Source organism: Homarus americanus, unplaced genomic scaffold (genome assembly GCF_018991925.1).
Source record: "Homarus americanus isolate GMGI-L3 unplaced genomic scaffold, GMGI_Hamer_2.0 scaffold6894, whole genome shotgun sequence".
NCBI lineage: Eukaryota > Metazoa > Arthropoda > Malacostraca > Decapoda > Nephropidae > Homarus > Homarus americanus.
In genome coordinates this window covers 530,126-602,214 of record NW_024731872.1, presented here as the reverse complement: position 1 = coordinate 602,214, position 72,089 = coordinate 530,126, and the positions used below count along the sequence as shown (strand labels likewise).

Sequence of the window (72,089 nt, the reverse complement as noted above, 5' to 3'; positions counted from 1 at the left end):
AGCAGGAGTAAAAATTAATATTCATTTATTTCAGTTCTTTATTAATACTGCGTGAATGCATGTATGTAATATATACAGTGCATTCCCCCAAAAAATGAAATTTAAGAAAAATTACCACAAAATAGCATTCATCACATTATACCGTAGTGATATTTGACAAATCAACAATTCTTCTAAGTATTTTGTATATTTTATACAACTTTTTAAATATTTTCAACTCAATAAACATGCTTAATTTAGGTTAAAATATAGGTGTCGCCATAAAAAATAGAAAAAAATTTCCTCCTTTTTGGAAATTTGGAAATGGCCACCCTACTGTGTGTGTGATGTAGGAGTATTTACAATTGTCTTTATTATGGAGATGATCACGTAACCATTATACAAACTATAAATGAATAGCATCCTTGATAACCTAACCTAACCTACCATAGATTATCCTAATTTAGGTATCCTATGATTATGTTACGACAGTAAACGACGTCTTAAACGATATATATATATATATATATATATATATATATATATATATATATATATATATATATATATATATATATATATATATATATATATATATATATATATATATATATATTTTTTTTTTTTACAGTATATATTAATTCTCATTAAGTTATAGCAATAAAAAGTTTTCTATATCGTTACTGCTGTAGAACAGGATTGTACGTTACGGTCGAAAATAAACACTGGCCTTTCTGTCTATTATTGTCTCCTACGACGGAATTTCAACGATATAAAGTATGTGGTATCACTCGTGTAGCATTTAAACATCTGAGCAGTGCAGGATTTAGACCTGTGGAGGCCCATGGGCAGCCTCTTTGTGGAGGCCCCCCTCATTATAACTACCCAAGAGGGTGTGGTGGCGAGTGAAGCGAGCCTAAACATCTATCTGGGAGTTCCGGGGGGCGCTGTAAGCCCCCCGGAAAAATTTTGAAATTTTAACACTTCTTTGGAGAATTTTGAAGGAAATTAGAACATTGAGATATTTTTAATTAACTGTATATCTATTGATAGTGTACAAATTCCCAACACACACACACACACAAAAGTGAGACATGACTGGAGTCATTCATGTGGTTTCAAGTCGACCAGCCCTGATATAGCTACTACCGCACATGTGGAGGCCCCTGGGCAACTGCCCACTTTGCCCACTCCTGAATCCGGCCCTGCATCTGAGGTCGTTATATACCGCTTTACACGATGCCCCCGATAATTAGGAACTTGAAACATACGCAACATACTGTACATATATTGTTTCTCACTTTTTATCCTTTTTTTCATTTTTGCAATTATTTATTATTATTATTATTACTATTACTACAATTTCGCTCCCCAGGCCCCGATGTGGGTCAGTGATCTGTGTCCGGGTGGACTAATACCCGTAAACAAAAACAAAAAAAAAATCTGTAACTAGTGAAAATAATTATGCTTTCGTTACATGTACTTGTTTCCCTGCTCATGTACCTAAATTAAAAAAAATATCTGAATAAACTTTACTATAAAAGCAAAGAAAATAAATAAACTTCTAAATTACAAGTGTTAAAATGCTGTTGGCGTAGAAAAGAACCATCCACCCAGCTCTAGCACTCAAACCAACATCGCATGTTTTGTTTACCGAAATTTAAGTGTTGCTGACCTTGCTTGACTACTACCTCGGTTTGTAACGTCCATTCAAACCTTCTGTGAGATGTTGTGATTTAACTAGTGAGAAACAAACCAACTGTAGACAATAATGGTGACTCCACCCTGAGGTGTACCAGTCATCTCTACACAACAACCTGCCTAACCAAGTGAGTATCCCACAAAACATTACCTTATATTCTAGTAAAGAAGCAACATTGTTTGGGTCCGTGAGAACATACTTATTTTTTTTTCCGGTAAGTGTACTGTAGTCTGCTCGTATTTGACTTTGAACTGAGCACAACAAAAAATTCTTTCGTGCAATGGCTGGAAGGTTGTCATGGGTTACAAGTTATTAGAATAACATTTGTCAGTATGAAGGCTTTTCAGGCACATATATTAACACACACAATACATTGAAACAATAATAATGTGCCTCGTAATATAAGATACTAAAACAGTAAAACAAAAATGAAAAGCCATTATTACATCAACTCCCGTCACGGATGTGTTCGTTTGGTGGCTGTTGCTTTTATGTAACAGCAGCTGTTGATTTATTGTGAATTATGGAACAGAACAGTGCGCTCATAAATGGATAATGGACTCAAAATAAAGATAAAGTTTGCCAATAACCAGTGTTGTGCAGTCATATAGTAAATTAATTGAAAGTAACGAAGTCAACTCGTGAAATTCAATCGTGGATCACAGTGGTGCCACGTTGCGCGCACTTAAAAGACTAATCCATTACTATACAATGTTCTGTATTATTTAATTAATTAAATAAATGATAGATTTATTAATTAAATACATTATCACTCATCTAGTACGTCTTCATATTCTTTATTTTCGACTTAAGGAATTGGTACAATGTAATAACTGGCACACTGTCTCAATCTGGCGAAAGAATTGCTGTACTATCACGTATTTCTTATATATTATACGGTAATTATACTTGGGGTGCGGCACAAAATCCTTAATCCATACCATACCAATATTATAAGACATTGTAATTCTTTATTGTGTATGTGCTTAAACTTACGGATATAGTTTAGAAATTAAATTAGACTTTTTGTGTGGTATTAAAACTCAAAAAGTGATGCCCTTCACTTATTTATTTAATCATTATTTTTCATCATTGATTATTACATTAGGTCTTCAGGGGATTAAAGGCTTTTAATGTTTTAATTTATCTAGACAGGACCATCTAGCTTAAGGCAGTTAGTATATACTTTGTTATTAATGTGTACAGGGAAACGTTAATACAGTGAATTGGGGGATTCGCTAGGTACACTGCAGACAAGCTTCTTTCTTTTTTGTTTAGCTTAGCTTATAAACACAGCTTTCCGAGGTTGGTGTCCACACAAAACGATGATTTGGAAAAAAAAATGAGAGAAAAGCACTGTGCTGTATTATAGTATGGTACTATTAGTTTATATAGATCTTTTTTGACACATCGTTAAACACGTAAACTAAATAACTTAATATGTTATAATTGGCAACAAATATTAATGAATTAGAGAAGTCCCCGTGTCAACAACTTTTAGACGATCAAATCAATTTCAATTTCAATTGTTTATTCCTTGATAGAAGCGGGATCCTAGTGCTGTCACTAGGTACCCCTGTACAATAACACCAGAAGCATTTGGAAAGTGTAACAAGTATATGCAGTATAAATATTATAAAGGGGCTTACTAAAGCCTAAGGAAAGAAGGATATTCCTTTAACACATAATCAATGTTATTTACATAATATCTGGCCAGTATGGGGAGGATCATCGTGTCTCCGTCAGGGGGTCGTGAGTGGTGGTCCAGCAGGCGTCACGGAAGCGTTGTGTGTGGGGACATCTTAGGAGGTAGTGGATAAGGGTGCGGCTGTCGGGTCTTCTGCATAATGCACAAGAGCGTTGCTCAGGGGATGCGGGGATACCAATCTCCCAAGCAAAGTCATACCCAATGATGATACGGGCAGCAATCACGTCCCCTTTCCGCGACCCTTTCCCATAAGTGTCAACAACTAACCAAATTAAAGTTGACACGTCTTCTTTACTCTTGTTGTTCTGTGTTATATTCCACCCCTCCCATCCTGGCGCAACCTGGGAGTGGTGGTGGTGGGTGGCTAATCTCCAGGTGATCTGTATAAACGTTAAATTTGTCAATGGTCTCGGTCTCATATGGCAAGTTTCGTTCTAAAAATCTCGGTCTCGACTCTCTTGGTCTCGGACTTAGTGGTCTCTATTACATCACTGTTTTTCACTTCCCTCAAGGTTCTCATTCTGTTTCATCAACCTGATATTGGAAACTGTTTCCTTGACAATTCTTCACAGTGCTAAATGATATTGTCTATTTTAACCTTTTATTCAATATTTTTTTCGATAATTTTTTGGTGTAATTGACCATCCAGGTAAGAACATTAGTTTACGTTGATAATGATAAGGGAAACTTACTGTGTGTCGAGAGTGATGCTGCCTCACACCTGTCTTCCCTAGATAGGAAAAATATAATCTGAGTATCAAGGGTAAAATTATTTGCAGGCTTGTATACATATGGTAATGTTTTTTTTTTCTAAGACGATTATTTTAATGTATAGAATGCAAATTTCGGGGAAGGTGGGGTGGGTGGGGGGCAGAGGGGGAACACGAAGATAAAATGAGTTTTAAATTACTTATAGGTGACGACAAGTACTAGCACTCTGTACCTCAGTGACTGGCCTCAATGACAAAAACCGTCGCGGAAATGTATCTGGTTTAATCAGGAAAGAACCACTGAGTCATAAGTGCTCTAATTTGACCATTACTACCAACACGCAAGACATCAGTGTTGGGTTTTTGTTAATGGAGTGAACGAGGTCGATGAGGTTTATGGTCTTAAGGAATTTCAAAGTCGTTTTTTTCTTGGTTCTCTCCTCACTACCAATATAACTTACATCCCATGCATATAGTTTAATGAAATCCTTGAGAGAATAGATTATTAATAGGACCCCCTTTCCCTGCTACCCTTACCTTTCGGAAAATAATTATACAAAATATAATTAAATAGGCAAAAAATTAAAGGAAGCAAAATAGCATCGTCATATAGATCTCAAATTAAGTTATAATTATGATGTTTATATAAATAATATATCACGTTATATTCATCACCGCAGCAAAGGTGATTTTTCTCCCCCCCCCATATCAGTACAAGACCTTAATTTCTCAACACTATCATGAACCATATACCAATTAGTGAAAGAATGTTCGATGGTAAACTACAGAAAATATCGACGAACCCAGACAAGATCTCCTTCGTGCTGACTAATTCTTCCTGTCTGGCGAAGCTTTCGAAATACATGAAAAACCTGTACTGTAATATCTTTTCATAACTCATAGTGAAGGTTAACTCCCCAAGCTACGAAATGATCACGAGGGAGACTCCTATATTACAACAGTAACAGCCGTGACATGTGGTGTGCGTGTGACGTGAGGCATGTGACGTGGAGTGTAGCGTGTGACGAAGTATGTGACGTGAGGCATGTGACGTGGCAGAAATTAATAATAGCCCTGTCAGATTGTCTGTTTTATGGCTGATGTAAAAGAAAGGTTATCTACATGCATTACACGAATTAATACTAAAGACATATAACAGGTGACTCCAGATATCATTATTTTAATATACTTACTGTGTGTTCAGAAACAATTGACCAATAACTATTTTTTCTCTATTAATTTACTAACATCGGTACAATAATCTTGGCCTTTGTATCAACTAAAACGAAAAACAGCTAATTCATGCATTTGTTTTTTCAACCAATAGGAACAACTGGGGAAATAAGAGGCTAAGTAATTATATACGTTATCAAGAGGGCACACCTGCGAGGTTTCTTAGTTCTTACATCTGCGTAACACAAGATTTTTATATTCTTACTAACACAGTCAAAGAATAAGTGATAAAGAGTGCCAACAGAACAATACCATCACACGAGGCAGACAATGAATTCAAAGAAGTTTATTGTCATGGAATTTTTGCATCAACCTAAAAAAGTACTGAAAAGGGCGACTTTTTTTACTTTGTTAAAGTCTTGCGAAAGTTGTTCAAAAGTTTACAGCAAAGGGTGCAAGTTTTGATGTGTGTGTGTGTGTGTGTGTGTGTTTGTGTGTGTGTGTGTGTGTTGTTCACCTCCCTATTGTCCCAAGGCCATAGGAGACGAACCCGAGGCCGTGACCGTCGCAGGCACTGCAGGTGGATATAACAAGAAAGAGCAAGGTCAAGTTCAGGAGGTGCTGGGTCAGGCTGGTACAGGAGGCTGCTTCTTGTGTTCCTCACCTTGATACACTTAATGCCTCGGATGTAACAAGCAGGACAAGGTTAGTGTTCTAGTTACTCGTGTTGATTGTCGTGTGATAAACAAGTGTAATGTTGCTCGCTGGCGGCCAGTTCGCTGTTCATTAGAAGTAACATTACTTATTTAATTAACCATTCAAGCAGATAAGACAAAACTACTTTTCTCCTGAGTAAATTATGGATGTTTCGTCATGGTGGTGCATGTCAGGTGAACTGTGTCTAAGCTGGGCCACACAGACATGTGGAGGAGGCAGCCACACCTCCACTATGCTAGGAATGGTGTCACTGGAGACAGAGCTTGACGAGCTGAACTCCAAAACCCAGTGATAATGAGTTGCTAGCTTAATGGTTCATATGTGTCCGGATATGACCTATACATCTGGACCTTGTCATGAAGCACTATCACGACGAGGTGTGTCGAGGTAGGGTCACCTTTTCGCTTCTCTAATGCTGACCTAAAGGAGTGAGGCCACGCCTTACACTGTGTGACCTGTGTTCAAGGTCCTACCCTTGTCTTCTGATCCAATCAAGTCTCGTTCGCTGTGAGAGCATTTTACTAACGAAGGTGATCTTTGAGTCGAAGAGAAAAGGAAGAGGAAAAGAGACGGGTTAGGTCAAGGAGTGTATTTTGGAAGGAAGCATTTAGATCATCACGACTTTACCGGTACCTTTCGTGGATCTCTGAGCGAGGGAAGGACGGAGTGATGCGTGGGCGTATTTGGGGAAGGTGAGAGTGCTCTCAAGCGTCCTCCCAGATAATACCAGCCAGCTACCGCTACCACTCAGACTCGAACTAAGCAATAATCTGAAACCACTAAAAATAACCGAACTAGTTTCTTGTACTTCATATTCTCTACATCTTTTTTGAAATGCACATAAATAGTTTTTCTTGATGTGACTTGTTCAGGTATCTACTCAAGATGCACAACAGCTATAGTAGTTACGGAAGATAGGGTTAGTAAAAAGCATTCCCACTCCTGTGGCTTCTGCAGTTCTCTTACACTGGCCCTGCGCCCTCCACCTCCACACTGACCCTGCGCCCTCCACCTCCACACTGGCCCTGCGCCCTCCACCTCCACACTGGCCCTGCGCCCTCCACCTCCACACTGGCCCTGCGCCCTCCACCTCCACACTGGCCCTGCGCCCTCCACCCCACACACTGGCCTGCCCTCCACCCCCACACGGCCTGCGCCCTCCACACTGGCCACCCCACACTGGCCCTGCCCTGCCCCACCCCCACTGGCCCTCCACCTCCCACCTCCACACTCCACTGGCCTCCCACCCCCACACTGGCCCCACACCTCCACCTCCACACTGGCCCTGCGCCCTCCACCTCCACACTGGCCCCGCACCCTCCACCCCCACACCGAGGTACTGAATCATTGTATACATAAGGAAATTTTAATAGTTACATGAGAAAGTAGTAATATTGTCTGAGTCAACATATATAGGTTGGAGCGGTGTCCGTGACCAGACTCGCCTTGACGCCTCCAGTTAGAAGTTAACGCACTTTGCATTTTATATTGACCATAAACAAGCTTCAGAAGCCCAGGGGGAGGGCATCTAGGAGGCCGACCTCTCACCTTCTGATATCGATCTATGCAAAAAGTTATCATTGCTGTGAAAGTGGTTTTCTATCTGGTAAATACTGTCCCGTTTATGTTCATGTAGTTCACATTGGTCACTGATAACCATGATTTATAGAAAGTAGTTCAGTCCAGCTAATGTTCTAACTCAGTGTCTTAGTTGCTGTGGCTGTCATGTTGAAACACTGACTAGTAAATTACTATTTTATATGGAAAATAGTTACAAGACATGAGGGATAGTGGAGGCACAGTATTATGGGTCTGGCATCCTAAAATATTTCGCTGTATCAGAAGTTTTATCCTTCAGCTCAATATCTTGATCATACCAATCGTGGCTAGATTAGTAAAATGAATAGGCAGATAGTAATAAATCACACGTATGCTGAAATAATATCAACACTGTTTGCTATGTTACAGTAATCTCAACCGAGGCCATCCCTTTACACACCAATCATGTGGATGTTACTGACAGTATAGCGTGATGTAGGGGCTTGTTGACTCGATTGTTCTCTCGGTGTGAATGCTTGGCACGTTCGAGGGTCTCCCACACAACGTGAGGTAGTGGTTGTAGACTGAGAAGTAAACCTTGTGTACACACCGCACCTTGACATAGTTTATTATTAGTTTCATTTGTCATCCATCTTCCGGTATTCTCTTCCACTCATTCCAGGTCTCTCTTTTCATCGCGTCTATCTACTTTAAGCTTGGTCTCTCTCCTTTACCCTCCGCCTCTGTCTTCCACACTCTTCTTGCCAGCCCGTCCTCCATTCGTTGTTCACATCTTGGCCATTTTCCATGACGCATCTCAAACTCATTGTTTTTATTCATTTAGTTGGAAGGCAACACAGCACGACTTTCGTGACAACAGCAGTGGCACAGCTGACAATCCTTGTGTTTAATCGCAGTTTGTCATATTAGTTTGTTGATGTTAAGAGGCGTCTATACACCTTTCACTTGATGAACTACTGTTGATGGGAAGGAGAGACTTACACGTTAGGTACAGAGAAGGTGTGGAGTACGTGTGTTGACATTATGAGATGTCTTGAGCATCTTTTGAACATTGACAGCTTAACGCCTGAGTAAAAGGGATCTCTGTGTGCTGAATAAAATCATCTTGGGTTAGCCAAACAAAATATTAAAAGTTGCATACATTAGTGAAATTATTGACTGACGGACGCAGGAAGATGCTGTGAATAATGTCCGGTACTACTGCTACTTTGCTGTCACTCGGAATCGAGTATGACGATCATCCAGCTATGATAAAATGATGAGTTATTAAGGATGTTACCTTTGTTGGTGAGCTCTGAAGTGTTTGAGAGAGGTCGGTACTGGACCGGCAGGATCGTCCACAGATAATGCACGTGTGGAGGGCTACATTTAGTGCGGGAGAGGCAACGGCAGTGTCTCCGGCGTTGGCGCTTGTCTGCCTCGGTATGTAGTCGTGCTAACTCGAAAGTATTGACACCTCATGTGGTGCTCCTCCAAGCGTTACGGTGTGGAGTAATCGTCTCCCAGGCGAGGTGGTCGATTTGGCACTTTTTCAGGTTTGTCATAAGACTATCCTTATACCTTTTCAGTTGCCCGACAGCGTTGCGTTTACTATTCGTTAGGTGATTGTAAAGTAGCTGCTTTGGCAGTGTACTGTCGTCCATGCAGGTAACATGACGAGTCCAATGTAGTTGTTCATGGATGGTAGCCTCGATGCTCTTACAGTTGGTGTCAGCAAGAATACTGGCATTAGTTCTCTTGTCTTCCCAGCGAACTCGGAGGATGGAACGTAGATTACGTTGGTGAAAGTTTTCAAGTGCCTTGAGGTGCCTCCTGTATGTGACCCATGTCTCGCTGCTATATAGCAGGGTAGGGAGAACCAATGCTCGATATACGTGCAACTTTGTAGATAATTTCAGCTCCCTACAACTGAAGACAGGGGTACGGAGTCTGCCAAAGGCTTGAGATGCACATCTGATCCGATGTTGAATTTCTTCATCGATGTCCGCGGTGGTGGACAGGTGGGAGCCGAGATACTGAAACTGGGTAACATTAGAGAGGGTAGTACCGTTAAGCTGGATGGATCGTGAAGGTGTGGCTGAACCAGGGACAGGCTGAAAGAGAATCTGAGTCTTATGTTCATTCACCTCAAGGCCGAAATGTGCATACGCATCTGTGTAGGTGTCCAGGATCTCCTGTACGCGACGTTCAGTGTGAGTGACAAGGGTGAGGTCGTCTGCATACTGAAGCTCAATAATGGAGGCTGCCGACACCTTTGTTCCCGCTTGGAGTTTTCTTATGAAAAGACCCTTCATCCAGTACTGGATGTCCACCCCGCCGGCTAAATTGGCACTGGCACGAGTAAGGAAGGCAGCCAAGAAAATGGAAAAGGAAGTTGGTGTCATTACACACATCCTTGTTTTACCCCCGTTTGGATGGGGAAGAACCAAGACTGGGTGCAATTGTGCAGGACACTGCTGTTCATGACATCGTGGAGCTTCCTCACAATGGCGATAAATTTTGGCGGACAGCCAAAAGAGCTGAGGGTCCACCAGAGGGCTTCCCTGTTGACCGAGTCGAAGGCCTTGGTTAGGTCGATGAAGGCCATGTATAGGTCACGACTCTGTTCTCTGCACTTTTCCTGTACCTGGCAGGCAGCAAAGATCATGTCAATGGTGCCACGTGATGATCTAAAGCCACATTGAGGTTCTGGGAGGAAGTTTTTCCACCTCAGGAAGAAGTCTGTTGAGGAGGACTCGGGCGATAATCTTGCCAGCTACGGACAGCAGTGAGATCCCGCACTAGTTGCCACATTTTGACCGGTCTCCCTAGTTCTTATAATATTAACGGTGGAGGCGTCTTTAAGAGCTTGGAGGATATCCTTTCCCATATATTGTCCAGGAGAGAGTGGAGATGGATGGAAAGCAGAGGTCCTCCTGCTTTATACACCTCGGCTGGGATTCCACCAAGCCCTGAGGTTTTGTTAATCTTCATATGTTTGATGGCAGTAGCTACCTCATCCAGGGATGGAGGATAGCTGAGGTGGGTCAGCTCTGGATTCTGAGGGACCTGCTGGGTACTCAGGACATCCACATCGGTGTTTTGGTTGAGCAGCAGATGATCGTACTATTTCTAGCGCTGAAGAATGCCTTCTTCGGCTTTAATTAGGGAGTTCCGTCGGATGAGCGGAGGGGTGCTGGGCCATGAGTGATTTGCCCATAAAATGTTTCAGTGGAATTGAAATATCTCACATCTTGTGTTGATCTGCAAGTTTTTGCGTTTCACATGCTTTATTTTTGAACCAGTAGTTCTTTAGATTATGAAGTTCGTGCTGGGCCACCGCTTTCTTCTTGTGGAAGGTATCAGCTTTGGTCCGAGACTGAGGGTTGTTCTGCCAGTCAGTTAAAGCAGCACGTTTATCATCGACGAGTACATTGATTTCCGGGTCATTTTCATCAAACCAGTCCACCCCACCACAATGATCCACCCCACCACCATGATCCACGCCACCACCATGATCCACGCCACCACCATGATCCACCCCACCACAATGACCCACCCCACCACAATGATCCTCTCCACCACCATGATCCACCCCACCACAATGATCCACCCCACCACCATGATCCACCCCACCACCATGATCCACGCCACCACCACCATGATCCATCCCACCACCATGATCCACTCCACCACCATGATCCACCCCACCAAAATGATTCACCCCACCACCATGATCCACCCCACCACCATGATCCACCCCACCACTATGTCTGGGTATAAATCGGATAATCGCCTATTAAGTGTTAAAGAGCCACTGAAGTTTTTAGGAACTAGGGATAACTCTTTGTTTTTATCGGTCCAACTTAATCAAAATTAAATCGAATATGGTAAAATTTTCTTTGTTCCATTCAAGTAGTCGTTTACTATCTAAAGTTAGTCAAATTATATCTAAAGTAGGTTAGGTTAAGTTAGGTAAGGTTATGTTAGGTCAAGTTAGGTAAGGTTAACGTTAAGTAAGGTTAAGTTAAGGTTATGTTAAATTCAGTTAGGTTAGGTTAGGTTAGGTAAGGTTAAGTTCGGTAAAGTTATGTTAAATTAGGTAAGGTTAGATTATGTTAAATTAGGTAAGGTTAAGTTAGATAATGTAATGTTAAGTTAAGTGAGATGAGGTTAGGTAAGGTAAGGTTAAGTTAAGTTAGGTAAGGTAAGGTTAAGTTAGGTAAGGTGAGGTTAAGTTAGATTAGGCAAAGTTACGTTAGGTTACCTTAGGTTAAGTTATGTAAAAAGGTATTAATGTACAGTATATGTATAGTGATTCTTTAAATTATCTTATATGGCTTTTCAGAAGTTTAAAAGAATAAGAGAGACATATATAAGGTGGTAGAAGTAAATAAACCCATCGTATGATCGTGACCATAACATTCATACATAAATAAAAGATTGTCAGAGATAAAGGTGAATGTGTTCCTCATGGTCATGCTTGTTGACTGAGGGTGTTCATCGTGTGTTGTTGATCTCCCTGCAACTGTAAGCTGATTTTTGTCATGGGTTATAATGCCTTTGGTCAATTCCACCCAGGGGAGAGAATTATCAGACCCGTACATCAGTAAATAACTCATTATGTTCTGACAGGTCGATTACATGTCACATATAATCATGATTTAGTACCTGAACACTTGCTTCTTTTGTTGTTAAAGGTCGTTTCTTAGTACGACATAGTCTGAAGATTTAATGAACTTTGCTTAAACTATTAAAACACCTGAAGACGAGGAAACAGTGTAGAGGGTTGGTGTTATGGTGTAGCTTGTATCAGGACGACCACGAGTATTGATCTTTAAAGTTTCATTGACTTATCCCACTGTGCTGCTGGGTGCTTGAGGAGTAAAAAAACACACACACACACACACACACACACACACACACACACACACACACACACACACACACACACACGGGCGGCCAGCAGATGGTGTGAACTTTTAGCATACCTCTTGAACTTTAAATATGACACATTGACCTTAAGATCAACCTTGTCATGGTCCTCCAACCTCTCCACCATAATGATCCACCCTATCCACCATGATCCTCTCAACCACAATGATCCGCCCCATCCACCATGATCCGCCACCATCCACCATGATCCTCACCACCCACCGATCCTACCACAATGATCCATCCACCATCCACCATGATCCTCCACCATGATCCACCACAATGATCCGCCCCATCCACCATGATCCTCACCACCATCCACCGTGATCCATCCACCATGATCCTCTCTACCACAATGATCCGCCCCATCCACCATGATCCTCACCACAACCGTGATCCTCCATCTACCATGTCCTCTACCACAATGATCCGCCTCATCCACCATGATCCTCACCACCACCGTGATCCACCCCATCTACCATGATCCTCCCCATCCACCATGATCCACCCCGATCCACAATGATCCACCCGTTACTACCATCCACCCCGTTACTATGATCCACCCCATTACTATGACCCACCCCGTCGCAGATTCTATAGTTAAGAATTATGTCACCTGATTCAACAACAGATACATTACCTTATACAACAGATACATCACCTTATACAACAGATACATCACCTGATACAACAGATACATTATTACAACAGATTATACAACAGATACATTACCTTATACAACAGATACATTACCTTATACAACAGATACATCACCTGATACAACAGATACATAACCTTATACAACAGATACATAACCTTATACAACAGATACATCACCTTATACAACAGATACATCACCTTATACAACAGATACATCACCTTATACAACAGATACATTACCTTATACAACAGATACATTACCTTATACAACAGATACATTACCTTATACAACAGATACATCACCTTATACAACAGATACATCACCTTATACAACAGATACATTACCTTATACAACAGATACATTACCTTATACAACAGATACATTACCTTATACAACAGATACATCACCTTATACAACAGATACATAACCTTATACAACAGATACATTACCTTATACAACAGATACATTACCTTATACAACAGATACATTACCTTATACAACAGATACATTACCTTATACAACAGATACATTACCTTATACAACAGATACATTACCTAATACAACAGATACATTACCTTATACAACAGATACATTACCTTATACAACAGATACATTACCTTATACAACAGATACATACCTTACAACAGATACATTACCTTATACAACAGATACATCACCTATACAACAGATACATTACCTTACACAACAGATACATTACCTTATACAACAGATACATCACCTGATACAACAGATACATTACCTTATACAACAGATACATTACCTTATACAACAGATACATTACCTTATACAACAGATACATCACCTGATACAACAGATACATTACCTTATACAACAGATACATTACCTTATACAACAGATACATTACCTTATACAACAGATACATTACCTTATACAACAGATACATTACCTTATACAACAGATACATTACCTTATACAACAGATACATTACCTTATACAACAGATACATAACCTAATACAAGACGCTAATACCTGATACAGCATATACCAGGACATGTGTACTTGGAGGCCACAGGAGAACTTTACTGACTTAGGGTTTGATAAGAGGCTGTAAGGTGTGATGAACTAAAGAGATATCAAAGGTTAAATGCATGTTTTGGTTTACTATGATTACTAAAATATGACAGACAGGAGTAGACATGGGAGCCGTATTGATGTGAATACTTTCAATAAAATTCAATAGTACCAGGGATACACAGCCACTCTCAAGGGGGGGGGGTTCTACCTGGTGAACTTTGACTGTTCTTGAAGACCTTGAGGCGTTCATTTGTTCCTTTTTAGCATTCTTTAGAGTTTGTCTTTATATATATATATAATTTTTTTTGGCGCATTTGTAACTGTTGAGAGAGATGAGAGAGAGAGTTGCAGCCATCTGACCTTGAGCTGTAGTTGCTATGAATAATTTTAGTCCGGTTACAGCATCTTCGAGGTCCTGGCCACACTATGGTATTTTCGAAGTCCTGGCCACACTATGGTATCTTCGAGGTCCTGGCCACACTACAGAACCTTCGAGGTCCTGGCCACACTATGGTATTTTCGAGGTCCTGGCCACACTATGGTATCTTCGAGGTCCTGGCCACACTATGGTATCTTCGAGGTCCTGGCCACACTACAGAATCTTCGAGGTCCTGGCCACATTACAGGAGGTCCTTCCTGGCCACACTACAGAATCTTCGAGGTCCTGGCCACATTACAGTATCTTCGAGGTCCTGGCCACACTACAGAATCTTCGAGGTCCTGGCCACACTACAGAATCTTCGAGGTTCTGGCCACACTTCAGAATCTTCGAGGTCTTGGCCACTACAGTATCTTCAAAGTCCTGGCCACACCACAACATCTTAGACTTAGAGGTTCTTGGAAGTGAAGGAGGTATGGAAGGAGAGGTAGGAAAGAGAAAGAGAAAAAGGGACGGAATAAGTGAAGAGAGAAGAAAATAGAAGAGAAGGAGGAAAAAATGTGCAAGGAGAGAGAGAGAGAGAGAACGGGAGTAGAAGGAAAAGAAGTATCCAGAGAGTAAAGAGAGGAGTGAAAATACTTGCGGAGAAAGACAGGAAAGAGGAGAAAAAGTGGAAAGTATGTAGTGAAAGCGAAAAAGAAAGGGGCGATAAGGAGAAAGGAAAGAAATGTACCTTGATGTAACTATAGAAGAAGAGGGAGATAGAGAAAGAAGGTGGGAGACAGAGGAGGGAGAGAGAGAGAGAGATAGAGATAGATAGAGAGAGAACATGTCTGAGTGACCTTGCTCTGATAGTCTACAAATATCTAGCATATGAACTTATGAGTCGATCAGCTCGGACCCTTGAAGGTTAAGAGTCGAACTAACTTGTTGACGTTTTACTTCACCAGTTTAGAGAGAGTGGGTGGGTGAGTGATGGCGGGTGATGATGAGTATTAACGGGTGGTGGTGCGGTGGCGTTGGGTGATGATGGATGAAGGTCGGTGATGATTGGTTATGGTGAGTGTTAGTGGGTGATGGAAATATTGTTTGTGGAAAATATTGGAAGTTGGGGAAAGTTTTGTCATATGATAGTTTAGTGTGGGGGTTTTACACTGCGAGTACACACACACACACACACACACACACACACACACACACACACACACACACATACATACTACTACTACTACTACTACTACTACTACTACTACTACTGTACTACTACTACAAATAAAAAAAATGGCCTCCAGCCTCTCCCAATAGCCACACCTTCGCCACCATTTTATTACCTTAATATTAAGTTTCCTAATACATAAGTAGCTATCCTAGCTGCTACTACTCCTTTGTTCTCACTTGGAATTGAATATAACGATCATCCAGTTATGATACAATGATGTGGGTTATTACAGATGTCACTTTTGTAGGTGAGCTCTGAGGTGACTCGAGGGGCCGATACGGGACACGGTGGGACCGTCCACAGATGTTTCATGTGTTGAGAGCTACATCTAGTGCGGGAAGGGCGGCGGCGGCAGCGTCTTTCCGGCACTGATGCTTGTATACTTCGGTATACAGTCGGGCTATCTCGAAAGTATTGACTCCTTCTCGTGTGGTGTTCCTCCAAGCGTTACGGTGTGGAGTGATCGTCTCCCAGGTAAGGTTGCCACGATGCTCCTACAGTTGGTGTCAGCGAGAATACTGGCATTTGTTCTTTTGTGTTCCAACTAACTCGGAGGATGGAGCGTAGACTACGTTGGTGAAAGATTTCAAGTGCCTTGAGGTGCCTCCTGTATTTGACCCATGTGTCGCTGCCATACAGCAGGGGGGGGGGGGGAAACCACTTATCGATATACGTGCAGCTTTGTAGATAATTTCAGCTCCCTACAGCTGAAGACACGTGTACGGAGTCTGCCAAAGGCTTGAGATGCACATCTGATCCGATGTTGAATCTCTTCGTTGATGTCTGCGGTGGTGGACAGGTGGGAGCCGAGATACTGAAAGTGGACAACATTAGAGAGGGTAGTACCGTTAACCTGGATGAATAGTGGAAGTGGGGTTGAACCAGGGGCAGGCTGAAAGAGAATATGAGTCTTACGTGCATTTACACAGATGGTTGGCGTCCCTAGAGTCTCTTATGTGGATGACAGAATAGTCACTGACCGGCAGCTAGACGTGTTCTGCGGTCATCCTTAAAGATGACTATGTTAACTTTGGAACCTTTGAGAATCCCGGAAGAGAGCAGCGGATGGTAGTGGTAGACTGTTTTTGATAGTCCCGGTAATGTCAGTTTTGATGAGTATGACCTTTATGGGTCATAATTACACCTAATATTTTTAAGCAGTGGAATGTTCCTGCCTGATTTAGGTGAGACATGTTTGTGCACCAAGGTGAGTAGTACCTTGTTAATGACTGTTGTGATGTATCCTATTTTGGGCCTCTATAAATTAAGTGTCAAGACAAACCAGTCTGCTGGTAGATGTCTCGACATACACCAGTGGTCCCGTGAGGCTCTCAGTTATCCTGGCGGTCACCCTGTTGTCTGCTGTCTGTGGCCCTGTCTGCCGCGCCGCGTGCACAATGTGTGCGCTTTCTAAATACAGTGTAATCGCCGATTAAGCATTAAAAAGCATTTGGCGTTCTTTTTTTCAAATGAGGGATTTAAAAACAATGGAAATTACATGTAATTCGTATATGGTTCAATTTGTTCTCTTTAATTTAAGACTTCGTAAGATATCCAAATAATTCCTAAAGTACTTTAGATTATGTTTGTCTAGGTTAAGTTCGGTCAGGTTTGGATAGGTTAGGTCAAGTTAGGTTAGCCTACGTCACGTTACGTTTTCTATGAAAAGGTTCATTTATGTGTATTATGATCTGCAGTTCTACATGATCGTGTATGGCCAGTCACAAGTTCCCCTCACCCCCCACCCAAACAAATAAATATCTTAGAAGTTATTGTTATTAGCATTACCCGAGTAATCTCTCTTATATATATATATATATATATATATATATATATATATATATATATATATATATATATATATATATATATATATATATATATATATATATATATATAAAATCGGTGTAATCAATAATCACCTCTGAGTGTTGGGTATCGAACTCGGACCACTACGAATGGTTCGATAACCGGCACTTAGAGGTGATTATTGTTTACATTGATTTACCTGTGTCCATAACAGGTTCTGATATACAGTTGTCTTCCTTCCTTTCAAAATAATTGATTATGGGAGTCAACCAACCAGAACGACTGAATGTTATATTTTTCACGTGTTAGGTACACACACACACACACGTACGTGTGTGTGTGTGTATGGGAGGTAGGTCAGGTACCTCGCGTGGTGAGGCAGGGCAGGTACCCCCGGGTAGTGAGGCAGGGCAGGTATCCCCGGGTAGTGAGGCAGGGCAGGTATTCCCGGGTAGTGAGGCAGGGCAGGTATCCCTGCATGGTAAGGCAGGGCAGGTTCCTGGGTAGTGAGGCAGGGCAGGTACCCCGGGTAGTGTGGCTGGGCAGTTATCCCCCGGTGGTGAGGAAGGGCAGATATCATGCGTGGTGAGGCAGGGCAGGTACCCCTGGGTAGTGAGGCAGGGCAGGTACCCCAGGGTAGTGTGGCAGGGCAGGTACCCCGGTTAGTGAGGAAGGGCAGGTACCCTGCGTGGTGAGGCAGGGCAGGTAACCCCTGGGTAGTGAGGCAGGGCAGGTACCCCAGGGTAGTGTGGCAGGGCAGGTACCCCGGGTAGTGAGGCAGGGCAGATACTATAGTCGCTCCTCGTTGACCTTACCGTGAGTGTTGACTGACCACCGTAATGACACGAGGGTAAGGGGATCAGCCCTGGACGGTACACCTATAGTTACTCCCTCCAGTCACCTCACCACGCCACGACGGGTCTAGAATGTTGAATACAATGACAAGTGACGTAGTGGTAATCTTGTAAGAGCCATGGATGTAAAATCTTTAAAAGTGAACAGTACTGCACACATGGATGAGACATAAACATTAATAAAAGAAGTTGTTTTATATCACCTTCACTAACGTGTTGATTGTTGTGTGTGACTGAGTCACCTTGTGGGCTCTAACTTTCACTAGTGACTTGTGTTGACATAATTAGACGACGGACTTTGAGGCTCTACGAGTTATATATCACAGAATGAAGAACATCTGATAACATCCAGACACTACAGAATCTCATAACCAGGATGTTGGTGATCAAGTGACATTTATTGCCACTTTAACATTTGCCGATAACTTACAATTAACTGTTCGGTTATAAAGTACACCTGAAGAAACATGAACAAGGTAAATATCTAACTCAGGTAACAGCAGTAAAATGCAGGAAGGTCACAGGCTTAAAACAGGGTCAGTTGCAGCTTGGGTTCACTACTTGTGTGTGTGTGTTTTAATGATGGAGCGCTCTAGATATTGTTCTCTGGGGGTGTGTGTATCCTTAATTAAAGCGAACCTTGACATAGTAGGTGTCCAGGTACAACTGCCCCCACACACACTTGTAACACTCACCATCGTTCGCCTCAAGTGTGTGATGTTATTATGGTCTGAGATTATCAGTGGATTCTTCCTTGGTAAAACTGTCGAATTTTTTTGTTAGTTTTCTCTAAGCTGTAAAACCTTTATATTGTGGTAATTTAGTTTACACTGGAACGTTTTGGCATCGACCGAGTGTTAATTATTATCCCTTATCACTGTTAATCATGGATACAGGGTGCATTCTTATACAGAGAGAGAGAGTTAATGTTTAGTCATGTTTATATCTTTCTAATGAGAAGTTCGCCCGACGATTTTTTTGGGGGGCTATTTATTATATTTTAGTTACATTAACCGTTCAGATATATTACATGGTGGTTACCATTCACCAGTGTGTTCATGTGTTGGTTGTGTCTGTCTGTCTGTCTGTCTGTCTGTATCCGACTTTTCTGGAACGCCTCGAACTTTTTCCTTCGGTATTTCTGATTTATTTTCATTGGTTCATAACAAAAGGTAACAAGCTAAAGGTCATTCAGTTGTCTTTAAATAAAACTCTTCAAACCTGTTCAAAAATTATCTCAACATTCCGTTCAAAACTTTGCCTTGAGAAACTTACGTTGATTTTTTTACTAAGAACAATTTTATGAAGAACTTTTCACTCTTGTGTTTGTTGACATACATTGTTCTGTGTGTCTGTCAGTGCTCTAAGCTTCACACAACTTGCCTCAACTTTACACCTCAACAACACAATTTTGTTATTTTTTTTTATAGCTTAAGTTAATCCACATTAGTCTTGACCAATGTGAAAGGAATTTGTATTCTGTTATAAGTGCTTTTTCTCGACATGTTACTGGGATCTCCACCAAGTAGCTCTCCAGTAATACCTTATATAGTCACTTAAGTAGCGTCTGTCATGTTAACCTTTGAGTACTATCATTTTTGTTAGTTATATAGTTACTGGGGTACTGTCAATTATATAGTTACTGGGGCACTGTCAGTAATTTAGTGATTGGGGTACTGTCAGGTATATAGTTACTGGGATACTGTCAGTCATTTAGTTACCGAGGTACTGTCAGGTATATAATTACTGATGTACTGTCAGTTATTTAGTTACTGGGGTACTGTCAGTCATTTACTTACTGATGTACTGTCAGTTATTTAGTTACTGGGGTACTGTCAGTCATTTAGTTACTGGGGTACTGTCAGTCATTTAGTTACTGGGGTACTGTCAGTCATTTAGTTACTGGGGTACTGTCAGTCATTTAGTTACTGGGGTACTGTCAGTCATTTAATTACTGGGATACTATCAGTCATTTAGTTACTGGGGTACTGTCAGTCATTTAGTTACTGGGGTACTGTCAGTTATATAGCTACTGAGGTACTGTCAGTCATTTAGTTACTGGGGTACTGTCAGTCATTTAGTTACTGGGGTTATAAACTAATTTAACCTTAACTAACGTAAACTAATCTAACTTCCAAAACCACTTTAACTTTACAATCTAACTTATATGCACCCAATTTTTTCCTAAACTAACGTAAATGAAATTAATTTAACCTAACTAAACCAAACCTCCCCATTACTAACCTAACCTAACCTTAAATGACCTCGAAAGGATGTTATAGGCTTAGATAAAAAGAGGTTCTGAGATTTCGTTCATTTTTTTTGTGGTGGTTAGGATTTGTCCTTGTGAATTTTATTTAGCTGCTGGGGAGGGGGGGTGAGGAGGAGGTAAAGGATGGGGGACTTATGAGGTTGGGCATTGAGGGAGGTAAAGGTTAGGTTAGGTTAGGTTAGGTTCAGATAGAGTCGACTGGAGTCTTACTTTCACGAGGGGAAAATAAATGAAACTTCTCTGTTATTTAGTCATTGTAATTTTATTATAGAGATGCTCATATCATCTATAAAATATAAATATTATCAGTATTTGTATTGAATATTATAGAAAATTATTATGGAAAAACAGAATATTTGAGGTCTTGTGTCTAACGCAGCTGGCGTAACCTAAACATGAAATTAAAAACACTTTCTCGAGTATTTGATATTTTGCCTTCGACATTAAACTAGTTTTTTCTTATGCTTGGTCAACTTATGATTTTTTTTTTAGGATATTTAGAGCGACCTGAGAGAACGTGATAAAGGTCAGGTCAGAGTTTATTGTGAGCTCATTCATCACATCTGTCTTGTGACTTACTCTTGTGTGTCCCCAGTTGAAGTCATTTTTTGGATTGCCTCAAGACCAAACACCCCAGCTTATATGACCTGAAGACCAAACACCCCAGCTTAGATGACCTGAAGACCAAACACCCCAGCTTATATGACCTGAAGACCAAACACCCCAGCTTATATGACCTGAAGACCAAACACCCCAGCTTATATGACCTGAAGACCAAACACCCCAGCTTATATGACCTGAAGACCAAACACCCCAGCTTATATGACCTGGAGACCAAACACCCCAGCTTACCTGAAGACCAAACACCCCAGCTTATATGACCTGAAGACCAAACACCCCAGCTTATATGACCTGAAGACCAAACACCCCAGCTTATATGACCTGAAGACCAAACACCCCAGCTTATATGACCTGAAGACCAAACACCCCAGCTTATATGACCTGAAGACCAAACACCCCAGCTTATATGACCTGAAGACCAAACACCCCAGCTTATATGACCTAATGACCAAACACCCCAGCTTATATCACCTGAAGACCAAACACCCCAGCTTATATCACCTGAAGACTAAACATCCAACGTTACCTGTGGGGGTTAGGTTAAGTGAAGTTAGGGTTGTTTAGGTTAGTTTAAGTTAAGGTAGGTCAGGTTTGTTTAAACTAGGTTATAGTAGGTTAGGTTAGGTTAGCGTTAGTGCAATTAATCTTCAGGTGAAATAGGCTAGTTGTCTAATTTTCAGGTGATATAAGCTGGGTGTCTGATCTTCAGGTGATTCCATTTCTCTATCACCTCGCATCTAGTGGTGACAAGTATGGCCGTCGCGTAGGTGTGGAGTGACCTAACATTCAGACAACAGGTGCGATAAGGTATGGATGTATCCCGCTCCACCTCATCCAACCTGGCTAAACACTCACTTATGTCCATCTAGCACGGCGAATTATATATCATGACGTCACAGCTCCCGATGTTATATATGGGTGGACGTCACAGCTCCCGATGTTATATATGGGTGGACGTCACAGCTCCCGATGTTATATATGGGTGGACGTCACAGCTCCTAATGTTATATACGGGTGGACGTCACAGCTCCCGATGTTATATATGGGTGGACGTCACAGCTCCTAATGTTATATATGGGTGGACGTCACAGCTCCCGATGTTATATATGGGTGGACGTCACAGCTCCCGATGTTATATATGGGTGGACGTCACAGCTCCCGATGTTATATATGGGTGGACGTCACAGCTCCTAATGTTATATACGGGTGGACGTCACAGCTCCCGATGTTATATATGGGTGGACGTCACAGCTCCTAATGTTATATATGGGTGGACGTCACAGCTCCCGATGTTACCAGCAGGTGTAACAGGTTGTGATTATAACATAGCCTCACCTTGTGTCTTTGTGATAATAATTAGGGTTAAGAGTGAACTATTAAGTGTTAAGATAGCAGAGGAATATAGCGATAAGTATTATAATTAAAGACAGCGAGTGTGAAGGTGTCAATATATCCCAAACAGATTAATGTTACTCACTCTTTATTAATGTTTTCAGAACACTGGACACTAATCCGGCACTGGACTGACCTGACCAATGATAATGTCTCCATGTATGTCGGTTGAAAATTTCATAAGTGTATCGTGGCATATGTTAATGAGAAAACTGGTACACGTTACTTAGTAATTTAATAAAAAAGGAAAATAAAAAATGGGCTTAGCTTTATTTAAAGAAAACTGAAGGAAGAAGAGAGTGTTGGAGGAGGAACTAAAGATTTCACTGAACTTACCTCTGTACCTCAGCTGCTTACATGGTTAGTGACTGATGTTAAATAGTGTGTTAAGATGAACACAGAGTTCGTTTTTTGGGGGTAGCAACAGCACCAACCGAAGAAGTAGTAGTACAGTTGTAGTAGTAGCAGCAGAATCCTACGACATCGACCACTCAATGGTGTGAAAGAAAGGGGGGGGCTTTGTATGCATGAGGCATGACGAAGTATGGGATTTCACAGCAAATAATGAAGGAAATCTGCCATGATGTCAAGGTGGAACCGACCTTCCTTCCATTGGACGGTGAATATTTCCATCACAGGACTTCAAACACATCCCGTGTGGACTTCAGTGCTCAAGGATTCTGGACGCATGTCACCGTAACCTAGCTTTCGATGCTGCACACAGGAGGGACAAGAATGACAAAAACAGGACATACGAGAGAGAATTCTGAATGTTGTTCAGGGCAACTTCACTTCTCTGGTGTTCACAATTTCTGGTGGGATGGGGTCAAGTGCAAGATGTTTCTATGCAAGACTCGCGGAGGTGTTATCTGAACAGAAGCAGCAGCCCAGAAGTTACGTTACAGCCTGGTTGAGATGCCGACTGTCCTTCTCTCTGCTTAGTCTGCATTGCTTTGACTCAGAGGAACGAGATCTTCGGCCCCAAAGCCGACAACGGCCACAGACTTTGACTATGAGGCAACAGTCACTGAATGCTGCATAGATCTGCGGCTCGAGTAAGTCAACACAGCTAGGGTAGCTACTGTCCCTTTGTATTAGGATATTTAATTTTAATGTAAAAAAATGGCGGTGAAGGTGTGGCTATTGTAGTAGTAGCAGCGAGCAGCCATGTCCAAAAATCTGAATCGATGACTTTGTTCCTAACATTCCAAGAGTGAGTGAAGTCCACGGGTATTCATATCATTTCGGCATGCTATTGTTTTTTATCTTATCAAAAAGCCATGTCAGAAAAACTGGTTAATATTTTCATTATTCAAATTTCAAGGCTGAAGGCCACTGGTTCCCGAAGTACAAGGAAATGATGTTTTAGCTACGTCTTCTGATTTCGTTGCTGTGGACACTGCACGATATTAGTGTTTTACCTTATAGTAGCACTTAATGCTATTATATACGATACGAGCTGTAAACCCACAAAAAACTCGATAGGGTAATATATTTATCGCTAATAATAATAATAATTATATTAATAATATAAAGTATAATCAAGACAAATATATAAATATACAGAGTAAATATAAACACAAACTGGATAAAAATGTAACAAAGGCAGGATTAATTTCACGTGATTTATATCAGAGTTTAGACGTGTCATCCTCTTTCGAGAAGTATCAGTAGAGGATGACATACGTAGACCCGAGTGAACAGTTATACCTGTGGTGAGACGGATGTGTAATGGGTTGTTGAGAGAGAGGACACCCTGTTCAGAACTAAAGAAACAGTTGGGTATTGAGAGTATTGGCAATGTGTTGCGGTGAGGTAGTCGAGATGGTTTTGGCATGTGGAGAGAGTGGAGGACACCAACTGGATCAAGAGATGTATGAGATTGAATATGGAAAGAATGAGAATTGAGGTAGGCCAAGAATGACATGGGTGGACGGGGTTGGTTATGACGAATGATGACAAGGTTAAGCATCTGACTCGAGGGGGGTTACAAGAGATCGTGCAGCCTGGGAAAGTTGCCATCAGGTAATCACGGCTAACCCACACAAGCTTGGAAAATGGCCGTAAAGAAGGTGATGGCGATGATAGTGATGACAGGTTATAGTTATTATCAGCTGGATTGATCATATTTCTTTGCATTTCACAAGAATATTAAAGTCATGATAACGATGTATAATGTTGGAGTTCAAGAGCAGTACAGCTGTGTGTTGGTGCTGCCTCTACCTCCTTGTGTTGCTGTTGTGTAGAGGCTCAATAAGGTTATTAACAGAAAGAGATGGAATTACTCCGTCGATGGACTACGCACAAAACACAAAAGGTGTCCTGTTAAAACTTACTATTCTATGACCTTTTAAATGTACAAGACGGTCCATGAAGTCTTATCAGTGGGATGGTGACTAACTAACTAAGTGTCGAGGGAAGGTACAGGTTACCACTATACTTGTGTCCAGCTACCAGAGGTCACTCCCATGTTGAACTGTCTTAGCTCTGTATGTGACAATTACTCAAAAGGATGAATTTGATAATGAATTTACCTTATTTTTTACATAAAATTATACATCAAAATAATTTATTTATTGCTAATTTATTTCAAATATTACACTTTATCAATGATGAGTAAAAAACTTGTGGAAATTCAAAGAAACACTGTGTTTATAGTGATGCAGGTGAAGAGTGGATACAACCCCTCACAAACAAGTATACATTAACAGTGGTGGATCAGTACTCCAGATTTTCATTAGTTTTCCTTGTCTGGACCTGACAATGGTTACTATGCTTCTCCCAGCTTTCTCTTATCCTCCGCCTGCCTGAGTAAATTCATCCTATTTCTGGCACTTCTTTCATATCTTCTGAATTAAAGCAGTTTTGCCACTGTCAGAACATATCTACCGGCCGACCAACTCCATTTAACCCATTGGGTTCCCGACAAATTCTTGATATGTTTCACTTTGCGTATAAATACTTGACGGCATTCAACACTCTCCTGTTTATCACACACATACAATATAGTATCGATCATCTTGATAATTACCAAATTGTGTTACCTTAAATGTCAGACGACGTAGACTGTTTAAATATAACACCAGAAGAAATTTAGTAAGATTCTTCGCCGAACAAAAACTCACCAGCCTTTACCCTGAGTCACTGTTCGTCACATCACCTACTGGCACTTTTCACGTTAGTGTCAGTTGGCACTGTCAGATCATAGCAGCTGATAATTAAGACAACTTGAAGACAGTACAAGGGTGTGTGTGATTGTTACACACATCACTGTTCTTCATGTGACACGTATCACTCTTCTTCAATGTGACAAATCACTGTTGTTCATGTGACATCAGTGTTCATGTGACATATCACTGTTCATGTGACGCATATCACTGTTGTTCATGTGACATCAGTGTTCATGTGACATATCACTGTTCATGTGACACATATCACTGTTGTTCATGTGACACATACCACTCTTGTTCTTGTGACATACATCACTGATCTTCATGTGGCACATATCACTGTTGTTGTTGCACCATAAAGATGTTTGCCACACCAAAGTCACCACTTCTTTTAGGCCACCACTGCCTCACCTTGGACTCGAGTTACTGGTACGTCCTCTCTGACCTAGGCTTGGCCACAACCTTTCTATAATAAGAACCTCGCTGAGACACAGGCACCTCCTCGCTTACCTCCGATCGGGAACAAATCCTCTTTTTTTGACGACTGCCAATGTTGATAGAAGCTGAATTTTATCCATCGATGCTTGACGGTCTTATTCCAACACTTACAACTCACTGGTGAAAACGAGCGGATTTTCGACCATAGAACACACACACCAAGGTACGAATATATAAGGTTAATGAAATCTTGTACAGGTGATACGCTGCTCTTCGTATCAGAAAAATAATGATGACAGATCGTTGTCCTCTTAAGTAACACCGTGACGAGATATATACCCAAGAGTGTGACGTAAACTCTCTAACAACACAGTCATCCTACACGTGTAAACAATGTAGAAGAGTTGTTAATTTTGTAACTTCAGGACTCTGTATATTTTGTGAGGATCTATATGTAGTTTCATAGGAAATGAGTTATGATGACAGTTATTGTCAGCAGGGGGCAGCTCTCGCCAACCCATATGTTTAACTGATCAAAGGACATCTTGTTTACTTCATAAGCTTCTATACACACAAGAATCTACTTCACGATGCAACACTGTTTCTCTGTTTCCATTCTGTCGTAAATATTCTGATGAGTTATCACAAATACTAAAATAACCTAAGTGTGGGGAAGACCTACGAGACTAATTGACACCAGTTCAGCATTTTTCCAGACTTAAATGTTGGCTAAAGAAACTAAAATACCAATAAATTAATATTATATGACGTAAATTATCCACGTTGTCACTTGTAGTCAGTATAGTGAAGTGCGTCTGTTATTTTACTTAAGTCTTTAATGTATGGGAATATTAATACACGAATAGAATCTAATCTATTTACTTTCCTGAGCACATTCTTCTTTCAGTCATCTCATTAAAATTTCATCTAATTGTGGAGATTCCGAGGACATCAGTTGATATATCCAGTAGTGTTGCCTCTTGCTGGGCATAGTTCCACTCTCTCTGGAAGAAGATAAAGATCACTTATTTGTATCTTACCTTTTAAAATCCCTAAATTAAAGATTATTATCTGTGTGTATCAGTAAGAGTTTCTCAACAGATCAGTGGCACAACATTGTACCTTCCTGAGAGTGTGTAACAGAACATCATATGTAACACAAGTATTTTATTGACATCCTTGTAGAAGAGGAAAACTTCATAAAGATATTATACCTAAATACATCGGTGCTTCATATGTCACGCCAGATAAAGATGAAGTAGTGATAATTTCCATATAATTCTTTTCATATAAATTTCAAACCACTCTATATATAAGGACGATAATGTAACCGATCATTATACAACCTGTAAATTATACCAGTAGCATTATTAACTTAACTTGTGGAATCTAATTTGGGGGATCTATTTATATCTTAGAAACAACTATTACAGCATTAAAAGTTAACCCATAATGTTCACCATATACCACAAATGTGTCGCCTGTACTTATACCTGGTAAAGTACAGTGACTGGTGCATTTTGTGAGATGTGGCAAATGTGTGTTTGTTTGCATGATATTAAAACTCGGAATGACCCCAAGGAACCTCGCAAAAGTAACCAGAATAAGGATGTTAGATAAGCATTCCACAGAGTTGTCACAAACTCACTATACATGCCAGGTACTGTACCAGGTGTAAGTGCAGGCAACTGTACAATAAGGGCAGCAGCATCTACTTTCCTAGAAGCAAGTTGCCATGAATATTTTATCTATTTATTACTTATCACTCATTAGAATTCTGGATACGTATTATATAACACTAGTAATATGATAGAGTCTATTGAATTCTTTGTGTAACCATTAATTGACTATGGCATCGTGAAACATATAAAAAAAATTTTTAATTTCTCTAGATATCTTTTTTCTAATAAGGTTTTTCACACATTTATAATATTTCTTTTAAATTGATTCCAAATCTGTCGTGTTTCCTGGTTATAAGATCCTTCCATATTGATCCCTGTTAATTCTATACTTCACTTCTTATATTTTATATCTCTTAGCTCTCTCTTCTCTATATATCTCCATCAAATTATATTACCTTTATTCTTATTCCCTATTAAGTTTCTCCTATTATAGTTTTTTGTAATTTTTCCTGATATCATCTGTAATTGGTGGCAGATTTACCTATTTAAATACTGTATTCCTGTTTACCAAAGTTTGTCTCTTTCTCTCTGTTCATTTACTAACCTAGAATATGTGTTTAAAGACCTTAGTTACACCATCCTCACCACCAGATGTCCTGACTTACAAACTGCTCGAAATGCGTTAAGTATTGTTTTGGTTTACATGGCCACACTAGAGTGGTTTACATGGCCACACTACATTGGTTTACTTGACTCCACTATATTAGTTTACATAGCCAAATTATGTTGGTTTACTTGGCTCCACTATATTGGTTTACATGGCCACACTATATTGGTTTACATGGCCACACTATATTGGTTTACATGGCCACACTATATTGGTTTACATGGCCACACTAGTTGGTTTACATGGCCACACTATGTTGCTTTATTTGTCAGCTCTACCTGGTTTATTTGACAGCTCTACCTGGTTTATTTATCAGCTGTACCTGGTTTACTTGACAGCTCTACGCGTTATTAGTTTCCGTGTAAGGGAAGGACGTTGGGAAGAAATAGTTGAGTTGCCTTACCTTTCGCTTTATGTAGTGAGAGGATTATGTGACGCTTCCTGTGTTGTGTTCATCCCAGCAACACACCATGTGACGTCTGCTGTGTTGTGTTCATCCCAGCAACACACCATGTGACGCCTGCTGTGTTGTGTTCATCCCAGCAACACACCATGTGACGCTTCCTGTGTTGTGTTCATCCCAGCAACACACCATGTGACGCCTGCTGTGTTGTGTTCATCCCAGCAACACACCATGTGACGCCTGCTGTGTTGTGTTCATCCCAGCAACACACCATGTGACGCCTGTTGTGTTGTGTTCATCCCAGCAACACACCATGTGACGCCTGTTGTGTTCATCCCAGCAACACACCATGTGACATCCCAGCAACACACCATGTGACGCCTGTTGTGTTCTGTTCATCCCAGCAACACACCATGTGACGCCTGCTGTGTTGTGTTCATCCCAGCAACACACCATGTGACGTCTGCTGTGTTGTGTTCATCCCAGCAACACACCATGTGACGTCTGTTGTGTTCTGTTCATCCCAGCAACACACCTTGAGCCTCTTGCTGGTCATCCTGAAGGAAAGCGTAGTTGATGAGACACTTAAAGCCGTATTTAAGGAACTAATAATGACTGAAGTTGAATGTACTGGATCAGACGGTAGTTTATCATCACTGTATTCAGTGTGTGTAACAACATAAGTCATCATGGTAAATATATAATGTAGAATGTGCTGGTTGGTAAAGCTTCACTCGAGTAATGTGCAGCCAAACTGAATTACCAATAAAAAAAATTCCCCACAGTTTCTTAAATTAGACAATCATGGGACCAAGATTAACGTTTTTATTACCAATCTTTATAGTTTTCTTACATGTTTATTTTATTTGGATTCATTTACGTCTTTATTATTTGTATATGGATTTGTATATAATTTCCTTCTCCAAAGACAAAAAGCTAGACGTTTCTTGTTTACAAAAGATCAGAACCAACATGAGAGTTAAAATGAAAGTTTGTGTCTCAAGCTTGAACGACAAAATCTATTCATGTTGATCAGTAGTTGTAACAATGTGTGTCATTATCTGAGGCTAAGATATGGGTGTCGAGGGTAGACTCCAGATAGGTGGTGGGGACGGGGATGGGGCGGGGAGTGGGGGGCAGAGGTGGGTGTTATAGTGTTATGTTCTCTTTACATTATTATCCAGATTTAAAGTAAAGGAGAGTGAGGACAGACATAAACCAATGAGGATGGATGGTTGTGTGTGTGTTGGTGTTGTGCCCCGGTGTTGTGCTCACCACTACCTGAGGACTAATGGCTCTCACTCTGGGGCGGAGGGAGGTGGTGGCCAGACAAACATTGTAAGGGGTAATTTTTATGATATCTGCCAATCGTGTAGTGAGAGAACATTAGTGTGATAAGAAGGGCGACGTATCTACTAGGAGATAATATTGATGTTAACAGTAAAAAATATTACTTGACAATAATTCACAATAATTTACCATGCTATCCATATACAGTCAAATAAAAATATCGCGTTACACTCACCGATGTTCGACGGGTCAGTCAGTTAGCAAGGCAATCATGTGTTATTATATATCCCCCAAAGTGTACTAGCTATTTTTCTGTAAATTGTTTGTCATTCATAACACAATTTTTCGTATATGTTGCCAAACCATTCGACAACCCCAGCTCTCCCCCCCTTTACTAACCTCACGTCCCTAACCCACCACGTGTAATTCTGCTGTAAATAAAGACAGTTATTCCCTGGAAAAAAAAGGTTTTGACTGTGTCTCCTGTTCATGAAGAACTACATAACGGATCAATAATTAAGATAACAAACTAATGTGCGTAAAACGATGCAGGACAGAGGTATTTTGTATTATTCCTTGGCATCTATCGCACACCTTTTCACTGGGACAGATACAATCGTTTCCTTTGTTATAAACTTGAAAATATGTGGAAATGCTTCCGTAAAAGATTTCATTACTTAAGTCTAACTCTGCTATCAGTATTAAGCCTTACCATTGGGTATTTCCTCCAGTGTCTTGCCAAGCACGCCAAAAGTATCGCAGGCCATTGTCGAGTATGAGCCCATACCCGTGCTCATAGTCCTGGTGTCCCGGAGATGTTGGTGGTTCTGTGGGGAGGGCGTAGTTATATTACATATTATATACAATACACTTGGTACATGTGAGTTAAATTTGAATTTCACGTGATTCGAATATACTGTAGTGTGGTCTATGTGATGTTAATGTGACTCTCGTTCGGGCAATTTCCGTCAGAATATGTCTGCTCCGACCTTGGTGTGAGGTTTAGCCGCCCGTCAACAGTCCGCACTATAACCTATAATGTACGTAGAACACAGTTGGGTGTAGTTAGTGGCAATATACTGTAGCTTCTGAAATGTTTATGAAATTTAACACGTTCAAATATTCTATTTTATTAACAATCATCTACATGAGTTTCAACATTGTATTTTCATATATGTCGTGGCTGTTGAAACCTGGAATCTAGAATTGTCATCTATATTCTAGGATGGCATTAGTAATATATAGGTAGTTGTTATTTTTTCTTTTGTTTATGTAATTAAATCATGATATTTATATTGATTTGGGTGTTCTTCTTTCACGAGGGTTTGTTTACAGTGTCACTTTACCATCATTCAATCACGTAATGTTGCTAGATATTAAAACAAAAATCTAATTCTCACAGGGATGTGCTTGTTAACAAAATAATAAATTTATTTCAGTGAGGAAACGTGAGGCTTATTCATAGGCTGAGAAACTACGACAGGAAAGTCTGGCTCCCCTGTACAGTACACTCCTCAGTAAGGTAAAGTGGCGTTACTCAGTAGTTCCTTCTTGTTATGATCAAACAACCCCATGGCAAATTAGTTAGTTTTGACTTTATTTTGTACAGGTGGTTTTTAAGCTTGAGTTTGTGACCTCCAATGAAACAGCCATTAGTTAATTCAAGATACTGAGTAGTGAATTACATTGAGTGTCTCTCTTGTGAAGTTATATGTCCGAGTGCCGCCACCAGTTTAGTTGCCCTTCAATGTGCTGTACGTTCTTCAGGCACTGGCTTCTCCGAGTCCCTGTTCGATTGCGATATATAAATCGTTTCTTCACAGAATCGGCCAAGACGTCATTATCATAGGTAAATAGATACACAAATCGATAGACTTTCGTTTGGTGTAATCAAAATTATACCATTGAAAGTTCATATTGCACATGGATGGGGGAGGGCAATCATTGTTTGGCACGATGTAAGCTGTTAATGCCTTGGCAAGGTGAAGGCATATGTTAACATTACCAACATGTTGTAGGATCTGAATTAAGCCATAAATCCACACTCTTAAATTATGTTTTTCCTTTCATAGTCATCCTCATTTTTTGTCCATTTTACCTTAATCTATCCGCTTACCGGTCGATCACGTCTCTTATACATTAAATTTTTTTAACAATTTCACCACATATCAGCTTAATAGCCGTTCGGGCAGTTAGTCTTTTCCTTGTTACGTTGCTATGAACTTTATTGTCTAGTGTTAGTAAAGGAGGAAACTTGTGATGCTGTTAGTGTCACACTGGATAACTCCCTTCGCAAGTGTGTCTGGGCCACAACAACTAAACCATGGTGAGATATACGCGTGTTACCGCTGTACCACCAACACTGCGTATGTACTGGCCCCAGAATGTATCTGATCCAGTCTGGTAGGTGGCCCTCCATTGGACTTTTCCATAAAACAGTAAAATATTCTCTCATTTATTTTTCATCTTTTAGTGATGTACTCTGCGGGACACACAGGAAGGTGTGCCCTAAGTGTAACCTTCTCGTATATACTCAATCCAAGCCGTGTGTAACATATTACAGAGAGGTTGGGATCTTTACGATAAACCTTTGGTCATGGTTTATACAAATGGCACTGACTCGGATACTAAGAGCAGTATATTGCTGCCTTGATAAAGATATGAATAAAATAGTTTATCATATATTAAAGTTTTCTATTATAAATGTTAGCGATAGAAAATGGTAGTATAACAGTGACTAAAATAAAATGCGTTACTCTTCTGCTTTGAATATTTTGTTTAGAACTTCTTCAGGACAAGAGAGGAGCGGATCCAAGAATATGAAAAAGGGGGGCAAGTTGTTGACAGGAACATAGCGAGCTGGGGGAAGGGGGGGGGTTCTTGAAGGCCCACCCAAATTTGTTACGGCATTGTGTCGCCAGGGTGTACGGTGCAGTGTTGTGTCGCCAGGTGTGCGGTGCAGTGTTGTGTCGCCAGGGGGTGTGCGGTGCAGCGTTGTGTCGCCAGGGTGTGCCGGTGCAGTGTTTAATGTCGCCAGGAGTGTGCGGGTACGGCGTTGTGTCGCCGGGTGTGCGGTGCAGCGTTGTGTCGCCAGGGGTGTGCGGTCGGTGTTGTGTCCAGGGTGTGCGGTCGGTGTTGTGTCGCCAGGGTGTGCGGTGCAGCGTTGTGTCGCCAGGGTGTGCGGTCCAGTGTTGTGTCGCCAAGTGTGCGGTTCAGTGTTGTGTCGCGGGTGTGCGGTTCAGTGTTGTGTGTCGCCAGGGTGTGCGGTTCAGTGTTGTATGCCAGGGTGTGCGGTCCAGTGTTGCGTCGCCAGGGTGTGCGGTCAGTGTTGCGTCGCCAGGGTGTGCGGTGCAGCGTTGTGTGTGTCGCCAGGGTGTACGGTCCAGTGTTGTATGTCGCCAGGTGTGTGCGGTTCAGTGTTGTGTCGCCAGGGTGTGCGGTGCAGCGGTGTGTCGCCAGGGTGTGCAGTGCAGCGTTGTGTCACCAGGGTGTGCGGTGCGCCGTTGTGTCGCCAATTGTGCAGTGCAGTGTTGTGTCGCCAGGTGTGCGGTCCAGTGTTGTGTCGCCAGGGTGTGCGGTCCAGTGTTGTATGTCGCCAGGGGTGTGCGGTGCAGCGTTGTGTCGCCGGGGGTGTGCGGTCAGTGTTGTGTCGCCAGGGTGTGCGGTTCAGTGTTGTTGTGTCGCCCGGGTGTGCGGTTCAGTGTTGTGTCGCCAGGTGTGCGGTTCAGTGTTGTGTCGCCAGGGGTGTACGGTCCAGTGTTGCGTCGCCGGGGTGTGCGGTCAGTGTTGCGTCGCCAGGGTGTGCGGTGCAGCGTTGTGTCGCCAGGGTGTGCGGTCCAGTGTTGTGTCGCCGGGTGTGCGGTTCAGTGGTGTTGTGTCGCCAGGGTGTGCGGTCAGTGTTGCGTCGCCAGGGTGTGCGGTCCAGTGTTGTGTCGCCAGGGTTGTGCGGTGCAGCGTTGTGTCGCCAGGTGTGCGGTCAGTGTGTGTCGCCAGGGTGTCGCGGTTCAGTGTTGTGTCCCCAGGTGTGCGGTTCCAGTGTTGTGTCGCCAGGGTGTGCGGTTCAGTGTTGTGTCGCCAGGGTGTGCGGTCAGTGTTGCGTCGCCAGGGTGTGCGGTCCAGTGTTGTGTCGCCAGGGTGTGCGGTGCAGCGTTGTGTCGCCAGGGTGTGCGGTCAGTGTTGTGTCGCCAGGGTGTGCGTCGTTCAGTGTTGTCGCCAGGGTGTGCAGTCCAGTGTTGCGTCGCGGGGTGTGCGGTCAGTGTTGTCGTGCCCAGGGTGTGCGGTCGTTGTGTCGCCAGGGTGTGCGGTCAGGTTGTGTCGCCAGGTGTGCGGTCAGTGTTGTGTCGCCAGGGTGTGCGGTCAGTGTTGCGTCGCCAGGGTGTGCGGTCCAGTGTTGCGTCGCCAGGCGTGTTTGTCGCCAGTGTCGCCAGGGTGTGCGGTTCAGTGTTGTGTCGCCAGGGCGTGCGGTTCGGTGTTGTGTCGCCAGGGTGTGCGGTTCAGTGTTGTGTCGCCCAGGTGTGCGGTTCAGTGCTGTGTCGCCAGGTGTGCGGTTCAGTGTTTGTGTCGCCCGGGTGTGCGGTTCCAGTGTTGTGTCGCCAGGGGTGTGCGGTTCAGTGTTGTGTCGCCAGGGTGTGCGCCCAGTGTTGTGTCGCCAGGGTGTGCGGTGCAGTGTTGTGTCGCCAGGGTGTGCGGTCTGGTGTTGTCGCCAGGGTGTGCGGTGCGTGTTGTGTCGCCAGGGTGTGCGGTCCAGTGTTGTGTCGCCAGGGTGTGCGGTGCAGCGTTGTGTCGCCAGGTGCGGTTCAGTGTTGTGTCGCCAGGGTGTGCGGTTCAGTGTTGTGTCGCCAGGGTGTGCGGTGCGGTTGTGCGGTTCAGTGTTATGTCGCCAGGGTATGCGGTTCAGTGTTGTGTCGCCAGGGTGTGCGGTTCAGTGATTGTGTCGCCAGGGTGTGCGGTACTACACAGCTGACATGTCAAATTCCTCCTTCCGTTGCCAGAGATATTTATACTCAAACTTCCTTGCGAAATTATTAATACCTGTATATACATACAGCTTAATACAACATAACAAAGTGGTACTACGTCACTATCAGTAATTCATGACCACGTCACTATCAGTAATTCAAGACTATGTCACGATCAGTAATTCAAGATCATGTCACTATCAGTAACTGAAGACCACGCCACTGTCAATACTGCAACGCCACGTCACTAACAATACTGCAACACCACGTCATCATTAATATTGCAACACCTCGTCACTGTTAACTATAGAAATACACGTTATTATTAACTGTAAAACCTGTCAAGTCCCTCTCACCACTGCATCTTCACGTCTCACTATCACCATTACATACCACGTCACTGTCAATACGGTAACATCAAAACACTTCCAACACAGTAATACCACGTAACTGTCAACTTGGCACCACAGGCTATACAGATTAGTAGTGCCCGGCAGCCTGGACGTGCCTGGTACTTCCCTGGCAGACAAGTTAATATTTTGAGAGAAAAATATCAGGACGGGAAATAGTACCTGCCCGCACATGTTTAACCTGTGAGGTCCGTCATCCAGCGAGGTGAAGGGAGGGGGAGCGGGGCTGTGTGAGTGGGCGGGCGGGTGTGCGTGCGCTTGATCATCTAGCACTATATCGTGACGTCACCGTTGAACTGATCCCTGACTTTTCTGTTCCCACAATGACCTGATTTGTTAAGAAAGTCCAGGTGCGTTCTTCAGCCTCAGTGACGTCATAGCTGATCCCTCCTACAGTATTTCTATTGGTCTATTCTCACCTGACCTGAAAAGCTAAATTAAAGCTCCCACTGTTTGCTGTGTAAGCAGAGTTATGTTACAAATTGAAGTGAAATTATCAGTATGAATAAGAAACAATGACAACAGACTGGGTTCTTCAAACACCATTGGCTGGAGAAAGGTGAGGGTAAAAGGCAATTAGACGGACACAAGTCTTATGTTAGTTGATACAATATTTTTTAATGTATTTGTTTTTTTTTTTACTTTTCCCATAAAAAATCGGGCAAGCAAATTTCCTCCCAAATTTGGAAGGTCAAATAAAAAAAAATATCAGGACAAGTAAATTTCAAAAGCACTTGCCCAGGACAATTAAATGCTCCACATAATCTGCTCATCCTGCAGCAACACTACATCGCTGTCTAAGCAACACCCCACCACGACACGGCACTAATGCACGTTTCCACACCACAACACCGCCTCACAGCGCCACCTCGGTGAACGGAAATAGAATCACAGAAAAAAGTCTAAAATTTGGTTAGGAAAAAATTCACATTTTATTTCAATACCATTAACAAATTAAGTTGGAATAGGTTGTTTAGGTTTGGTTAGGTTGGGATTTGAATGTTTACTCCCTAGACCAGACCTAACCCTCATCAGTCTCTATTTACACTCTGACTACTTTTTCTAGTGACTTTCTGTCCTACATACCACTACCTCACAACACCGTGTCACAGCACTATATTACAGTACCACAACACCGTGTCACAACACTGTTACAGCACCACAACACCATGTCACAGCACTATATTAAAGCGCCACAACTCTATATTACAGCACCACAATACCGTGTCACAGCACTATATAACAGCACCACAACACCACCTTATAGCACTATATCACAGCACTAATGCACATTCCATACACCACCTCACACAGTACCACGCCAGAATTAGCACTGAACTACAACTTGAAAATGAACACATTGTAGCAGTTAAGTCACAATAACACATCACTCATCACTATTGCAACAACACAATATCCTTACCTGGAAAAAGAAAACCGGAAGCCGGCAGGAGTAGGAGCAGCAACTGGAGAACTGCTGGTTGTGGGCTGCGGCAAGGGAGTGGCACCCGGCAGCAGCAGTCCCTTGGCTGGTACACCGCCACATATTGATTAGCAGAGCGCTTTGCCAATACCTCCTGCGCCGTCCCAAGATATTTCCGCGGGCTATATCTAGTGTTGCAGTAGTGGTCAGTGTTGTAGTAGTGGTCAGTGTTGTAGTAGTGGTCAGTGTTGTAGTAGTGGTCAGTGTTGTAGTAGTGGTCAGTGTTGTAGTAGTGGTCAGTGTTGCAGTAGTGGTCAGTGTTGTAGTAGTGGTCAGTGTTGTAGTAGTGGTCAGTGTTGTAGTAGTGGCCAGTGTTGCAGTTGTGGTCAGTGTTGCAGTAGTGGCCAGTGTTGTAGTAGTGGCCAGTGTTGTAGTAGTGGTCAGTGTTGTAGTAGTGGTCAGTGTTGTAGTAGTGGTTGTAGTAGTGGTCAGTGTTGTAGTAGTGGTCAGTGTTGTAGTAGTGGTCAGTGTTGTAGTAGTGGTCAGTGTTGTAGTAGTGGCCAGTGTAGTAGTGGTCAGTGTTGTAGTAGTGGTCAGTGTTAGTGGTCAGTGTTGTAGTAGTGCCAGTGTTGTAGTAGTGGTCAGTGGTTAGTAGTGGTCAGTGTTGTAGTAGTGGCCAGTGTTGTAGTAGTGGTCAGTGTTGTAGTAGTGGTCAGTGTTGTAGTAGTGGCCAGTAGTGGCCAGTGTTGTAGTAGTGGTCAGTGTTGTAGTAGTGGTCAGTGTTGTAGTAGTGGCCAGTGTTGTAGTAGTGGCCAGATATTGCAGTAGAGGCCAGTATTGCAGTAAAGGCCAGTGGTGTGGTAGATGCCAGTGTTGCAGTAGTGGCCAGTGTTGTAGTAGTGGCCAGTGTTGTAGTAGTGGTCAGTGTTGCAGTAGTGGCCAGTGTTGCAGTGTTTATGGGTAGTGGGAACCGAGATATTGTGACAATTTGCTTTAGCCAGACGCAACACTTCATCTAAAAGTCAAATGGGGAACATAACTCATATGTGTTTTAGAAGAATAAATGTAGTCTGCTTTGAGTGAAAAAAATAAAAATTTCAACATCTCAAGAGGAGAATGGTTCACGTCGGTGGGTGTTCATAAGACCTTATCTGAGAGTTTAATACCTGACGGTCAGCTGTGTATCTGTAATATCGACACCTGTCTATTCTTCCTTTCTCTTGGTTATTATTCCTCTACAGATAGTAAAAAACATAATAAGTAAATACTTAAGTCACACTTTGACACTCGTAAAGCGACACTGGAGAACTCACCGATTCATTTTTGCTGATAACATAACGCAACACTGAAAAAAGTTAAAATGAAAAGAAACTAAGTTTTTAAGATTTTATTTTGAGAGCTCCAGTTTACTCAGTAATGAGCCGTGTATCAGGGCAGGGATGACCTAACACGCACGCACACACACACACACACACACACACCATGAGATAAGAAACTTAACATTGTGCATCGTCTTACATCATACAGTTGTAAATATATTCAGCTTGAGTCTGGTTGAATAACATTACAGAATCATCTTCTGGTAATGAGGTGATGACTTGGTACTTTACGGGGGAAGAAAAGAGCCTCACTTCCACGACCTGTTAACATTTAAGACACTCTTGTACCAAATCTCTCGTCTGGAGTTGCGGGATAAAATTATTAGACAATTTGTTTAACACAGAGGTGATACTGCAGTACTTCTGGCACTGTGTTGATCGTGGCTACCAGGTGTACATGGTGGTGTAAGTGTAATTTCTCTTATACACCACTCGTGTGGGTGTGGTAGTGACATGGTATGAGATTTATACTGCGTGGTGTGTACATCCTTCATGTCTTAATAACAAGCTTTAACAAACCATTTAGTTTGTTGGGTCAGTGATTCCCAGATATTCATCCACATCCTTAGCATTGTCTAGTGTTAATAATTTCTTATCATTAAGGAGACCAAGGAAGCTTAAGCCGTTTTCGTCGATATTGACTTTGTAGTCGACCTCATCTGGGCTGAAACATTTAGACTGGTCGACGGTGCTGAGGCGAGAGATGTCTATTTCGAAATCCTCCTCCAGCATTTTTTCCACCTGTGGCATCAAGAACGAGAAACATTGTTAGAGAGACTGTTGGCACGGTTCAGCGAAGACAAGTTACCACACCATTTTACTACAAGCATTCATACTGTTTACGAGTTGTAGTGAAGGTATACCAGTCATTGATAAAAGGAAATTAATCCTGGAACAGTCGTTTAAGCTTTAATGAGCAACTGGCGTTTTTGCTGGTATAACTTAATGGAAATTAATTCGTATACAGTATAGTAAAATAAATTCTGTTTCATTTAAGATGTCTTACCACCATAAGATATCGACATTGTACTAAATGTAGGTTAGAGAAGGTTATGGTAGGTTAGGTTTTTTGTGAAACTATTCTATATGAGACTTATGATGATCTAAATGATGTGTATGAACAGTTAAGAGTTTACGAGTAAAAAAATACATGGAAGTTATCGGTATATATAAACGTACTTTGTCTATAATCTCTTGGCTGAGTTTATCCGTGCGGCTGAGTATGGTGACTGAGATCCGCTTGAAGATTTTCCACGACTGGCACTCGATGTCAACGGCGTAGTTGTCGTAGTCTGTGTCCACCACCACGAAGTAAGTCGATATCATATGCTTCAACAAGTCTGTGGTGGGTGGTAAGGGAGATACTTATTATACAGTGTTGAACAATAATACACTAAGTATAAAACCATTACCTTGTTGTGGGAATTTTGATACAACTATAAACTCTACCTTGTTGTGGGTCTAGATAATGCTATACACTGATATTATTAACTTGCGGATGGTCTTTCTGTAGCAATGTGGACCAACAATCTTAATAGGTAAGTTACTATAAATTGCACCACCCACCTGTTCGTGACACCTGAGGGTTCAATAGCCATCGTGCTCACTGAGTAGTAACTAACTGATCAACTTAGAAGACCGACCCCGTGGTGGAGTGACCATTTGAATTATCATCTGTTCTGGAAGATGTTTTTTTTTATTGAGAAAACAAAATATTGATTTTTTTTGTTTCTATCAGTTGACTAGCCGGTTGGGCGGTTCGTTTGTTTTCTGTTACAACCTTTATTGTCCAGCGTTAGTACAGGAGACCGGTGTACCCTGAGAAACCTGCCCGTGCGTGTACCACCAAGAGTTATTTCTTCAACTTCTTTTGGAAAAATACATTAAAAAGATTAAATAACAATAATATTGTCCAGGAATATAAAATTTCCCTAAACGCGCGTACACACACACACACACTCTTTAACATTACTCACTGCCGTCCCAGCTGAGTTTCATCTTGGCCGGGGTTTTGGCGTCCATGGTGAAGGTTCCCTCGTTGGTCACGGTGGCGCGGAAGGGAAGGATGTCAGATAAGATGGGCGTGCTGATTTCGTGTACCTTGAAGATGTCGTCCCCCTGCCAGTTAAAGATGGTGCTGAAACACCTGCTTGTCGTGACCGTCTTCTTTATCACGTACCAGGTGCCGTTGAACTGTTGGGTGTAGACGCAATACAATATTAACACAAAAGCTCATTCTTAACCTTATGAGAAATTTGTTGAACAGAATACTTTAGATGACATGTACTAAAATAACCAAATAAGCAAAGGCTCTTCCTGCAAGAGAATACGTCTTATCTTCCTTGCATATTGATGTCTTTGGTGAATGAAAAGTGTAAATTGCAAACTTTGTGTCTAAGAATTCTGTGATTTTCGAAGAGAATATCACATACGAATTAACCATTCCAGATTGACAAAAATAAAATGATTTTTTAAGTTATATGGTTGTGTGTGTTTTCGCCGAAATAGTAATGCCAGTAATTGTTCATGTAAACTACAAAGTTATCGAAGAAACTGGACAGAACTAGGAGGTATAATTTATAATTGAAAAGTGATAAAACTGATTTCTGAAACTACCTGTAGAAGAAATGAGATGTCCACATTTAGTGATATATATATATATATATATATATATATATATATATATATATATATATATATATATATATATATATATATATATATATATATATATATATATATATATATATATATATCATGTAGATCCACGATGAAAACGTGGATAAGATAAATCTTGATAAAATCACACGGGAAAAGGGAAACAACGGAGCACCTTAGCTTTTGTCTTTATTCAAGACATCTTCGGAGGCAACAGGACTACATGGACAGAGAGAGGCTTAAATATACAGGGTGACCTTAAAAACATGAGGTCAGGTCATAATGCTGTCATCCACTAATCCCCACACCAACACGCGTAGAGGAGCTTAAGAAAGCTCCTCTTCGAATTCACTCATTAATACAACATCTTCAATGTATTGTAACCTGGAAACTATGCAGACTCTGACATTTTACCATAGAGACAATGTGGTTTAGAATTATTCAAGGATTTCATCCTCCAATTTAATGTACTATTTGTTGAATCACCCTTTATATATATTATACCTCCGCGTGCTACATGAACTGTTTAAGAGGTTTATAGGTGGTACGATACCTCTTCCGTATAAATTTAATTATTATTAAAGTTGTTATGAGACCAAAAATCACTGTTGTGAGAACAGTGTGAACCTTTAAGGTAAACCCTGAATAAAATACCAAAAATATCTGAACCCAGATAAAATTTAGTTTAGGGATCACCTCAAAGGTTCGTCGTTGACCTGACACTAATGACGGCTGGTCATGCACATAAACTCACTCATGGCACTGTTCACTGCCAGAATAACCCCTTCAAGTTAATTGCTAAAAACTATGCACAGTATGGACATAAACACGTGAGTCTTACCCTGTCTGGGCTGAAATTAGGGAAGGGTTTGACTTCACGACAGTTGCCCCACAACATCTGGTGGGCGGCGGCCATCCCCAGCAGCGTCACCATCACCACTGTCCTCAGTGTCATCACCATCCTCACTACTGCTCTTGACACGGCACGTCTTCACTGGTTACCTGAAATGAACCAAAAAAAGAAAACGGGACTGTTGAATATACAATTACATTTCAGGAAATTACCGGCAATTTTTAAAAAAGGTTGGTGCAACGACAAAAGCCATTGGGGAAAATCCTACCAGATATATTCACACTTGGGTAGAATCCCATAGAGTGACAAAGAGAAGAAAAACTCATCTATTCCAGGTCTCTTTTCATAAGTTCGAATAGCGTGTGAGATTTTACAGACCTTTACATCACCTTCTTTCTTACAGGATCTGTTGTTTTTGTCATTGTTATAATTATGATATAGGTAGGGGAGGGGGGGTTATAGTGTTACTCGTCTAGCCGTCTTTACACCTTATGAAATGTTATATTTATGTGTTGTGTTGTGTTAAACAATTCTGAAAAGTCTTGATTAGGCATACAATTTTTTCGAGGAATTCATACCGTGAATATGAAGATTGATGAGCTAATTAACTTTTTTCTTGGTGAGTTTACTAGAGTTCGAGTTCCTGTGTGACTTACAAATATCATTGCTATTTTTCACGTGTTTCAGTCGCTTTTACTCTTTTCTGTGCTTATATATGTATATATCTATCTATCCAAGGTTTGAACATTGTGTGTCTGTCACCAGTAATGACTGTTGAGGGATGCTTCTCTTATACATGTAGTCAGAGAATAATATCATAAAAATGTAGCTTTCTCGTGTGGACACTTAAGTCTAGCGGCATGAATTTTGTTTCATTTATATATACAAGATATATGACTGCTTTTTGGCCAGCTCCCTACTGGGTCTATCTTAATCTGTCTGTAGTCTTATGTTTGAGCAACTATGAAATATACTCCATTGAGAGAGATGACTCACCTGCTCACGCGGAAGGTTCAGCGCTGACTGACTCATGGACGGCCGCTGGGGTTTATATACCAGGCAGACGAAGGAAGCCGGACACGCCTAGTGGTTGTTATGTAGTTCTACGAAGTTGCACGTCATCTTCATGCTCCCGGGCCCTCATGTGCTCAGCGTATCTTGCTTATAGAAGAAAATATGATGGCGTTGGCTACAGGATCTGCACCTCAACTTCCGCTATTCCCCTGATCTCGCGTGACTGATTTGCTCATTCCAGACTTTCTTCGTCGTCTTCCCCCCTCCTCCTCTCCTCGCACCACGGGACAACACCACCTCAGCCTCATCTCTCATCCCACTGCTTTTATATATCACTTCTGCTCTTGTTATAATATCTCCGGTACTTCACCAATGCTTCAGTGACCACCAATATCCTCCTTCCTTATAGCTCACGTCTCTGCCCCATTCATTAACATAATCAGTCTTTTATTATTCCTTAGTAGTAAAACGACCGATCATCTCAGGAAGGAATACTTTAAGACATACTGTACATGTATGTATATCAAGGTTGTTTTTATCGGAGTATATTTGTTATACTCAATATGCTATTAACCTCACCGTTCACTAAGTCTGAGTTCCAACACAAGATAATAACTTTTGTTTTATTGTAATGGTTTTGCGAGATACTTCTGGTATTGTCAGCGCGTTCTTTTTATAAAGACTTAAGCGCATCACCAACGAAGAGTCTTACTCACTTTATGCACAAACAAGAGTTTTTAGGAAAAATGAAGACAACAGTATATTTTAATAGGTAAAACACCTGTTGTATGATGTGCACTACTGATGTTGTTAAGCCAATTTGGGCATGACTTAGCTTTTTCTATAGTATGTGTATGATTGTGTGCTATATGTGTATTTAGGAGGTATGTACACGCTGCTCAAAATTTAAATTGTTCTAAAAATACCAATTGTTTATGAAGCTTTATGAGTGAAAATGTTAGGTTACCGGTATGTTGTGTTGTGGGTGGTGTTAGGGTTTTAATCATGAGGTGAAATAAGTTGTGTTGTTGAAGTTCACTTATAGTTGAATACACAATACATTATGCTCGTTACTCTACCAAGTTTCAAGAGAACCTTTCCTTCCCTTTAAGTGTTTTCATGTTTTTCAAGAATAATGACTCACTTGTGTTGTACCATCAGTATCCAGTGAATTAGTTCGGTATCTTTTTCGTAAGGTTAATTGGATCACCTGAAGATTAGCCCTTCAGCCTGTATCACTTGATCATTAAACACCCTAATGCTACCCGGATGGTTAGGTTAGGTTAGTGTGAGGGTGCTTAGGTTAGGTTAGTGTGAGGGTGCTTAGGTTAGGTTAGTGTGAGGGTGCTTAGGTTAGGTTAGTGTGAGGGTGGTCAGGTTAGGTTAGTGTGAGGGTGGTCAGGTTAGGTTAGTGTGAGGGTGGCTATTCCTCAGGTAAGAGAAACAATAGAGACCCTGCAATTGTGGGTAAATGAGGCAGAAAGTCAGATCAACAACCTGGGACTTGGTCACAATTTTCGTGATGCCATATGGCAGCAGGGTCGACCATTAGACAACACATTATGCTTCCAATATCTTCCCAGGCAGTAGTACCTCCCTGTATGATAGCTGCCTACTTCCTACTACCTTAGTTAATAAAGTTACTGATGGGTGTTTGAAAGCCGAAACAATTAATATATATACAGGATGACTCAACAGCTATACTTATACAAATAATTATTCGTTCCTCTTCACATTATACCATGAATTATACTTTGGCTATTCCTTAATTTTTTTCTTCTATTTTTGTATTTATCGTTAGTGTAAATTTCTCTTTTATATGCTAATTTATTTACCTTCAAGTATTTATATAGGCTTTGTAGTTCTATATAAACAGTTGTTAATGATAAGAATAATACCTGATAGATAAAACTGATGACAGAAAAGAACCAGTTTATAGTGCTGGCTGACGGGCTGTTAAGGGCAGTGTGGACACAGCATTCTGAACAGTAACCATTCTGTGTAGTCGGTACTGCTCTCTCTCGCCTCTCATTTCCCCATCCGTAATGTTAGGTAATAATTTTGCAGCTGGGTCGATTGGGGGCGCTCACTCATTCTCTTATATACAGTGGGATTCGAATCTGTGACTACTAAGTCTTACGTGCTTTAGAAGTCACTGGTTTGTCGTAGGCTTTACATCAACCGTAATTTAGTAGAATAAGATAATCCATTTGTAACTTGAATGGGATAAACGAAATTAAAATGAAGGGGGAAGAGGAAGAGAAACAGAGAGGAAGAGAAACAGAGAGGAAGAGAAACAGGAACTTTTCCAATTATCTTGTTGAGAAGAATTAACATCACTCATTCCATACTCTTTTTTTTACTTTACTAACAATTCATTCAGAACTTCCCCTTCATGGTGACATTTCATTCATACGTATCAGTGAATGTAAACCATTCTCTTACCTGCACACACACACACACACACACACACACACACACACACACACACACTGCCGAATCAGTGGTGGGTACATGTGTCCTTGGCTGCAGTGCATGGCTGTGTGACCTCCACTAGTGAGTCAGAGGACACCGTGGAAGGAGCACTACCATCACCATTATTGTTGGCTACAGAGTCCATGAAATGAGTGTACTGTAGGTGACTGAAGGATTTATTTGTATGTTGTAACACGAAAAGCTTTGTGTGTGTACGCATGATAAAACTTGCTTCTGATAAAAAATTGAATGAGAAATATTGCATCTATAATAATAGTAATTGTTGTCTCTCGTGTTGAAGGATGGCCGGCCCGAGTAGACCGGACAACTCGCCAACTGCACCATTACCCCGGAACACCATCCGCAAGTGGCATAAAGAAACTTGTTCACAGTTTTTCTAGACCTAGGTTTCACCCTGTCCGGGGATCGAACCCGTGTCTAATAATAATAATAATAATAATAATAATAATAATAATAATAATTAACGGTTTATTGAAAGAGCATGGCAGCCGGAAGGCTGAAAATATACTGTTACCTAATTGGAGAATGGGTCTCTTGATTTACAAATAATATACAAGTAACACAAGTGATACAAATATGATATATAATAACTAGGTGGGGAGAAGCTCAAACTACAGGGCATTTCAACATAGTGACAATTGCAAAAAGTAAGATTGACTGGGAGTGAATACACTGGTTGATTACAAGTTATTGATAATTTTTACAATGGTTGGGACTGTGTGTGTGTACAATATACCCGGGACACCTTAGTCTAGGTTAGTCTTCACCGTCATCAGAGTGATTTTTATTTATTTTTTACTCGACTGCTCAATTGAGTCACGTTTCCGGTAAGGAATTGAGAGATTCACTCTTGGTAGACGGTGCGTAAAATAAGACTTAACATGTCTAGTGTAATAGTCATAAAATCTGGGATTCAGATAAACATTTAAACTTCTGTATATGATGATTAACGGTCCATTATTAACAGTAATAGCAGCTTGCATTTTTTGCCTGGGAGCTACAACCTTCCCTGACGGCGTATGTCACGATGTCAAAACAATCTCTTCGATATTCAAAACAAATATTCGTGAATCGTAGCGGCGACGGAATTTTCTTTGAACATCAACCGGATCCAGGCGGAAGAATGGAGACAATTCTGGGAACTGTAGCGAAGATGAAGACCAATACGAGGAAAATGATGAGCCACCCTCGAGTAATGGGTGACCATCATAGCTCCCAGGATTTATATTATCCGGGTGGGAACTGTGTGGATTACCATCCTGTTCCTCGTCATGAGTCTTTACTTCTCTTTTATTTTATCTTATTTTTATTTTGTTTTATTTTACTCTCTCTCTATTTGCTATCGTTTATATACCTTCTCTGTGCGTCTAACCTATACATTATGTGTGTCTGGTGTGTATCAGTTGTCTAAGTGATTAAGTGATTCATACATACAAACACACACTCACACATACACACACATATATATATATATATATATATATATATATATATATATATATATATATATATATATATATATATATATATATATATATATATATATATATATATGTATATGTATATATTGTGTGTGTGTGTGTGTGTGTGTGACTAATGTAATATCATATAGGTATGGTGCTCAAAAGTTCTATAAGGTCCAGGTGGTACAGTAGGTTACAAAGTCCACACTGAGATAGTGCCAAGAGTCATTGTAACGACGAGTCATTTGTACTCTAACATCCACAGTTTTAATTTCATGTTTAAAAAATTTGGAAACATGGTCGACTTAGGTTTAGAATAAGTACTGTACAATTTTGGTCAACATCGGATAAAACTCAAGTTCACAGGATATCCGTTTATTATAAGTCTCATAGTTGGGCAGCCTCAACCTGGCCATGCTCATTTTTGGTCCACATTACACAAAGGTCATCGTTACAGGTCCTCAATGAAAGTCACTCCCGTTTTGGCATTATCAAAGAACAAGTCCGGATTTTTTATTTTGTTCGAAAAAGAAAGAAGAGTAAATTAAAAAAAAGGAGCGGAGGGAGGAAAGGCTTAATAGTTTGGAAATTGAAGAAGTTTAGGAGGCGGCAGTAGTTAACACTGTTAATACTGTGGTATGGTAATACAATATTGTGTATTAGCTAGTGTTGTGGGTAATTTTTAGAGCTGTTTGGATGGTTTGCTGTCCATTTTGGCGGCCTAACCTAACCTAACATATCATATCCTATCCTATCCTATCCTATCCTACTTACGTGTGTTTTGAAGGTCATATTTCATATTCCGCCAACTTGTGCCCTATAAGTTGTTTATAATTAACTATGCCCTACAAGTTGTCTACAGTACCTTCTTCTTTCTTGAACGTTAAAACTGAACCTCTAAGGTGCACAGACTTTTTTTTCTGAACTAAATGATTCAGATCTTGGTGATGAACACTTGGCCGGGTCTGGGGATTAAAAGTAGTAATTCCTCTACTTAGTCTCGCTCTTTTCTTTTTGTATAATATGGACACGAAGTAGTACCTTAAGCTGTGTATTCTTATATTACTCTATTAATTATGTATAGTACAGTATTACAGAACATGTATTAATCCTATGTAATGTTTCCATTTATTATGCACCATGTTATGTATATGTATTATCATATTTACATATTATGTATTCAGCTTGTGAACGTTGGCATCGGGAATGGGACAACTGGCCGCCGCCATCTGGCCGCAGCCCAACTGGCCGCGGGAAACTCGCCGCGGCCGACTGGCCGCCGCGGACTGGGGGTAAACTGCAAACGCCTATTTTTGCGCTCTCAAGGTTAGGTTAGGTTAGGTTAGGTTAGGTTGTCAACAAAAAGTTCCATATGGCGGCCAGTCGGCCGCGGCGAGTTTCCCGCGGCCAGTTGGGCTGCGGCCAGATGGCGGCGGCCAGTTGTCCTAGACCCGTTGGCATCTGTGCATGCCAGTGCGGAGTGATACAGGGAGTTGAGATCGCTAGTCCTTATGGCGTGGAGGCCACTGTTTATTTGTTCCTCTGTATTTGTCTCCCGTACGAGAATAAGAACCTATTTTCAAGATAACAAGTGTTTGCGTATACCCTCAGTAGTGTAGAACATTTCGTGGGTATCAAAGACAGACATAGACTTTTCAAGTACTTTTATTTTATTTTATGTTATTTTGAATGTTAATGAAGCATTTCCCGAGTTTCAGTTACTGGGTTTCTTCCTCAGCTGATAGCCTGTAAGCCAAGGGTAGTATAGAGCATTATTTAGCAACTCTACCACAAGAGTTTTTCGATCTAAAGTCTACTAGACAATGTGAGAGACATGTTCTTATTAATGAGATGAATTACATATTATTATCATCATCAACATCAACCATGCACTTGCTGTAAACTTTTTATACCTGTCTTTCACCAGCAGACGGTAGACTACAACTCCTAAATCAGGTGCAACAAATTATTAGCTAGACAGTACTGAAGTACGTGTGATTAACGGCAGCAGTGGGGCGATAACGAAAAATGGCAACAATCGCTTTACGTGTGATTAACGGCAGCAGTGGGGCGATAACGAAAAATGGCAACAATCGCTTTACGTGTGATTAACGGCAGCAGTGGGGCGATAACGAAAAATAGCAACAATCGCTTTACGTGTGATTAACGGCAGCAGTAGGGCGATAACGAAAAATGGCAACAATCGCCTTACGTGTGATTAACGGCAGCAGTAGGGCGATAACGAAAAATGGTATCATTTAGTGGTATGTCTATCAGAAAATCGTTATAGTTGCATTTCATTTTTACGAACTAGATTTTCAACCTGAATGCATCATTGCGAAGCTGCCAAGTGAAATGGATAATTTGCTAATCCCCCTCCACAATCATAGTCCATGTAAGGGTGTATCCTTGAAGGACTCAGCATCCCGCAGGATTTTGTTCTCCAACCTGAATATGCCAAGGTCAACGTGACGGGAAATACGCCTATTATTAGTTGTCCTTGAGCGAATGTGTGGTGGTGTTAGGGCACTGTAGCCAAGATTCCTGACAGGGGCTCACGATGTTACAGTGGTTGGTCAGTCACTATTGAAGGTCAGGACAACACACACGACGGCAGGTTCATCTGATTGTCGAGTCCACAGTTGGTGTTCAACATGTTACCTGCCGTGTGGTTGTCGTGGTAGCCGTAGATGGGTCTCTGTACTTGCGAATGGACAGATTTTAGGAAATTCGAATAAATGAAGTGTTAACTAAACCCGAAGAATCCTTTAAGGGAAAGTGTGAGGGTAAATAAAGAAGCCGAAACTTCTTCACTTCTTGTTTGTCTGAGTCACTCTCCCGTCCTCTGACTGATGTGTACTTGAGCTCTTTTATGCACAAATGCGTCTATGTGTATTGAACATTTAGTGCACAGTGAAAGTGAAAAGTGCAGGAGGATGTGTTAGTAGGAGTCGAAGGATATTGATGGTACAGTGTGTGAGTGTGAGCTCTCTTTAGTAACAGTAGAGTAGTGACTTAGAGAGAGGATAAAGAAATGATCAGAGAGAGACCTGGAGTGACCTCTCCTGTGTCCCTTGTTGTGACATATTATTTCATGTAATTAATCCTCTCTTGACTGTTTATATTCATTACAAGGAGGCGCCGCAGCTAAAGTCGCCCAGAACAGATGACTACAATGACACAAATTACCATCCAGGTCGATTTATCACCTCAACCGCGCTGAAGGCACAACCTCTTCCTGTAATGCCAAAATACCTGCAGTTATCACCATAAAACAAGGAAGAGAAAAACATGAACACGAGAAACTCGAGGAACTGTTGAAATGCATGAAGAATTTTACTAGAAAATCGTACACAATACATAATACATCAGTCTGGACAGTATCAATGTTATCTGTTTTAGACCTTCTCTTGTCGCTGGGTGGAGACAGACTCGCCAAACGAAAGGTAGTAATAATTAAACTGTATAAAAGAAATTCCTGGAAAATAATTAGTATAGCGTAAGGCCCTGTAGGCCAAGAGGAACGCGAAAGCACCACGCACGGAAGAATGACAAGCAAGGGTCGTGGACCATGACGCACACTTTGTCGCAGTTTCCGTTCTTCCGCTGCACTGACTCACGATGACACTCACGGTCTTATAAACTCGATAGATAGATAGATAGATAGATAATTAGATAGATAGATAGATACTAAAATCGTCAAGTAGTTCACCTTGGTTTAGCATGGTACACCTAGACAACGTAGGTAGATAAACAGCAGTAGACAGATAGTTGATTCAGCCAAGGGTGGGTGAATAAACCATGACGTATTATATAAACATTTGGTCACAGCCGGATATGGTCCCTAGAACAACTCCCACTCCTGTTATCTCTTTCCGCCTTTGATTACCCCCTACCTCCTCCCCCTCCCCCTCCCCCTCCTCCCTCACTCCCACCAGCGTCAACGTAATAACAGGGATTGCTCGTAGAACGCCGACGCATGTACGTCATATTAATCTTCGGGAATGATCGTGTGTGACGCTGAGTGTGAGTGTGTGGGCTGGGAGGAAGGAAGACTCGTACTGCCTTAGGTTAGTCTATGTTATTGTTTGTGTTGACTAGTGTACGGGTTTCCTTGTTGTGATGATGATGATGATGATGATAATGAATTAATTGGTGATCATTGTTGTCTGTGTTGATGTTGTTCTTTGTTACCAGGTTAATGTTATCATTATTCTTTCATCGGTGTTCCTTGTTACTGTGGTTCCGTGTTCCTTGATAATATTGATGAGTTAGTACTTATTTTTATCTTGGGTTGGTCTTGGCTGTGTGAGTGTTATGTAACTGCGGTTTACTATTGTCGGGTGTGTTGATTTCGGAACCTCCGCTGAACTTGCTCTAGTCACTCGGTCTGCCAGGAAGTGAACCCGCCCTGTGCCTCTCATTCCATTATTTTTTTCTTCAGGTAAACATAAATTTCTAACCTAGTCGGTCTGTTCTACTTCAAAATAATATGTTTGCGGTTAATTGATTGTGGGTAAAAGTTGTCGGATTAAAAAAATATATACAGATTTAATTTACAAAATACTGAATAATCATCCCATACAGAACAGGATAAACTTTTTTACAGCTGGATCACATCAGCAGTGTACCATTTTTGTTGGAACTAATTAACACAACCGTTAAATCTGTCTGTTCTGCTGGTAATGTTAGGTTAATACTGTATTACTATTATTTGTATTGTTACTACATACATGATTGGACGACAGTAGACAGCCAAAGCAGCTACTTTACAGTCACCTACCGAATAGTAAACGTAACGCTGGCGGGCAACTGAAAAGGTATAAGGATAGTCTTAAGACAAACCTGAAAAAGTGCCAAAGCGAACCCCCTCACCTGGGAGACGATTACTTCACACCGTAACGCTTGGAAGAGCACCACACGAGAAGATGACAATATTTTCGAGTTAGCCCGACTGCAAACCGAGGCAGACAAGCGCCAACGCCGGAAAGACACTGAGGGCTTCCGTCGTCTAGAACAAGCGGCACGTCGCAGTGTTTGAAGCGCGGCACCACTGTAGAATCAGCTGGTGGCGGAATGGCGGAGTCGACGCCCTACGCCAACAGCAAGAATTCGTTCTATCTTGGCCGTGCTGGCTAGGTTAGGTTAGGTTAGGTTATTATTTGTTTGTATTAGTATCTATTACGTTAGGATATGCAATATTAAGCCAAGCATGAATGATCGTCTCTTATTCTCTCTTTCTTACGGAGTGGTGCCGCGCTACAAACACTGTGACCATGCCGCTTGTTCTAGATGACGGAAACCCTCAGGAAAAAAAAAATTCGCGTCCCGCACTAGCCCTCCACATGTACAACATCTGTGAGCGACTGCCGGTCCCGTATCGGCCTCTTTACTCACCTCAAAACTCAACAAACCTAGGTGACATCCTTAATAACTTATATCATTGTATCATAGTTGGATGATCGTCATACTCAATTTCGAGTGACAGCAAAGTAGTAGTAGCACAAACACCATCACAGATTCACCCTCTTAGTAAACACTTTGAAAAAAATCAAGACTCGGTGCAGGACAGCTCTCACGTGAACTATTTACAGCAACAATGCACCTGTCAGTGTTGTTGGCAGGACCTTACAATGGTGAGCGCCACAGAGGAAGTCCAAGTACACTTCAGCTAGGGGTGTCACACTCGGCCCGTCTGCTCGACACTAATGTTGATTAATTCGCTAAACTGTGCAAATGTAGTCGACTTGTGATGCAGTTAACCTCATGATGAAATTTGATCTTTAACCAGTGTTTTTCTTTAACTTTACAACTGAGGAGTAATGCCTTGAATTAACAGGTGCTAGATAAGAGACTGGTTGTGTAGCTTCTGCGCACACTTGACTCGTGAGTTAGATTTGCTTGCACGAGAGTAAAAAATGTGTTGTGGTATATGTGCTCAAACCTGGTGGATATTGAGGTCTCTTTAAGGAAATGATTCTGAGTCTAACCACTTTGTTTTAGTGACGTAAAGATGAGCCTATTACTGTTTCTAAGTATACGAGTTTGAGGATCACGTGAAAATTGGGCACCCCAGCTTTTTTCTACTTGAGATTAACCATGTTAGCGCTAACCTAATCTACCCTAACCTAACATAATCCTCAGGTAGCGTTCTTGTGTCTAATCATCAGGTGAAATAAACTGGGATGCCTAATATTCATGTGATACGATGGAATTTTAATGAATTGACCATCGTATCTAAAAATAAAAGAAACGTTTATATTCACCTTAAATTCAACAGAAAAATTCCTAATATTAACAGCGTATGGCAAAGTCAACAGATAAACTTTGAAAACTATTATTCGAAATCAAATCGATGAAGCGCACTGTAGACTGCTTCTAATCTAAAGGATACACCAACTTAATATCAGTGGCGACTAGACTATTCTTTCAATATACTTGTAAAATAAAAAAAAACATGTCGCGATAATTACTGAAACCGTCAATAAAGGCAGATGCAAACCCTCTATAATTAACCCTGATGGTGGTTAGGCCCACAGGCTTTTTGGGTGTATAACGTGAAAATAATCCTTACTATATAAATTTATCTGCGAGAGCATTATTTTGAAAAGGAAGAAGCAATTTTCAGCATCATTCTGGTCTCGGGCTACCGTTTGCACCTCAGAGGGTTCGGAATCACGAGTCAATACTCTCTGCGTTCACATCTCACGGAGCCGGTGTATTGACGAAGCCAGGGATACGATTAGTGACGTCACCTCCAGGGAGCTCTTTGATTGGCTTATGTAAAACTTCCACCTACTCGGGATGACGTAACCTTCGAGGAGCTTAGTCATTGGCTGATTGGCCGGCTACAGAGCTTAATCAGCAACACTTCTGAAAATTGCTTTCTAGAATCTCTTATATAAATGCATACTGTGCAATACTTACCAGTGTATATGTGCAATTATATGCATGTGAGCAAGTATGTATGAGTATGTGCGTGTGTATGTTTGTGCCCTTGTTCCTTATTATCATTATATTGTTTATTAATTGTCTTGTACTAATATCCGCTGTGTTAACTGATGATGAATTGATAACACTGATACTCGCCAAGTTTGCTCGTTGATCATGGAAGTAAAAACAATGGCTAAAAGGCACACACGTTTTCTTTGATCAACTCATACAGAAAACCGAAGCGACGTATCTGTTTGTATTAGTGACTTAGATAATAAATGAATCTTTTTATGGGGCATGAATTAACAGTCGTAAACTTCTAAAGTTACTTAGATGTTGACTTGTTGATGTGATGATGTATTGCTGCCATTCATCAACTCAAGATATTAAGCGCGTATGGTACAGTAGATTAGTAAATGGGTTAGTTATCAATAATTAATATTATCACACCTATCAACACACAAAATAAGATATTCATGGAAATACGATACATACACTATCAAAACACACTCACACAAAATACGCAGTCAGGCACTAAACTCACTACTGACTCAATACAATGTCACGCAACACACTCAACACACACTCACCCTACACATTCTTAAACAGCACACACTCTCCCTACACATACACATACGTACAGTTCCGTTCAAAAGTTCGTGGTACACTGGCGGTGCCCCAACATCAGTGAGGAGGCCCGTTCAGGTCATATTACTTGTAATATCTGGGTCTGGGTCAGTGCCGGATTTAGACCTGTGGAGGCCCATGGGCAGCCTCTTTGTGGAGGCCCCCCTCATTATAACTACCCAAGAGGGTGGGGTGGCGAGTGAAGCGAGCCTAAACATATGGGAGTTCCGGGGGGCGCTGTAAGCCCCCCGGGAAAATTTTGAAATTTGAACACTTCTTTGGAGAATTTTGAAGCCATGTGCAGTTATATTAAAAATATTAAAAATATACGGTTCATAGGAAAACCAGGTATTCATGAATTTCAAGGAGTAACTAGCCTAATTTCTATCACGCTTCTTGCTGAACATAGTTTTACGTGATGGAATAGATAAACATGAATTTTAAAGAATGAAAATAAAAATAATCCAAATGCATAAACAAATAAATAAAATATTGTAATATGTGAAGGCCCCCAGATTGTGGAGGCCCCTGGGCAGCTGCCCACTTTGCCCACTCCTGAACCCGGCCCTGGGATGGGTGACATTACATGGGCTGGGTGACATGTTCATCATTGAGGGTCGCTTTACTGAGGCCAAATACATCCAACTGCTGGAGGAACGCTTCTTGCCATCTCTACGGGCAAGGAATTTTCCTTCCCCAGTTGGACCTGTCCCATTTATTAACGACAGGTATCCGATCCACACTGCCCGTGTCGTTCGTCACTGGATTCAAGAACAAGACACCCATCAGCTCTTGGAATGACCCAGCAAAGGAGCGGGCATGAATGTCATTGAACACATTTGGGCACAAATAGTGAACACCTGGGAACCAGCAAACGAGAGGACCAGCCATCAACTCCTGGACCATGTCCACGCCCAGTTGGAAATCATACAAAGCACACACACACTCTCACACACACACACACACACACACATATCAAAACACACACTCAGACAAAACACATACTCAACAATACACACACTCAAACAAAACACACTCACACAAAACACACTCACTCAAACAAAACACACTCACACAAAACACACTCACACAAAGCACATACACTCATACAAAACACACACACTCACACAAAGCACACACACACACATTCACACAAAGCACACACACATTCACACAAAACACGCACTCATACAAAGCACATACATTCACACAAAACACACACACTTACACAAAACATGCACTCACACTCACACAAAGCACACACACTCACACAAAACACACACTCACACAAAGCACACACTTGCACACAAAACACACACATCCACACAAAACACACACACTCACGCAAAAAACACTCACTCATCTAAAACATAATATAAAATTACTCATTCCAACTATAGACACCCTACTGAGATCACACACTTTCACACAAAACGCACTCTGATACTCGAACATCCCGTACCAAAGGCTTACGCACTCTAACCACGCACGCATCCACGGCTCATTATCCCCATCACAGGCGCCATCGTGGAGTGTGACATTGCTGAGTGACTGTGCGATGAGTTACGTGAACTGTATGATTTTATGAGTTACAAGAACCTGCCAGGGAACGTTTGAGTGAGGCGAGTGACCATTACTAACAGCTTTATTAAGAGGGTGTACTGTAGTGTTGGTGGTGGTGGTAATGGTGGTGGTGCTGAAGGTGGTGGTAGTGTTGATGGTGATGTTGGTGAAAGATAGTGTGCTAAGAGATAAGTATAGAACGGATCACTTGAATAATCACCCCCCAGCTAATTTCACTTGAAGATAAAACATCCCAACTTAATTTTATATAACCTAACCTAACCAACCAACCAAAAATACGTAATGAAGCAACATGTTATTATGATAAGCGACTCTGGGGAAAAATCATTGTGCGTGTATAATGATTCCTAGTAAATGTTCTTATTCAACCTGATGTGGTTCAAAATATCTGGAGATGATTACAGCTTTTTCCTTCTCCACTCATTACTTTTGAATTTTTGACATAATTACCAAATTAATGCCTTCACAGTACACTTATCAGTAACATAAGTGGTGTCCATACCCAACGAGGCTTATCTCTCTTACTTTTTGACACAGTACTGTAGATAACCAACGCATTTTTAAACCTAAAATTTTTATAAGAAGACCATTAGTTTATACTACGCAGTTGTGTTATTGTAAGCTCAGGGTGCGCCCTAAGAAACGCCTGATTTCGCGCCTTTACCACAACCTTAATTTTTAACATAGAGTTTATTGTTTTTCAGGTGTTTTGTGATGTATGATATGATATTTGTTCTCAGCAAGTTTCGTTGAGATATGTAAACTATGAAGCTAACTGTGTAGCAGAAAGCAACACTCGTAACTTGGTACCACAAGACGAAATTCTGCATCAAATATGGTTTGACAAATGGGAGAGACCTTCCTTGTGATAAAGTCATACGGAGATTGTTGGAAAATTTTGATTGTAAAGGGACAGTTTCAGGCTTCCATGAAACAGGAGGTGGCCAACGTGCAAACGACACCTTGAACGTGCAAGAAAGGTTGTGTCCAACTTTGGTGTGCGTGTCAAGGCCTGCATGAACCGAAATGGTGCACACATCGATAATGTCAACTACAAAAAAAAAAAAATTGCAGTGAATGATTATCAAAATGTCAAGATGTCCTTTTTGAGTTTCCCATTTGATATTTTAATTGAGTTATGTAATTACTTCACAATAAAGTCACGAAATCAGGCCATTATTTTGGTGCACCCTGTTCGACAAGTGCATCCTGAGTATTTGATATTACTACTTACAACTTATCTTTATAAAATTTCTGAGTGTATGTATTATAATTACTCAATATTGTAAATAGCACACAGCCTTGTCTAACTCTCTGTCCAGCCTTAGACCAATACAAGGAGTGAGTTAGTGACCCAGTTGGCTAAGAATCAGTGCCGGATTAACCATGAGGCACTTGAAGCACTGGCCTCAGGCCCCCCGACTCTAAGGGGCCCCCAAATCCAAACACACTCGAAGTTGAAGCATATAAAACATGAACTTCGTTCAACGATGTCCTAGCAACGTCTCAATTGTCTGTCTCTTATGAACATTAAATGTGTTATTTTGCAGAAGCTTAATATTGATGAAATCATTGATAAATTTGGGTATATTTTGTTCTTGTTATTTATATATACCTTGAGGGTAGGGGGCCCCAAGTTGATCTGTGCCTCAGGCCCCTATTAAGCTTAATCCGGCCCTGCTAAGAATCATCCATGACGCTCCATTATCCCCAGCGTGTATCATCCTCGTGGCCACACCATGCTTGGCCATATATAATATCCGTGGCCACACCTTCCGCATATTATTGATGTGGCCACTCCGTCCTGAACCTCGCATCAATCACGTTATCCTGTCCCCGTTGATTGTGTTCTAGGTGCTTCAGCTGCCAAAGTTATTAATAGACTACTGTATCTCACCTAACATTTTCACAGCAGGGACGCCACTTTTAATATTTTATTTGCCTAATACCAGACCATTTTATTCATCTCAGAGGGGACCCCGTACACAAGTGGTTAAGTGCCGTCGGGTATATCTTTAACAATAAGCTTCTGCAACAAGGAGAAGCCCATCTCAGAGCCGTACACCCTCGGTTACTTTTTCTTCATCACAACCTCTTGGAAACACCCACTGCGGTATACGTCTCTTTGATAGTGTTAGTAATGATCACGCGAGGTACTTACAGTCAACAGTGGTGATAACCTATCTGGGGTGCGTCTGGCTTTTTTGTTTCCATAAACTTTCACAATCCTGGTTTTCCGAGACTGAGTCAGTTATTGTTCTCGGATCCCGGGTTTCATATTGAACCAAAATATGGAATGTTACCTACAATACATTAATTAGGTATGAAACTAAAACAGTTCCCGAGGATTGTATTGAAAAATTACATCCATGTATTATATATAACATTTAAAATTTCAATGTTTAACTTTTACCGTAAGTTTTAAAATTTGCTTTGAAAAATAAGATAGCCTTTAAAGGGAAAAAATCAAATGAAAGAGAAAACCACAAAAGAAACATTATATACGAGTTATCAACTACCAAGTACAATATTAATCTTTGTTATTTTCATATTAACTTTAGAGTAAACAAAGACTATCAGTATTGCAACCATTAAGCCACGTTTGCATCTTAGTTATAAAGAGTTGATCAGAATGAAAATATTAGTTATAAATTTAGGTTCGTCGTTCCGTTACCTCGAACACATCCAACTCTTCTCCGAGGTTTACTCTTGTATTCGTCATTAGTTTTCTTTTTTTGTCAGCGTCGTTGTTTAATTTTGTGTGTGTGTGTGTGTGTGTGTGTGTGTGTGTGTGTGTGTGTGTGTGTGTGTGTGTGTGTGTGTGTGTGTGTGTGTGTGTGTGTGTGTGTGTGTGATGAAGCCTTGTCCTCTGGTACTGACTGAGACTCACACATTAAAAATAATATTCTTCTTCGTAACTTCATTGTTGTCTCTTAATGTTGACGTGAGTATTCCCTCATCGCCTTCCTCATTACTGTACAACTCTCTATAGTTAAATACTTCATAAACCTAAACTACAATTACCTCCTCGTTTCCTTGAGTCTGTTGTAGAGTTTTTATTTTTTTTTCTGTAAATGGCGAATTGTATTCCCTCATTTCATTAAGAATAGCCTTAGATATTGACGTAGATACTGATATTTTCTGATATCAGCTAATAATTACACACAGTAGCGAGTGGGTATAAAGGAAAATCTATTAGAAATAGTATTTTAGGATGTCGAAAGGTACAGACAAACCGACTGAAACTCCTTCCTAGTGACTATGTATGATGCAGTATATGGATCACAGACGATACTGTTGAGATACTGCTGAAAACCCTTCAAGAAAATTGAGATAACTTTATATATTACTGTTTCACAATAGACGTAAGAACAGAAGTATAAACTACAGTCTTTTGTTTTAGGTTCTCTTCTGGGCTAGGACAAAGAGTTACTGTTTGGCCCACATGCAGAGTCTAGTGTCAAACTAAAGATGAAAACACATATTGGACAACAGCATTACAGGTACTACAGTAATTTTCTCTAAGTCTCAGGGTAATAACGTGGTGCTCCAGCATGTAATTTTTATATTTGTTATTTTTGCATTCACTTGTGTGTTTACCTCGGTAGGGATACAGAGGGGTTATTCATCCCCAGCTGCAATAATTCGTATTTATCTTCTGTACAAGTTAGATGCAAAAATTAACTTATATCCTTAAAAATAAAATTGCTTAGTCACGATTCATTACTTTTCATGCACTATAGACCGTAATAACGACTCATGCAATACAATTTAACAGTGGCTTCTCTGGGTCCATCAGAAATATGAAAGCAGTTCTTATTCTTGATGTTTGTTTTTTTAGCCTTCTCTTAGCCTTTTCTGCCACCGTAGGAGTGATGGAGTGACATGTTTGATATAAGTTGTATGACGAGTAAAGGTTCTCCTGACAGCTGTGTTGAGGTCAGCTGCCATCTCATCATTTTAGCACAAGACAATGTTGTATAAAGTGGGCCCTTTCATCTGAATTTCTGATCAGAACGCTAAAAAAAATCTTTAAGAGAATATGGTTCTCTCTGAGGGGATCTTGTAAATATCTCCAATGACTATCGTAACATATAGTTGTCAAGTGTAGACTCAGACATGTTCTATTTGATCAATAATATCTGACTTCACCTGCAAGTTTTGTCTTTTGTCAAACCTTGCTCATGATAAAGAAGTCAGTGGCGATACACAAGGCCTTAGACGTCTGATCCAGCGAGTTTTTATATAAACTTTGTGCCACTCAGGATGGCAGGTTATGTCAAGAGACACCAATTAACTTGACTCCTTAAATACTGTATTAGCGTGTTTAGGCTATAAGTGAAATTGTGCATCTTGTGATCCGTCACAGGAGGAAAGACATGTAATAGTAGCCCTACTGAGCAGCTGCAGGTATCCAGCTGTTAATAGGGTTTGTCCTGCTATGAGTCACCCTGTTTGGACACCTGCTGGTTTCCAGTTAGACTTTTGTTCTTTGGTTGAGGTGAGGATATTATATGAGGAAGAATTTCCTTAGATTATAATTATCTCCCTGAAGTTGTATTGTGTCAACTTGCCTGTAGGGTAACGATGACTTGTACTAACGTTACCAGTGTTCATAATGTGTATATTATGTTTAAGGATTCAATTTAGTTACATATACGAATTGTTAGTGAAGATATTGTTAATTGATAACATCTCTCACATCTTTCACAGGTAGAGTTTAGTTTAAGATTCGACAGTTATCGTGTGGTGTTGTTGAAATGTTTGTGTTAGGTTATTGCTGGTCCCTAATAGTGGGAGGTGGTGGCACTGTTTCCCTTCACTCATTGCTCAAGTATTTCTCGTTCCTTGTTATCGAAGAAGCTGTGACGTCCCGAATAGACACCCGAGTTACTATATTGTGTTTGTCTACAGTAGCTTAGGTTAGGCAGTTGAAAGAGCAACATCCTTCTGAATTCTCTAAACATGATTCTTCCTGCCAGTTATTTCCCTCTTGTAGTTGGTTAACGTGGAACGTTTTGGTCCCAGTGCTGACAAATTTGGACAAGATATAAACAATTGAAACAAATCTGATAAAATTTACACTGTACAAGAGTAAAGTTCCCTTCGCGTCTTAAGTAATGATGTTCGAGTAGAAGTTGTCGAGTTAACAGGAGAGAAGTATCAGCAGTACTGTAGTAATTGTGCTACAAGGAATTTAGCCTTTTGCCTTATCAGCGAATGTAGATCTATATATTCATTTTAAGACAATGAACAATTTGGGAAATTAGCCTCCGTAATTGTTGCACTTTTCTAAAAGTGATTCTTAGACTCACGGAGGAGAAGGAGAATGAATATTTTTGTCTAGTATTTATTTAATAAAACTATTTACATCAGTGACACAGTCACAGTCAAAATATTTGAAAGTACATCAGTGATTCAGTCATAATGAGTGTATGTACACAGTATTGTTATGTATTTTAAGTTTCGTGATTAATGTGCTAATAAAGCTTCACTTCAGTAAAGGTTCACAAAGTGCGAATAGTAATAATAAAGATATGAATATTTGTAGTAGTCTAAACGGTACACTAGTATTAACAACAATGATAGTAGAAGTAATGTTAACAACAGTGCGCATGGTTTAGTAAGCCTTAACATGTAGATTATATTTTGAAGCCGGATTATTTTCTCCCTTGTCAAGTACATAAAAAAATCTTCACCAGAATAATTTTATCAACGATGATTTGTCAGTGTTAGAGGCGCGGCAGCGCCCCGTTGCCATCCGTAGAGGCTGTCCATTGGCAGGTAATAAGTAACGGTTGCAGAAAGATAACTAAGCCACTAGAACTTGGTGGAGTGCATCCAGCCGTGGCGGACGTCCAGTAAGTTTTCCTCAACCATCTCGTCCAGCATCTCGGTGACCTGATCCCGGAAGCTCACTTTAAGAGTGTCATCGGCGTCTGTAGGGAGGATTCTTATCTGTTGGAGGGCCTCGGCCTCAGTGTGCCACACAGAGAGTGACTCAAGGTGGAGGTCCATGAAGGTGGGTGTGTATTTCTCCTGCGTCTCCACTTTCGTTATCTGGGGGAATATTTTGGCTTAGATGAAGAATATATTGTACTGGTTGTTAGTGATCTCTTATACTGCACTGTACTTTATGCGCTGACTTATTAATGCTGTACTTTAATTTAAGTCATATTATTCTCTCTCATGTTGTGTGTGTTCTTGAGATTTCTGGCCAGTTCGCTTTTCGGCTATTTCAGCAGTGTGCCAGTTATACTTAGTTAATCCTCTACTTTATGTAATGTTAATCTTCAACATTATTAATCCTTTGCTTTTCGGAATATTTTACTTTACACGTTCCCACTATATACTATACTATACTATACTATACTATACTATACTATACTATACTATACTATACTATACTATTTAGAAGACAGACTATAACTTAGAAATAAATACATATATACTATGCTATGCTATACTATACTATACTATACTACTGTATACTATACTATACTTTACTATACTATACTATACTATACTACTGTATACTATACTACTGTATACTATACTATACTATACTATACTATACTATACTATACTACTGTATACTGTACTATACTATACTATACTATACTACTGTATACTATACTATACTATATTATACTATACTATACTATACTACTGTATACTATACTATACTATACTATATTATACTATACTATACTACTGTATACTATACTATACTATACTATACTATACTACTGTATACTATACTATACTATACTATACTATACTATACTATACTACTGTATACTATACTATACTATACTATACTACTGTATACTACTTGTATACTATACTATACTATACTATACTATACTATACTATACTACTGTATACTATACTACTGTATACTATATTATACTATACTATACTATACTACTGTATACTATACTATACTATACTATATTATACTACTGTATACTATACTATACTATACTATACTATACTATACTATACTACTGTATACTATATTATACTATACTATACTATACTACTGTATACTATACTATACTATACTATACTATACTACTGTATACTATACTATACTATACTATTTAGAAGACAGACTATAACTTAGACATAAATACATCACTCGCGTGCAGACTTAACTTACCAACCAGGGCTGAGGTTGTCCCTGAAGACCTTGGAAGCTGGTGATGGTCCGGGCGGTGGGCGTGCGGGCGTGTGGGCGGAGGGTGAGAGTTGTGTGGAGGTTAAGGACGCGGGGCAGGGCACGGGAGGAAACGAAGGCCATCTTGCTGTTCTGTATTGGAGTAAGAGGAAACACTCAAGCATATTTCAGTTACATAATTTTTAGTTTAGTGTTAATTGGAAATATGATTTTTTGTTTTCTCGGGCAATAGCCCACCCGGGCACAAGTCACTGACCCACATCGGGGCCTGGGGGTGGCGAAAATGTAGTGGTAGTAATAATAATAACCGCAGGATGGGATAAGTCATAAGGTACTTATTGTTTCGATATACTTTAAAAATATGGTAAAGATTCGAAAAAAGGCGACCTCGGAAAATAATAAGAACACAAGGTTTCCCTGGTGTATTTTGTGGTGTTTCAAGCGAATTTGACCTTCATTTTTGTTGCAAATGGAGATTTCACCCCAAATTACCAACAATATTGGTTGCACAAAGTTGGCAGAGCTTTGAAGTAGAGGGAATTTGTGGGGTAAAAAATGAGGAAACGAAACCTAACCAGAATGACCTGACCTAACTTCTTAACCCCTGGACTTAACTTAATCAACAGATGCTAGAGGATAAAAGTAACACTATTTGTAGGAGGAAGTGATGGTCGTCCTTTACCGATTCTTAACCTTTATAAGAACATAGGAATGGAGGAAACTGTAGCGGGTCTATTAGCTCATACTGGGCAGTCCCGTTTACACCCAACCCCTATTGCTCATATATCCGTCCAACCTATGTTTGAAGTTATCCAGCGTATTCGAGTTAATGATGATGTTTGGTAACTTGTTCCATTCATCCACTACTCTATTTTCAAACCAATGTTTACCTATTTCGCGCCTAAATCTAAATTTATCTAATTTAAAACCATTGTTACGAGTTCGCTCTTGGTTGGAAAGTTTGAGTACCTTTATAATGTCCCATTTGCTTAGCCCTGATTTCCATTTATACGCCTCTATCATATCGCCCCTCATTCTGCGTCTCTCGAGGGAGTGCAAATTAAGATTCTTTAACCTGTCTCTGTACTCAAGGTTCCTAATGCCAGTGATGATGCGTAAAACATTCATATACAATAATATCAACTTTGGTTTATGTTCGTCTTCCACCCATTCCTCTTCCAGTGTTTCTGAATACCCTAATATGTTATTTTTTTTTTAATTACGAATCAATTTTTAAGAGTAATGGTTCTTGTGCAAATATTAAGTTTTTAATAAATTTACCCTCAAACATACACCTACTTTCAGCTGCGCCAAGGTGACTTAACGGTCACCAGAGTGGGTAGGTTAGGTTAGCTTACGTTAGGTTTGGTTGAGCTACTTTCTTTTGATATGAGAATTAATTTTTCTCGTGTATTTTAGTCAAATATGACTTACATTTCTTGTGAAACTGGCTGTTTTGGGGGTTTTGTCGATTTTCTAGAAAAAAAAAGTTTATTTGCACAAGAAATGGTCATTGATCGCTATAAAAACAGCCCAATCCCACCCATTGTGAAAATTATGAACAACTCTCAGTGAACCACTGTGTTCACTCCCAGCCAATCTTATTTTTTTCCACTATTACTATGTTGAAATGCCCTGTAGTATGACCCTATCCGTACCTAGTTATTATATATCATATTGTATCACTATTACTTGTATATTATTAGTCAATCAAGTGATCCATTTCCCAATTACTGTATGTAAGTATATTTTCAGCCTTTTGACTGGCATACTCATTCAATAAACCGTTGATTATTATTATTATTATTATTATTATTATTAGTAGTAGTAGTAGTAGTAGTAGTAGTAGTAGTAGTATATTTGACTAAAACACCCAGATTCCCCAGAAAAACAATTTCCCTTATAAAACCTGGGGAATGGGCGAAAAACGAATAATTAATTCAACTTTAAATCCCCAAAAGAAAATAAGTGCATTATTTTAGTTTCAATCATCCAGGCAATCTTAAAAGGGGTCTGGTCGGCGCCCCCCCCGTTAGGTTGGTTATGTTAGGTTAGGTTACATTAGGTTAGATTGATTAGGTTAGGTTGAATCGGTAAGGTTAGTTTGGATATCTAAATATAGGGATGACCACTGAAACTGAAAATTTTACCCAAATATGAACGTTATTGAGAAAAGCATAAAGTGTACCATAAGGGTTTTAGCTTTCTTTGATACTCACATTTATATTAGACAACGAAGCCAAGTGATGTGTGGTGGTCGCGTCTTGGTGGCGGCTTTGAGGAACTGATGCTCTGACAGTGTGCTAGCCCCTTTTATGCCCGAATCGTTATCAGTGACAGTGGTTGTATAATAAAATTACTTCAGTATTAGATTACTTTTTGATTACATTTTTTTGGGGGTAAAACCTGAAGTCGCTCATTATGAATTGCTAATTTAACGACTTGAAAAACTCAATAAGCATGATTCTGTATTCCAACTTTTAATTTGTTTTTAAAACTTGTTTTTTTATCAGAGATGGCGTATACAAACGTTTGTCCTAATTTATTTTTAATTAAGAAGTGACCAGTTGGAGGGCGTTAGATGAGGTGATCGAAGCAGTGACAACTGGTTCTTCGTTACGTCACATGTTGGAGTCGTCGCTACACACTCGTAGATACTGAAAAGGTCACGGTATCAGTTATGTCTCGCGACCGCTAGTAAACATAGTGAGCGATAAACGAGCTATTTATAAACTGTAACTAAGTTATACCATAATCTAATAAGAACACCCTTGGCTGACATTGAAAGAAGAAAGTCGGAGTTTTCGTCCGTTCATGTAAATTTTTTTGGGGGGTCACCGGGTATACGGAAGATACGGCAGCCGTATGCGGAACGACGATGTTTATTGATACGACTGCGACAACCTAATGAGCACGTGTGGTGGGCAGACTAAACAATGGTAGTTACTAAGATGGCTTTCAATCTGGCTAACGTAACCTAACTTCTGCCATATGACACATTTTTATTTACCAAGTTCCAGGTTGCTGATCTTCCTTATTTACACATACAGTAATTGCAGGGTCTCAATTGTTTCTTTCTTTGACAACACAACATATATACCGTTTCTCACTCTTGACGTGTTTATTTGTTTGTTTTTCCATTTCTGTATTTATTTTTGGTTCAACGCCCCCCCCCCACCTCCCCAGGCCCCGATGTAGGTCGGTTACCTGTGCCTGGGTGGGCTAATCCCCATTAAAAAAACTAATAATAACACGGTCAATCATTACAGCTGCCGTACCTATATCCAATACGTTTGTAATGAGTGGTTTGATTTGTGTCCGTTTGCACCTGTTTGCTTGCGTCAAAATATATTCTTTCCTGTTTTGAGTTGCTGGGAACTGCTGTTTCTTACATAGCAGAACAAAATTTCGCCTGACTTATGGCTGACTTAATTTTTTATCAAGAGTTATGGACCTACAGTATATGAACCGCCCTATTCCAGAGTGTCAGAAAAAAGCATAAGAAAATCCTTTAGTGAGACGTCCATACTTGAGATTCATCTCCCTTGGCAACTGTTGAAACTGGCGTAATAAACTAGTGTTGTTACTTCTCACTTGTCGTAAAATATCTCACATTTTTTGTGGTAAACATCAACACAATAATTATTTTCCTATCTTAAGTCTGAGATTCTGAGTTATCAGACCATATACCTGTACCGCCAATACTGATACGCTGAATACAGAACGGTACTACATTAACACTAATTCAATATAGAATGGCAGTGTTATAACATATTTGGTGCTTGGAAAGAAGCTACTTTTCTTATGGTAAATATAACATTAAATGTATGTCGCTTCATTAATTAAATCTGGTGAAATTAGTGTATTATATATGGATTTTCATCAGCCCGCAATGTACTCCTGGAAACCCGCCAACCTCAGTTTGAGAACAATTAAATATAAAATATTAAGTATAGTAGCCTAAGACAAATAAATGTAACGTCAGCGTCATGGGGGTAAACTGCTATTTATAAAGAGACAGTGATACCACATTTTTAGTCCTAACAGCTATCTGAGATACTCGTTTATCTTAAGTGTCTCAAATGCATGAGACCGGTGCATGTGTCAAGGAAACTGCGCACTGAATGATCAAATACATTATGAGTCAGGTGCATAGTGTATAACTTACCTCTGTATATTTGTTTAGTATTTACTGAAGCTTCAAGCTAGACTGTATCACTTCGTGTATATGAACGAAGTAATATATATATATATATATATATATATATATATATATATATATATATATATATATATATATATATATATATATATATATATATATATATATATGTGTGTGTGTGTGTGTGTATGCTGATAACCACAAGGAAAGAAGAAAACATCATAGAATCTAGTCTTATTAAACATACCGAAGCATTCAACATGAATTTGAGTAACGGCTTGTACAAGCTGGACAATTTTGTAATTAAGAAGATTTGTGACCAGGTGAGAAGGCCGGGTCACTTGACCATCTGACCTGACCACCAACCGTTGTGTGCTATTTAAAGATTAGTAGGGTCATTACCTAATACCTGACCATTGTGGACCTGGTCTCACCCTCCTCTGTATATATACACCTTGATTTGTATTACTCTCTCTAGTCTGTACTCACCCCTGAAGATGTGAATTACACGAAAGCGCTTGGGAACTTCGTGTTTTCTTCTTTCCTTGTGGTTATCAGCATATACCTAGATCACGCGCACCTACAGTTATTTACTTGCATATATGTGTGTGTGTGTGTGAGTGATATTTGAAGTTATTACACACACACACACACACATATATATATATATATATATATATATATATATATATATATATATATATATATATATATATATATATATATATATATATATATATATGTGTGTGTGTGTGAGTGACATTTGAAGTTATTACACACACACACACACACACACACACACATATTTTTGAGGGTCAACTAACTTATTATTCTTTCCAACATCAGAGAAAACGGTTCATTCCTTCTTCTGGGAGATACTTGAGCCAACCCGACACATACCTACTGTGTGCTGCTTCTTGCTCAGCTGACTGGTGGGAAATATATGAACTGTTACAGAGAGTTGAGGGAAAGTAGAGAAAATGTATATTCTCTATTTTTTCACAATAAATATCACAGGGAGAGGTAAGATAAGTGTTTCTGTTAAATCTGCTTACTAAGGCGTCCCCTTAACAAAAAACTGGAGATACTGTAACAAGATTATTTGAAATGAACGAGGTTATATAACAGGAAAAACGCGATGAGGTAGATAGTTCCATGGAGGATTTAACACACTCCTTGAATCAACAGTTAAGGGCACGTACTCTTAGAGGCAGTTCGCACCTCAGAGAACACCACTCATTTGGGTGTTCATACCTATAGCTAGCGGATACCTCCCATCTAGAGGTGTGGTAACGACACACATTCTGGGGTACAAGTTTGAAATGAAATGTTAACGTAAGACTGTAAGGATTTCAAGGCTTTTTTTTTCACTATAATATACGGAGGAGAAATATCTAACCAAGTGCCCTCACAGTGATACCTTTATTCAACCCATGGATTTTACGAGTCTATTCAAGGCGTCATTCAGCTACGTGGGTCTGGCGTCACAGATCACACACAAAAGATTAAAATGGGATCGCGATAAATGAATTTGTTGCGACAAGGTGACGGAATATAATTGACTCGCACTGGATATTAGTCACATATAGTTTGTAGATATCGCCATAGGAAGCGTTAGAATATAAATAACCTATGCAAGAGGGATATAATTTCTTGAGCGTTTCCATCATTTATCCTGGGATTGCTGGTTTAATATATTTTTTAACTCCTGGTCACATAGTTGATACGAGTTAATACATTTATACAACACGCAAGCACTCTAAAGAACACTACTACTATTTTCTACTGTGAGTACAAAACAATATCTGTGGTTCGTATCTTATCTGTGTGACGACAGTTGGGGAACGTGTGAGCACTGTGGTGATGGGGAGAGTTGAGTCATGACATTGTTAAGGATACTCAGAGGTGGAGAATCTAACCAGGCATGATATTTCAAACCAATTTACAAAGATCAAAGATTAGAGACTGAGGTAAAGAATTGGGGAGAGAGAGAGAGAGAGAGGGAGGGAGAGAGAGGGAGGGAGAGAGAGGAGAGAGAGAGAGAGAGAGAGAGGAGAGGAGAGAGAGGGAGGGAGGGAGAGAGAGAGAGAGAGAGTTAATCAAGAGGAGGGATGAAAATTACCGGGAGTGAGAGGAAGGATCAGAAACTAAAATAGACAGAGAATGTGACAGAGACCAATAAAGGAGACAGGGGCTAGGAAAGAAGAGAGAGAGAGAGAGAGACTTGAGATCCAGCCAGACAGTAATAGAGTGACCTTAAGACAGAAACCAGGAAACAGACAGTAGAAACCCAAGGTATACAGGTCCTCCTCGAAGGTAAAGAACACCCAGGGTTTTGTTTTTTGTTTTTTGTTTGTGTCTTTTGTAATCCACTCATTATGTTGGAGTTGTCAAGGAGGTGCTCTATTCTTCCCGTCGTGTAAGACCTGAGAAAAAGGAAGAGCATTAGTCAAGTTCAGTGACTCGGGAGGAGGGAGAATAGGAAAGAGAGGAGGGGGGGAGAGTGGGGGGAGAGAGGAGGTGAGGGAGAGGGGAGAGAGAGGAGGAGGGAGGGAGGATAACTCGAACCTCAACCACGACCAATGACTGACAGGAGATATGTTTGTGTGTCACGTCTTCTACTCCTCCGGATCACCTGAAGATTAACCTCCCCTCGCAGCTCCTCTCACATGATGATTAAACACCTGTATGTTACTTGGGGGATTAGTATATATTAGGTTAGGTTAGGTTAGTTTGGTGTTTGGTTAAGTTAGGTTACTTTAGGGTGGTCAATCTTAAAGTAAAGTAAGCTGGGGGAGCTAATCTTCAGGTGATCCAGTCCTCCTGTTGTTACCTTCTGGGTGTTACTGCTTACCTATGGCCTGCTCAGCGAGGTTCACCTGGAAATAGTCAAATAATAATTTTTTTCATGACTCATTCTTCGATTTTTTTTTTTTTTTTTGGTGGAGGAAGAGAGAACGAGCGAGCAGGAGACATTGTGAAGAGACAGTGAAGCAACACCTTCTCACAGACACCTAAACACAGAGGTACATACAGTGTGTGTGTGTGTGTGTGTGTGTGTTTGTGTGTGTGTGTGTGTGTGTGTGTGTGTGTGTGTGTGTGTGTGTGTGTGTTTTTTGAGACAGATTGGGCCAGGCTGGGCAAACAATTATATACTGTAAGTCACTTCACTGAGGCCAGAGTACCTGCAACTTTGTTAGGTTAGAATGAAGACGATAGACAGACAAATTCTCAGAAGAGTGTAAAGTCATACACTCAGTCTTTCTGTCAATCAGAGAGGAGTAACTGTCTTTAGTTGGACGTTTAGACAATACCCCCAGTGGAATACTCAACCAGTCAGTCAGCCAATCATTCTGTCTATGTGTCTGTCTGCCAGTTAGTGCTTCTAGACCGAACTGATGTTGACCAAATCTCCAGGTGTCATAAGCGTAACGTGAACTAACACAATCTGTGATATTCAGTGATAAAATTAATAGCTTTATAAAGTTTAACGTATAATTATTCTTAACTGCGTAGGTGTGAGGGCGTTGAACTTCAATTGTTTGTTTGTTACTGTGAAAAAAAATCGCTAAGAATGTTGATCTGTTGTTTGTAAAATGTTTTTTAATACTTGTTTGTGACACCAACCATCTGCTTGACCAAGACTCTCTCACCTTTTATGTACAGTCACAGTTTCACATAACGTTTAACATGATAATTTCAGTATATTCATTATTTTGGGTGAAGATTGTTCGGTGTCAGTTTAAGTGTGTCATGTCGGTGTCAGTGTAAGTATGTCATGTCAGTGTCATTGTCAGTGTCAGTATCATTGTTAGTGTCAGTATCATTGTCAGTGTCAGTATCATTGTCAGTATCGGTGTCAGCATCAGTGTATCATGACAGACGAAAAACAACTTCATCACCTCGTCGACTGGGCGGAAGAGTGAGGTGTGCCACGTGTCCTCAGAGTCATTATTCATTAGAAAGTTTACATTTTCATTCTTCGTCATTCTCATTTCTATATCACTCAATAACCTCTGGAAAGTTGTGCTGAAGGAAATCTCTCTGTCTGTCTGCTCCCAGGTTATTTCCTAGTTAACTTATAGAAATATAATAGGCCTATAACCCTCTCGGTTTCTCACACATCGAAAAGTGTTCATATGTGTGTGTGTGTGTGTGTGTGTGTGTGTGTGTCTCATTGGAGGAAAGAAACTCGTAACACACCTTCTCTCTCTCTCTCTCTCCCTCAGGCTTATTTGTCTCTCTCTCTCCATCCTTGTAACCTGATCAGGTAGTTTGACAGGGGTCTGACCGGCCTGGTGTACAGAGTGCCACCTGTACCGTGACGACCCTCTCTCTCCTTCCTTAATTTTTGTTTTTTTCTTCCAGTTGTCTTTCTTACCTCTCACTATTTATATCATTCCTTTGTTCCTCGCCTTTGTGTATCCATCAAAGCCAAAGCGAAGCCAGATTCATAAGAACACAAGATGCCAAGGACTCAGGAAGCCACGGTGCCGAGAAGCCAAGGACCCAGGAAGCCATGGTTCCAAGAAGCCAAGTAACTGAGAGACAAAAAAAGCCAGATATCTGAGAACTCACAAAACCGAAGAAGCCCAACTACTGAGAAACCCAAAACTAAGAAGTCGTTAAG

The 72,089-nt window shown here is 40.6% G+C and overlaps 2 protein-coding genes across 2 annotated transcripts; both read right to left on the bottom strand.

Annotated features, from left to right (window-relative positions):
- Positions 1-38,479: 38,479 nt before the first annotated feature.
- On the bottom strand, positions 38,480-43,121 carry LOC121868074 (apolipoprotein D-like). The gene is made up of 5 exons (XM_042368346.1): positions 42,994-43,121; positions 41,986-42,146; positions 40,463-40,679; positions 39,666-39,826; positions 38,480-39,227 (listed from the first exon to the last, which is right to left on the bottom strand). Exons 2-5 carry the CDS (start codon positions 42,103-42,105, stop codon positions 39,009-39,011), a joined length of 717 nt encoding a protein of 238 aa, XP_042224280.1. The 5' UTR covers positions 42,106-42,146; positions 42,994-43,121; the 3' UTR covers positions 38,480-39,008.
- An 18,329-nt stretch (positions 43,122-61,450) lies between these two features.
- LOC121868060 lies at positions 61,451-65,620 on the bottom strand. The gene is made up of 3 exons (XM_042368323.1): positions 65,517-65,620; positions 63,280-63,429; positions 61,451-62,174 (listed from the first exon to the last, which is right to left on the bottom strand). Exons 2-3 carry the CDS (start codon positions 63,418-63,420, stop codon positions 61,935-61,937), a joined length of 381 nt encoding a protein of 126 aa, XP_042224257.1. The 5' UTR covers positions 63,421-63,429; positions 65,517-65,620; the 3' UTR covers positions 61,451-61,934.
- Between the last annotated feature and the right edge of the window lie 6,469 nt (positions 65,621-72,089).

Bases quoted from the DNA above. Each gene is read 5' to 3' on its own strand.
- LOC121868074 (XM_042368346.1), bottom strand. From the start codon at position 42,105: ATGGTGATGACACTGAGGACAGTGGTGATGGTGACGCTGCTGGGGATG. The intron at 40,680-41,985 runs GTAAGACTCACG...TACACCCAACAG, and splicing joins CTAATTTCAGCCCAGACAGG to TTCAACGGCACCTGGTACGT. The intron at 39,827-40,462 runs GTGAGTAATGTT...CACCCACCACAG, and splicing joins GAAACTCAGCTGGGACGGCA to ACTTGTTGAAGCATATGATA.
- LOC121868060 (XM_042368323.1), bottom strand. From the start codon at position 63,420: ATGGCCTTCGTTTCCTCCCGTGCCCTGCCCCGCGTCCTTAACCTCCAC. The intron at 62,175-63,279 runs GTAAGTTAAGTC...ATATTCCCCCAG, and splicing joins GACAACCTCAGCCCTGGTTG to ATAACGAAAGTGGAGACGCA.